This window comes from Lathamus discolor, chromosome Z (genome assembly GCF_037157495.1).
Source record: "Lathamus discolor isolate bLatDis1 chromosome Z, bLatDis1.hap1, whole genome shotgun sequence".
Classification (NCBI taxonomy): Eukaryota; Metazoa; Chordata; class Aves; order Psittaciformes; family Psittacidae; genus Lathamus; species Lathamus discolor.
This window is the reverse complement of record NC_088909.1, coordinates 83,067,127-83,138,491: the sequence shown is the minus strand read 5'-3', so window position 1 is coordinate 83,138,491 and position 71,365 is coordinate 83,067,127. Positions and strand designations below refer to the sequence as shown.

The 71,365-nt window shown below is 44.3% G+C and overlaps 1 protein-coding gene across 4 annotated transcripts; it reads left to right on the top strand.

Moving 5' to 3' along the window:
• Positions 1-34,750: 34,750 nt before the first annotated feature.
• Positions 34,751-68,158, top strand: KANK1 (KN motif and ankyrin repeat domains 1). 4 transcript variants are annotated; one of them, XM_065661735.1, is made up of 11 exons: positions 34,751-34,827; positions 37,150-39,804; positions 52,670-52,888; positions 53,663-53,771; positions 54,672-54,881; positions 57,169-57,256; positions 60,478-60,697; positions 63,196-63,338; positions 63,891-64,091; positions 66,422-66,520; positions 67,161-68,158. In XM_065661735.1, exons 2-11 carry the CDS (start codon positions 37,581-37,583, stop codon positions 67,221-67,223), a joined length of 3,576 nt encoding a protein of 1,191 aa, XP_065517807.1. In that variant the 5' UTR covers positions 34,751-34,827; positions 37,150-37,580; the 3' UTR covers positions 67,224-68,158. The 4 variants fall into 4 exon arrangements, with proteins under 4 accessions (XP_065517807.1, XP_065517806.1, XP_065517805.1 ...); XM_065661734.1 differs by lacking the exon at positions 34,751-34,827 and adding an exon at positions 35,912-36,044; XM_065661733.1 differs by lacking the exon at positions 34,751-34,827 and adding an exon at positions 35,912-36,059.
• The last annotated feature ends 3,207 nt before the right edge of the window (positions 68,159-71,365 follow it).

The window sequence follows — 71,365 nt, the reverse complement described above, 5'->3', positions numbered from 1 at the left end:
GACAGAGTCCCTGAGCATTAGGAACAGGTTGTTTTAATGTTGGTTTGACTAGCCAGCAGAGAGGAACACCCCCTGTATGGGACAAGTGCTTTGCCCTGACTTGTGGTCCCCTCCTTTGGGTGGGTGAGTTCCCTGCAGGTGGCCACATGCAGCAAGATGTTTTTGCTTGCACATAAGGCAGAAGCAGTATGACACTTGCAGAAAGCTGACAAGTCTTTCTCCATGAGCTGTTGAGCAGGAAGAGTTTGAGGACACCCAGCAAGCCTGGCTCCACCGTGCTCCACTGCAGGCGCTGCTAGACAGTCTCCAGTTGTTTCATGCCAGTTCCAGGTCCAAATGTTTGTTGGGTTTGGTGACTCTGCATGCAGTTTTGCATGTGGTGGGGTGACTAGTGGGTTCTTGCTGCCATGAAATCCCGCAACCCTGCCATGACAGTGTGCAGGCTTGCAGTCCGCAGGCTGTGGTTTGGAGACAGTGGCTTTGAAGGAGGGAGCAGAGAAACCTGCTCACCTCTGGAATGAAAGGAAAAAAGGCTCAGAGAGATGGTCTGTGGTCAGGGGAGGAGGTGAGAAAAATCATGCACACATGCTGGCTGTTCCTGGGGGACCCTTGTGATGAAATAGGAGGGGAAAGCAGCCTGGAGGATGTTTTGAGTGTGGTCACTGGCCAAGATGAAGCTCTTCATTTGTGGTCTCAGTACAATGGAAAAGTTGCAGAGGATGAGGTCCCATTTCTGAAGGGCCTCCAGCAGTTGAGAGAAATGGGCCCATGTGAATATTAAGGCTGTAGATCCATTCTGGCACTTAGTAGCTACGGATATTGGCAGTGTGGGCTGTAGAGTCACATGGAAAGTAGGACTTCACAATCCTCTGTTGTAAGTTTGTGATAGAGGAAAAGTCTGATGTTGACCCTTGCAATATTGTCTTCTTGCCCCTATAGTTTTCCATTTGCACTGTGGAAAACCCCTATAATTTCTGTGTTTTTGTGTGGGAAGGACTGGTTGATACTGGAGTTCACAGTACCCATATTAGTAGTTAAAAAAGGAAAAGAGCTACCAGGATTTGGGTATTGATTTGGGGCAGGACGCAGCTTTTAGGGCTAGATGGGGACAAAGCTGATCTATTGCTGGAGCTGTCTCTTGTAAAAATATTCCTTTGGCTGGTGTATTCCACCACCATGGAATAGCTACATGAGTAAATGCTGCTAGACAAGTCTTTGAACTTCCCAACTGTCCCACAGCATCACAGCTGCAATGTATGCTGCCCTTTTGTTATAACAGATTTATAGTTCCTCTGACTATGTATAGTACCTCAGACCTAAAATCAGAAGACAAGACAGACTGAGATTTGGCTGTCTACCTCTAAATATGTTTTGTGCCATCCATAACTAAATACTTGGGTGCTTTGTAAAAGAGTTAGATTTCTCTATTTACCAAAGTTTGTGCCTTAAATTCCTTACAACTTTTTTTAGACACAAAGTTAAATGATATCATAGTGCATTTCATAAGCTGTTTTATAAAATTCCTTGATTGGTTTATTCATCTCAACCTTCAAGTTTATCTACCTTTAAATTCACTTTAAATAAGTGAATTAATTTTAAAGTACTGGGAACTGCAGATGTGTTTCCACAACTGTTATTCAACTTTTAATGTTTAAAAGAGAGTGAAAAGGATTCTGTGTTTCATCCTGTCCCAGTGGGTGAACAGACATGATGGATAGTTTAGGCATACACTGTAGAGGAGAAAGTGGAACTGCTGCTTGTGCCAGGCACAGCAGTTTCGGGGTTGTTAGCACTGGGAGACCACAGGTACACTGCAGCTGGCATGTGTGCATCCCCAATAAGCATTCAGTCCTCTCCTAAATTGACAACTGTTTTGAAAACCTCTCCATTTGTTATTGGTGCTGAAGTTGGGTCTTTGTCATGGCAGGTGAAAATGCTGCTCAGCACGCATGTTGTTTCATTTCCCTCTTGGGGAACGATCAGACTGAACTCCTTCAAGCCAAGGAAGTCTCAGCCCTCCTGCTTCTCCACAACAAAAATGTGGATAGCCCAGTTGCATCCTTTGGGCTCCCTGTCACAGCAAGCATTACAACACGTAGCAATATCATACTGGCCTGAGTTCATGTACTTTCATGTGACTCATTTATTCACTGGCACAAACCAAAGGGAGTGTCTTCTACATCACCCATTAGGAATTTTGGGTATATAAAAAAAGGTTTTTTCTACCCTTGTGTTTCTTTTCTAATTGATGTTTTTTCTCTCATATAAACAGAAATTAGTTTCTGAGTTACAACACTATGCAGACTCCTGACATTGCTGGGGTTATGTTTTGTATATTTTTTTTTTCTTCTGTAATGTAATGTGATGACAGTGATGTTGTCAGGAATGATTTGCAGAAGAGATGGGTGGTCTGACAATGTTTGCAGGGTGTGGGGGGCCTTGCAGCACTGTGTGATGGGTGTCATCTGAACATACCTGTCTGTGTTCAGGCACACAGCATATGAGCAAAGATCATACCTCTGGCACATTAGACAGGCCACCAGCCAACACACTGGACAAAGAGAGATTTCAGCCCAGTTCTACATAGATGGGGTGTCCTCTTTTTTGGGAGTGTCAGGCATGCCACCTATGATGTGCAGAATCCATACAAAGACTTCCTTTTACCAGTGAACGCTGATCCTGATAGTGAGAAAATAAGCAAGAGCTGCCACTCCTGGCTGACAGTGAGTCTGCTGGATCTCAGAGAACAGGTCAAGTTCACCTCAAGTGAAGTCAAAACACCTCAAGTCCATTAGGCTGACCTGATGTGCATTTGGATGCTTGAGAATGCTGTGTCCAGCCTCTGGGCTATAATAGGGAAACCTGTGTGTGCTGCATGTAAGTTCTGTTCTGTTCTAATTCTTCACTTGCTTGACAAAAATTACCAAAACTGAGGGTTTCCTTCCCATGTATTAGCTGGTGGTTAGAGACAAGCTCAGTTACATTAAGAAAAGTGTTGAATTTACTTTACCATTTTGTAAGATTGTTCTTGCAGACATTTCTTTAGTAAGATGCTGTTCATGGCAATGGTCTTCTGCATGGTCAGGCTCACAGCACATGAAAGGATACAAATAGGGCAAGAAAAATGATCTGGGGATGGAATTGCTGAAGAGCTGGGAAAGAAGATTGAGTTCTATCAATCATGAGGCATATGGCTAAGCTGAATCTGCACTGATGTTCACCAAGCCCTGCAATGCAAGAATTTAGTTGCACTTAGTAAAATTTGTAGTACTTCAGTTTAAAACCAGAAAAAAAAGTATGCAGTGGGTATTGATAGCCCTGGACTTCCTATCCCAAAAGGCAGCAGAGGCAGACAGCATCAGCAGGGTCAGAAAGGGGCCAGTCAAATTCACAGGGGACCCACGTGGATATTAAAATGACACAGTAAGCATCATAGAATCAGAGCAATTAGGGTTGGAAAGGACCTTCAGATCATCTAGTTCCAACCTCCCTGCCATGGGCAGGGACACCTCACACTAAACCATGTCACCCAAGGCTCTGTCCATCCTGGACTTGAACACCGCCAAGGATGGTGCATTCACAACCTCCTTGGGCATCCTATTCCAGTGCCTCACCACACTAACAGGAAAGAATTTCTTCCTTATATCCAATTTAAACTTCCCCTGTTTAACCCATTACCCCTTGTCCTACCGCTACAGTCCCTGACGAAGAGTCCCTCCCCAGCATCCCTATAGGCCCCCTTCAGGTACTGGAAGGCTGCTATGAGGTCTCCACGCAGCCTTCTCTTCTCCAGGCTGAACAGCCCCACCTTCCTCAGCCTGTCTTCATATGGGAGGTGCTCCAGTCCCCTGATCATCCTCGTGGCCCTCCTCTGGACTTGTTCCAGCAGTTCCATGTCCTTTTTGTGTTGAGGACACCAGAACTGCACACAATAATACAGGAGAGGTCTCACAAGAGCAGAGTAGAGGGGCAGGATCACCTCCTTTGCCCTGCTGGTCATGCTCCTTTTGATGCAGCCCAGGATACGGTTGGCTTTCTGGGCTGCAAGTGCACGCTGCAGCCAGCTCATGCTAAGTTTCTCATTAACCAGCACCCCCAAGTCCTTCTCCGTAGGGCTGCTCTGAATCTCTTCTCTGCCCAACCTGTAGCTGTGCCTGGGATTGCTCCGACCCAGGTGTAGGACCTTGCACTTGGCATGGTTATATACCATATACCTTAAGGATATACCTTAAGATATTTCCAATCCAATTATTGTTGGTGCTGTAAGCACGTGGAAGCATCGACTCATCATCAGGCACGTGTACTATCCTTAAACAGTATCTCTTGTTGCCACTATTGAAAACAAGGTAGCGTAGATCGACAACTTACCTGGCTCCACTGGATGGTGGTTTGTATCTGCTGGGTAGTATTTTGAACTCCTTCCCCTGTTGCTTGGTTCCAGCAACTCAATGCATGGGTTGTGTAGAACAGCTGATTTCTTTTCTGGATCCTCCAGACCCCCTTGGGATAACTCCGAATGAAGGGAAAGGGAAACTAAACCAAACAGCTGATGGTAGATCTTTGCCGTCATCAGTAACAAACTGCACCAAGCACTAATGGGGGAAATCCAGAAAATTGCTGGGTTATTTAGGGTAGCTAGAAGGATTCAATGCCTTTGAAAGATTTTCATGTATGTTCATTTCCTGAGACATAATCTGTACCAAAAGCTGCCCAGTAAACCCCAGCAGTAGATAGGTGGCTTGGGAGAGGGAAGTAGAAGCTTTTGTATAAGCTTAGCTCAAGAGATAAGGAGACCATTTTCAAGTATGTAGAAGAAAAGCCCTCAGACTCTTATGTTTTTGAAGATTGTACATTTATTCTCTGCTTGCAGAAATATCAAGGCAGGCAGACAGCTAATGCAAGTCTGTTTAAGATGGGGGGCAAGACAGCTAAGGACATCCCCACAAAAGTGAGTGGTGGTTAACTCCAACAGAACTTGAGAATTAGAGCCTGGCATTGCAGTAGTGGGGAGTTTGTGGTTCAAAAGCAACAAAGCTCAGTTGGATCTGATTGTCTTTGGGTTTGTGGCAGAAGCGAAGCATGAGCCCTGGCTGAGAGCACTCTGATTTTTCTTTCTTCAGCTTGCTGACTCAGGTCCCAGAATTTCTGAGCCATCACTCTCTTAACAGAGCTTAGCTCAGCGTTTGCCTGGAGCTCTGCTGTAAAGAGAGACTTCTTAAAGGCCAATGCTGTAAGTGGAGAGAGCGAGGAAGGCAGGCACATAAAATCATGCTGACCACAGCCATATCTTGTTAATTAACTTGCCTGTTGAAAGGATTTACAAGGCTTCTTTTGCTCCCATCATACTGCAGATCCTGCAGAAAAGAACATACCACAGTAAGAGGTGGCTTTTCTTGGTTGCCTGCTTGTATTCCAAAACAAATTGCCTGTCATATTGCATACAGTGAGAATAGCCTCTGGATCATCTCTGTTGATGGTAGAGGCTGAATCACAACAGGCTGCTGCCTGAGAGTGGCTGCTGGAAACACTGATCCCAGGGAGTTTTTACTTTTGCGCTTGAGGGTGGCCTAGGCAAACAGCCTGTGCTAGTGACTGATCTTGTTCTGTTACTGAGACTTAAGCAGCAACTGAACTTGTGTATTTCTGCTTGTGATGTGGATGCAACATTGAAAAGATATTCACTCTAGAGAGTATGTAAATGGGTGAATTGTTACATGGTTAAATAATTAAGTGAAATTTAAAATTGTTCACGGTTTACCCTTACACCAAAGTTCACTGCTCTGTGTCTGACCTGGAAAAAAATACCCTTATATGCTATCATTCTTACTTGGGTCTTAGCTTTAATTATTAAAATAAAAATAAAAATCCATTTTACCAACTTTGCCTCTCAGTTTATTGGCCACCTGTTTTGATAAACATACGGATAAGAAGAACACAGCCACAGGAGGGGATGAGATTGGAAAGCAAGTATCAGTGAGATACACAGACATTCTCCCAGGGTAGATACCAACCACAGAGCAACTCCCCACATACTTTCTCTTATACTGTTGCTGGCTTCAGCCCTTGCTTCATTTAAATTGCACCTGGCATATTTGGTTGAGGGTACAAATTATGTTGTAGACATTCCTGTTTCCTGTAGAGCTGCACAAGTCTGGAAAGTGCTTGCCCCTCTGGCTGAGCAGGAGGAGGGATTTCCAGTGCCAGTTTTTTCTTGCAGCTAGAGAAATTACCATCCGTGTGTTTAGATGGGCTTTGCATGTATCTTGGCTCTTGTGTGCAAATGTTATCGGTATCTTGCAGAATGAAACTGAGCGAGTTCTACCCACATGTGAGAGGGAAGTGTCAGGCAGAAGTCTTGTTGCACTGATGTCTAACAGGAATGGAGCAGTACCAGTTCTTCCTCGAGTTCTTCATCTTGTGGGTCAACTTGCTCTGTCAAATCACTCTACCCCAGGTCTACTTAATCACTGCTTTGCGCATGTTGGACAGAATTGCAGGGCTGGTTTTCCTTCTGGGACCATCCTTCGACTGCATCTATCTGAACAGTGGGGAGCTACTGTCTTTGAATCCTGCACATCCCTGCCCACGATGCTCCCACTTTTAGTCCAGAACTTAAGCAACAGCATTTTAGTGTCTCAGACATGTGGGTCAAGGTATCTGCAGATCTGCAGCTTGTGTTGAATGGTTGACGTGACCATTTACTCCTAACAGTCTGCTTGCCGTGAGAAAAAAAGAAAGTGATATGCATACCTACTTAGCCTAAAGCCCTGTTGCCTGGGAAGCCAAGGCCTGTCTTCTTGACTCCCACAGACAAGTGTGTATGCATCACCGTTTCCCATATGTGACAGTGGTCCTTGGACAAGAGGACTTTGCTTTTCTGGGTTAAGAGCTAAGTTATCTTCCTCTTCTAATTACTGTGTTGCCAACATGCCATTCCACAACCGCTCTTAGATTAAACCTCAACTGTTTACTGCCTTAAGTCTTTCTTGCAAACATCAGACTAAAATGGGAGCCTGGGTTCTCAGCAAGGTCTGTGCCTCTTGAGTCTGCAGCTCTGCTGTGTGGATGCCAGAACTGATCTATATGTATTCAGATATTTCTGGTGCAGAAACAGTAGCATAGGTGTAGGTGACTCGACAAGATATGGCACAAAGGAGAAGCAAGGTTCTTGTCCCTTGTGATTGGGACAGGGTTAGGACATATGCTTTATGTTCTGCTTAAAGAATCACCATTCTGGAAAAACTTGTAAAAGCTGCAATGTCGTGATAGTTTATAGAAACTGCAGATCATGTGTGTTTAAGGTTTCTGCTATTGAACCTTAGGGCAGAAGAGAGTTTGAATATCTGATTCAAAACACTTTAAACAACTGCTTCATTGAGCAATAACACTTCATATAGCTAGTCCCTGCTTGTTTTGCATTTGCCCTAGGGCCTGTAAATCACAGTATTCGCAGGCAGGCATGGCGTGAGCATGTAAAAACACATGGGCAGAAAGTTGAAGAGTTGGGAATGGAATATATAATCTCCTCTGGTGATTTTCTTTTGTGAGATGTCTGTGCTGGAGAACATCCTTTGCTGTAAAACTGGCTAAGTTTTCCTCCTGTGTATTCCAGCTGGCCTTCAGTGCTGTCCTGCGCCTGGCCCACACAAGACACTTCTGTCAAAGTGCAGCTACTGGGGATGTGTGTGGCTGGGGAATCACATGCACTGCCTTTCTAAAAATGGTCCATGTACATGTGGGTGCAGCTTCAGAAATTCAGTTCCCAACATACTGGGGCTCAAAGCAGTAAGAACTCCGTTCCTCCATGAGTCTGCTGAACTAGATCAGATTTTTTGCATACTTTAACAGCTGTTTAATTGGTATGTTGTCAGCTGCAGTTACATTTCATCCAAAAAATCCCAACCCCTCAAAAAAACCAATTCTTCCATGTATTTTCGCTATAAAATTATTAGACCCTATGGTTTTACCTTTTCTTTATGTATAGAACTGAATTTGCTTCCTGAAATATTTTATTAATTTAAGCTCAGAGGCATTACTGTTTTAACTAAAGTTGAGTTCGTTTCTTAATGGAGGTGCTTAAGCCTGCACAGCTTTGAAACCAACAGAAGTGTACCCAGAAGGGAGTTTGTAGCAGGCCAACTGCATCTCTTTAAGGCACAACAAAGTGTAGACCTGAGGCCCTGTCTTGGCTTTCAGCAGTGTCTTTATTAATTTTATGTCAATTCTTACCTCAACTGCATTTGCTTCTTGTTATTGGGAAGCTCTCCTTATGTGTGCCCACGATGGTGACTGTTGCTTTTGAAACTGATACGATGAATCTTAACAGGTATTAAATCCATTATGAGTTTTCAGGCATGCCAGAGCATGTTAAGTTGGGGTTCACTGGCTGACCCATTCTCGTTTGGGACTGCATTGCACCTAAAAGAGGTATGTGCCCCAAAGTGCCCCCTCCCACCTGTCTGCCTGTACCCATCCCTTGGTGCACGTTCTCACATTTCCCTTTGTACAGGCACTAGCTGCAGTGCAGCTGGTGGTACGAGCAGAGCAAGCTCAGGCAGCAGGCTGACATCCAGCCCCCCAGAAGCACAAAGGCAAGACCCTGAAGGACTTGGGCCTTCAGTGTGGATGCGAGTCTTGTGTCAGATTTCCTAAGCAGCCTGCCCTGGGCTTGCTTTGCTTCTAGTGGGATAGGAAGCTACAGATGGGCAGAACATGAGTAGTCTGATAAAGCAAGGCTGCGGTAAGACAGTGTGCTCGCTGGTTAGGTTTACTGTGGTGTAAGGCTTAATGCTGCAGCAGAGTAAAAGAAATGTATATAGTGAAAGCAGTACAGCACACCTGTTGCAGGACTAGTGAGAAGCAAAGAGCAGTACTGAACTGATTAGAAGCAGGTGAATTAATTCATCCCTGCTTACCCTGTGGGACACTGCTGGTAGAGCCTGACATCCAGCTAAGTGCAGCCCGCCTTGAGACAGTGGCTGTCCTGAGAAACTTAACAAGGAGACACATAATTTTTCAGAAAGCATTTGCTGTGACTCAGTAGAAATTGCCTTTCTTGAAGCATAACTTTATACATCCTGATAGCAATGGCAGAGATGGGAGTGATGCTTTAAAATTTCTCTCTTTGAAACAAAGTGGTTAATACTTTACTAAAAGCTCACAGATCTCAGACTTTGGTCCTGACTGCAAACTCAGCCAGCAACATGCTCTTCTATTTTGTGTTTTGCCAAGCTTCATTGTTTCAGAAATCTGGTAATTATTGTTATGCCTGGAATGTTGTGATGGGCCTCCCTCCATCATGGTCTGTGTTGGATGGCTGCTTTATTTTGTTGTTGGTAGCCTTCTGTGCTTGTACGTCTTTATGACAGCTTCATGTCCTACCCACCATTCAACAAGAGATCATAAATTTAAGGATGCAACTCCTCCTCCCCAGGCTCTGCAGTGGAGGCCTTTTTGCATTCTTGGAAAATTGATGTCAGTATTGTACTAAAAATGAAGCAATTTGTGTGTATGTTCATTGAAGGGGAAATCAAAGACTGTGTGATGTAGCTCTGTCAGTTTTAAGAGACAGCCAGCTTCTCTGTCAGTTGGTATACCTTTGACTCAGATTCACATGGTGCTTACACCAGTTCATTTCTGGATTTTCTTTTTCTTTGCTAATCTGCTTAGCTTTTAAATACCTCCACGCACGTACTGTCAGAGCCAAATCAAATATAATTGGAAAAATGTGACTGCTTTGTTGAGGAGCTGTCAGCCCGAGTCGACGGGGGTCAGTGCAGCAGGGTGTTCTTCACGCACCTAAGCTCCACCTATTTGAGTCAACAAAATGAAATGCTGTTTGGATTGTAGAAAACTTGAAGCAGAGCCAAGAGGAGGCACCTCTGCAGCCCCAGATGAGTCAAATCTGTTGTTCTGAGGATGAGGGTTGCAATCAGGTTGCCCCCATAGTTGGCAGAAGAGGAGCCCGGTTGCAGGGCAGCAAGGCTGGCTTTGCAGAGCTAAGCAGCAGCCAACTAGCCACAAAACTGCTGCTGGTTTCACTTCTGCCTCTCACTCGGCTTCTGCTGGGCAGCCACCCGCCCAGGGTAACAGCACCCTTTTTATGTACCTGCAGCCTGAGCTTCAGGCAAGCGCTGCTTCTCCATTGAGTCTCCCACATGTGGGTTGAAAGAAAACCTTACACCCTGAAAGCCTGTTGCTGCAGGGACCTGCAGGGGACAGGTCTTCCGGACAGTGGGGATGCACATGCTTGTTTTGGCTGCGTCTGCGGTGGGGTCCTTCTGCCCTCACCTTCTCAGGGGACATCTGAGCTTGGAAATTGCAACACATCCCTTGCTCACTGGTACAGCTCTTCTACAGGTGTTCTTCACCTAAAATCCTCTAGTCCTACCTGTGCAAACTGTTGGGTAGTCTAAAATTTTACATATGTGCCAGCAAATGTGAGGAAGCTGCCGTGGTGCAAGGGAGGCTGGGGAGAAACTGCAGAAAAGCTGCAGACAGGCCAAAAAAAAAAACCAACCCCAAGGCCAATTGCATATTCGTCTGGCTACATCCTCACTGAGGACAGATCTGGAGCAACAGTCCTCCGTGGAGTTTGTCAGAGAGCCACAATTCACCTTCAGACACCAGGACAGCCTTGGGGTTTGTGACAGCTGCAGCGCTGATTCAGAAGAATATAAGTTACTGCTATGGTGAGGCTTGCACTGAATATGAGACTTGAAACACTCAGAAATGCCTACTGCTTAATGTACCTAACTTCTTAAAACTAAATGGTTTTAACTGACTTTTTCTTGTCTGTTCCAGGTTGCATGTCAGGTTGGACTTGATGCATGGCATTTGCATGATACCTAACAGCCTAAGCTCTGGAAGTGTCACTGAGCAAACATGGCCTACCCAGCAAATACTAATGGCAGCGCTACAGGTAACTGATCGGGAGCACTTTTCCCACTTTTGGCTTATACATTTTTTTAAAAAGCTTTGTTCTTAAACTGTGAAAGCAGCAGCAAATGAAAGTAGCACCAGTGAAGACTGAATACTGAAAACTGATTTCCTGGTAGAGCAGAGCCTGTCTGCTCCCCCTTCCCCACCCCTGATAATCTTTTAAATACTTAAAGTGTGGAAAGTTGTTTGCAAAGATGTAAGGGTCGGCACTCAGTTGTTCAGCATGAGCATGAACTTAGTTGTTCAAGGACCTATGCTGCCTTACACCAGTCTCTGAGAGGCCTAGGGGTTTGCTGCAGAAGTCATGTGGTTGTTATCCTGTGTTTGTAATTAACTGGTGAAATTAACCAGCTCTTGCACATCGAATCTGCAGTCCCTCTTGGCCACGGTTACTGGCCAGGCTGATGTTGGTCTTTAACAAAACGTGGAAGCATTTCTCAAGAAACATCAAGAGGAGGTGTTCAGTTCACTTAGTGTTACCATTTTTTTAACAAGCTCCGGATGAGATGTCTATTTTGTTCGGGTGATACTCTCTGAAATAGATTGCTAGGCATGTTCAAAGGTTGCTGAATAGGGCTGATGGGTCAGGAGGGGGCAGAGATTGCAGAATGATTGATAACAGCACAGCAGCAGCGCTCCTCCTTTGGTTGTGTCAATATTTTCCTGTTCTCATCACTGCACAAACATAACTTTAGCCCACTAAAGCTGAGGCTGCTACAATGGGATTATAGGGAAAACTTCAAGTGTGCGGCAGGAGCTTGTGGGTGTTGAGATGTCCTAATGTAGGTATGATGGGAAATGGATTTATCAGTTAAGGCTGGGGTGGCTGGGAACACTTTGAATATCCTGGGAGGCAATGTTAAATATCTTTGTTTGTTGCCTATGTAAACAGAAATTTCAGCTCTGTGCAGCGTGTCGTGTCCACCCCCCTCCCCCCCCCCCGCAATGTTCATACACTCATGTTCAAATGCTGCTTGCTATATCATGACATGTATATACTGAGAGTAGGCTTGTCTGGTGGATTTTAGCACCAACCTTCTTTGCAAGTATATTCTAGTATGGAAACAAATCCTTAATTATTCACTGTGCTCACTGTAGAATTGTTCCAATTAGTGCAAAGCATTTTGTGTACTGGGAATTAGAAATATGGAGTGTCATTATCTGCCATTTATGCAAAACAGTAAGTCTTTTCTAAAGGCTAGTGGAAGTTACATGAAGACATTGGAGTTACTAATATGTGTTGATGATTTAAATTTTCCAATGCTGTTAAATCCTGAGACCTCTGAAAAAGGATGTTTTCTCTTCTTCCTCCTCCACCCGTTTTTATACAATTAGAAATGCATTCTCTAAGAAAGAAACCATACCGTTTTGTAACCTTTTGTAATTCTTTTGGGAAGGCAGACTTCAGAACCTCTGCTGTGTGACTTAACTGTAGCTGTTTATTGCCTAACATACACACACCCCCCCCCCCATGTAACTTGACTTTTTTTAGTAATATGCTTTTAACTTAAGTCATGCAGAGCAATTCCCTCTGCTTACAAGGAAAGAAAAAATATGTGTGGGTTGTTACTGATTGGTTTACTAATTTCTCTTCCCTCCCTCCCTCTCCCAGTAGGATTGTCTATTGAAAAAGTTGGTAGGCTGATGTGCAAGTCGAAAAGAAGCTAAATGCTTGTACTGGGGCTGTGTTAATGCAAGATGCAGTTTTAGCTTCAGGATTGTTATGCGAACAAGGCTTCTTGCAGGGTAGGAGCTGTTTGTTACCTTATTCGTAGAAAGACTAATGAATTGCAGGTATTTAATTCAGAACTAAATTGGACAACATTTTGCAGAGACTGTCAGGACTTGTTGGCTTTGCAAATCCTTGAGGCTGGCGTTCTAACATGCAGCTATGTATGCCCGTGTCTCCAAATCCTCAGCAGTTCATAATGGACTGAGTATTGGGCTGCAGAGATCTGCGATTTTTTTATCCTGTGCTTGGATGAGCAGGAGCTGATTTGGGCGTTGGTGGAATTGAAGCAAGTTTCTTAATTGCATGGAGCTCTAAGAGTGGAAAGACAAACTTCAGGGGTGGTGTTTTCTGCACCCTCTGAATCAATCAGCAACAGGAAAAAGAACTAGAAAGACTTGTTACGGACTACTAAGCTGCATTTATGTTACTTGAATATTTTGGCAAGATTGACCACATCAGCTGCACTCAAGTATGAGGTGACTAAGGAGCAGTGGTTTGCTTTGGTTAACTCAAGAATGTAAGTACTTGCACTATTAAATGATTATGCCTATGTGCCATTTCGGTAATTTTTCTCAGTATACAAGCCTATATAGACTACTGCTGCTGAGATAAAATCTGCAAAGGAATGCTTGAATTCAGAACTTGTTTCCAGGACAGGATCAAGTGCTTTCGCATTTTTATAGAGGTTTTTTTTAGAAGTACATTTGCTGTAAGTATTTTCAGTGAGTGCGTATGCAAGATAATCTACAAAGCAAGTGATGACTTTATCATGAAGGTACCAATCATAAATTTCTGTGCTCTTGCATTATCTTATTAAAGTCATGAACTTCACATGTGGTGAATAAATAGCAAATACTGTGATTTAGACTTCAGTACTGTTTGTCAATAGTTTCATTTGTTATTGACTTAAGGTTTTATCACTCTGTTCCCAGTTTCATTGCACAGAGGTCTGTGAGCTGCAAGCTTATTTGTTCAGTTTTAGACATTTTGGAAATTGGTTTAGAGACTTGGTACTGATTTTGGACTGGGCTCAGAAAGTAGCTGAAGTCTCTCTAATGCTCGTGATAGACTAATTGGTCTCGCAGAAAAATTTGCTTTATTTTATCAGTTGGGTAGTGAATAGTCAGAACTGCTTACTGTGGCATGTGAGCTTACTGCTCAGTCTGGTAAACTCAGCAGGGTTAAGGAGTCCAGTGGAAGTGCAGAGCATGTGGAGCGCTTGGCCAAGAAGCTGCAGCAGGAGTTGGTAAATGCCCTTTGTCTGTGGGGAACAATTAGGAGACTGGAGTTGGTTTGGTGCATGATACAAATTAATTTCTCTTTGCGTAGTACAATTAAAAAAAGAGAGATGACTGTTTCTTGAAATAGTATTAGCATTTCCATTAACTGCTGGGTGAAACTTCCAGTAATTGTTAGTTTCTATGCTTGCTAGGACTGATGCATAAATAACATATTTAATGAGGCTCTGCAAACATTGCTGTAGTGGTATCTGCAGAAATGTTCTCTCAACTACGAAAAGCACAGTGCACACCAGCCTACAAACTTACCAAGCAGTTCGGAAATGCTTCTGGCTGGATTTTCATTCCTTTCACTAACACCTGATCTGCTGAAACTTTCTTTTCAAAACACATGTTCTGAAAAGGCACTGAATGGTGTGAAATTCCAGTACAGTTTATTCTGATGTAGTAAACAAGGAAGCAGCAAAACAAACATAGGAGTCTGATTAAAAAAGATAAAGGGTTAAAACCTGTGTTTGTTTCTAACCATAATGAAAACATCTGTTTTATTTGACTTTCCTACACACCTCATGCTCTGTATCCAGAGACCGCAGTTGTCAGTCATCTCTTTTAACAGGGACATAAAGTGTTTTAACAGAAGTTAAGCTTTTCCAGTTTGCCTGAGTAAGATGGGCTGCAGGGGTCAGTATAGCAAGGCTGTTGCACGATTCTTTCCTTACTTTGCTGTAACACAAATGCAGTTTTCTCTACATGGTGTTTGAGATTTGCCTGATCCTTTCTGTTTTCTTCCTTATGATTGTTGCTGTTTTCTTCCTTCTGTCTGCGCCTTCCCCCTCACTCTTGTTTAAAGAATTGTGTTTTCACGCCTTCCCGTTTCACTTCTAACATGCTTCTACTTACAGGAGCACTACATCTTATATACATTCATTTGGACTATTTCCCTGAGTGTTTAACTCTGCTATATGCTTTACCTCCTTCAGAGTTCTACATGTTTCTTAAAGCAGTGGCATCCTAGGAAGTCACTATTGTTTTTACTGTTGGCATCTTCGCACCCTTAAAGCAAGGCACTGCTGACTGCTGTAATAGCCAGCGTGCCCGCATCAAAGGTTGTTGCTTGTAGTTTGCTCCTTTCACTTTCAGCCTCCCAGAACGGGGAGATGTCACCACCAGCAGACCTGAGCATCTGCCTCTGCTCTCTAGAGTGTGCCAGGGCTGTGGGACAGTGGGGTGCTTGATGGCAGATACAAATAGTGTTGGAGCACTCAGTCCTCTGTAGCAGCTTGGTGTCCCTCTGGTTATTCTATGTATGCGCAGTTACTCTGCAGTACCACATGGGCCTCTCCTTAGATTTTCTTTGTATCTGAGCAGTTTTCTTGACTCCTAAGTAAAGTTACAACTATGCAACAAAAGTTAGAGAATGAGGCCATTACAAGAGGCTGTAGCCTGGATTAATGTTGTCTGAGATACTAACGTCAGCATGATTTAAAGACCAAATGTTAAATAAATGTGTTTTCCATCTGCTGGTATGTAAATGCTTAAGCAACTGTTGTAAAGTATTATGAAAACCCCTACTGACTTATTAACCCTTTTTATTGAAGCCAATAAAATAGAACACACGTTTACTTAGAGCAAATGTTTTTATCATACATGTCTTCTGCACTGATTTGTAACAACCATTTGTAGACATGCTTTGCTTTCTGTTACCGGATTATCTGAGCTAGACTCTCTCCTATGATTTCATTTTCCTGATGTGTACAGTCGTAAGCAATATTCCTGGAGTTTTGCATGATTTCCAGCCTAATGATCTGAAGTGTAGCCTAAAGAAGAAAGTGCTGATCTCCAGAATATTACCACCATTGTTATTTTAGGAAAATATCACTACAGACCCTTAGTCAGTAGAGGGAAATTCACAGACATGAAGAAGTCAGCAATTGGAAGTGTTTGATTGCTAGGTAGTAGTCAGTCCAATAGAGCCTTTACTCCTGAGTATTGCAAGTGCCTCCCACAAGAGCCCAACTAACATCTCTCTGCTGTTGTCCTGCAGGGTAGGTGCCACTGAGGTACCACTGTGGTGCTACTGACACCCCGAGCTCTGAGCTTAGCAGCTTTAAATGCACTGAGTTTGCTTAGCTTCGCAGATGCAAATGACCAGGGCTCAGGTGAGCTTGTGTTTTTATTGAATCAGCCATGCAAGCAAGGGTAATTTGGTTGAGTCAGGGCTGTGTGATGAGAGGCTATTTAAGCCTGGGCTTGCTTCCTTATGGTGCTCCCTGCTCCAAGCCTCCATCTGATAACCATCAGAGTTGATGGGGACGGGTGTATGCCAAAGGTGTGCTCTGGCAGGTGGTGGGGAGACTCTTGCCATTGGGAGAGCTTGCTGAATTGCCACATAGTCCTGTGCTTTCTGGATGGGCAGATGGCATTCAGGGCTGTCACTGAGATCTTGCTCCTGCCTCACCCATAAGTGATCTAGTGAGTCATGCTGGTGGTGCCCAGTATATGAAAACAAGCTAGGGTGGGACCCTGAAATCTGCAGGGAGAAGGGTGAGCGAGCTTCCAGTGATTTCACATCAGCTCTATCACAAGGCGTATCCGTATTTCCATCAGTATGCTGTAGTACACTCAGTGATGCCAGATCTGCCTTAAGGACAGATGGCTGGGGATGGAGGATCTCACAGACAATGCCAGCTTTCTACTAGAACTAATACTTGTTTCTGCTGCAGTTGTTTGTTGATACCTGTAGTCCAAGGGTGCATTTGCCACTGCAGCAGAAAGCCTGAAAACACACTGATTTGCATTTGCCCAAGTGAGAGGCCTTTATCAGAACAAAGAGGATCACAGGGGTCATTCACCTTCTTTTACACAGGGATCATACATCTTCTTTTACACATTTACACACTTGTTGCCTGAAGAATGCCCTTCAGGCCTGATTTTGGAATCTGCTGGAAATTGAAGGGGCAGGAAGAAGTTAGAAAGGATACAGTAAATACAGTGTCATCAGTAGTTGAGGATATAGCAGTAGAGGCCCAGATGGCCCAGTCCTTAAAATGGAAATTTAATGCAGTGGGAAGCAGATGGCCCAAGACACAAAGCCATGTAAGATGCAGTTGCTCTGCAGAAGGGCAAAGTGCCCTGAGATATGGAACAGATTTAATTGGTCTGTCTTTTGTTCAGAGATTACTGCAGTTGTGTCTTGTTCTGGATTATCTTCTGCAGCTGCCCAGGAGATTCTTACTTCTCACCTAGACAAGAGGACTGCGTTCATTCCTCTGGGGCACAGGCTTGCTCATGGAGTAATTCATGCTTTCCTTGTCTGAGGTGTTGAGATGCACTTCCGTGCACAGCATCTGTACGTTCTCAGGTAGCCTGCTGCTGCTCCCTCTATGCCCTCAGAGGCAGCTGAGGAGGCTGGTCTTTCGTGGCTAAACAGGCATGCCTTGATGCTTATGGTACCCTGCAACCTCACTGCACTGGTGGCGATTAACTGTGATTAAATCCCTAAGGTCTTGTGATGGAAGACCTTAAACCCCTAAGACTTTGTTATGGAACTCAGTGCTTTGCACTGATTTGGTGGCAGTCTGGTGAGAGGTGCCTGTATGGAGGAGCAACCTGTGGAGCTGGTGAGGGGCAAGGATCTGCAGCAGGGCCGGCATGTGCCACTGGAAAAATACTGAGAGTAAACATTATTCAGACTTGAAAAATTATACCTTCTGCACCTTTTTCCTTGCCCCAACTCTCAGATACACAACTCCGCAAAATCTTCTGTGGCTATTTAATTCAAATAGTTTATTTTTCCCAAAAAACTATTCTACAGTGCTCCTGAGTCCCTTCCCAGATTCTTCTGCAGAAAACCGTTTAGGAATAATGTGAATGAATCTCCTCCTTGTGGGAAGGGATGGTATTTTGTTGCCTTTAAGAAGATACAGTCCACCAGGGAAATGGCTTGGATGGAAATAGCCTGGTTGCAGCTCCTTGTCTTCTGTTTGTGAACACTGAGTGCCTGCATTTAGACATGTTCCTTGCAGAAGGGTTGCTCCTGGAGCAGAAGTCCTTGGGAAGCTTCTTGTAATGGCTACCTCTGCCCTTCCCCCTTCCATGCCATTTGTAAGGCTTTGGATTAGAGGTGACAGAAGGGCAGCCCTTCCCGTATCATGTTTTCACAGCAGGTTTAGGGGCTGAGGGAGCTCTTGGGCTGCCTACACTGGCATTGCTGCTCTGTCTCCGTTTCCTTCCTCTGGAAACACGACTCCCTTTGGTGACAGATTCTGGCCAGGGTGTCCCCATGTGACCAGCTCTGAGCGCCAAGACAGAAGTGTGCTTATGTCCATCCTCCACTTTCTTTCTCCCATTCCCTCCTCTGATTTCATCCGGAAATCACAATTACAATATTGGATGAAAGCAGTGGTTAACCTCCGCTGTGGAATGCACACTGCAGCGTGCAGTGTGGAGGGGGAGCACATCAAGCAGCTCCAAATAGGGCTTCCCCCCACCCCGTCTCTAACTCTTTAAAACTCTTTGTAGCATATACTTGGCCTGCTTAAAGTACAGTATCCTGAGATTTTTCTTCACCTATTCTTCACACAGACTTTGACAAAACTTAAGTGCTCAGACGATCAGAGAGGTAGGTGAGTGTGAGATCCCATCATATTCTTCCATGCTTTTGGTCAGTCCTTCCCCACTTGTAAAGCCGCCTTCCCTGTAGAAGTAAGTAGTGTGACCCTTACCCCGTCTCACAGCCCATCCCTTTTTCTTGCTCTTCTCCTCCCTAGTGACCTCATACTGCAATATGTGTTTTATGTAATTGTCTTATCTTTTTATTAATGTATTCATGTATATTTTTTTCTTCATAACAATATGTTACTTTCCTTCAACATACAGGACCCATCTGTGATGAAGCTGTTTTTAATAGCTGGGTTTGAAGGTTTGGTCAGGTTAGGGTGAGGATCAAATTAACTGATAATTGGGAACAGATTGTTTTCCTATCTAAACCAGACATCACTGGTCTGGAGTACTCTCTTACTGCTGAGGGGCATGTTTGTTAATGTACTCCCAGCCCCTTTCCTACCCTCTCTTCACATAACCAACTTCTGCCTGGAGCACTGTCATATGGGTTGCAGAAGATCAAATAATAAAAAGAAAACACTTGTGCAACTTAGCTGCTGTTTCTGGAATTCCAGATCTAATCCTAGCAAATAGGTCAAGTTTTAACACTTTATGTACACTGCCTGGTAAATCTAAAGCATGTGGCTCTAAAAAGGAAGTATAGTGCAAGAAAATACAGTAAAACACATTGTTGGGTTTGTAAAAACAGACTGACATTTGCATATGATAGAAGCATAACGACAAGATCAGAGTATTTATGTTTTATGGGATTGCAAGGTTCAGCTGTGTTTTTTCCCTTCAAGAAGTCCATGGCTAAGCCTTTCCCCCTCTCTTCCCTCCCTCCAGCAGAAATTGTGATTCTTAAATTTTAGGCATATTTTTTATACCTTATGTTAAAGGATTAAAGAAAAAAAAAATGTATTTTAGAATCATTTTATTCTGCTCCTGTCCTCTGTTTTTCTATGTGGAGACAGACAGCTTAAGCTTGCCAGTACTCAAATGTGCTCCCAAGGCTGTGCATCCACTGCATCATCCTTTAGACATTCTCCCTTGCTATCATTAGTTACAGTCCTGTTCCTGTTCTCCATTCTCAGACAGTCTGTCATCCAGGGTGCTCGTCCTTTCCTTTCGGTTCCCTGCTATTCCTCTTGGCCCCCTTCTCCAGTGCTTGGTCTCACCCCAGCTCTCCCTGAGGACCCGCAGAGACTTCTCCCAGGGTGCAGTCCCTGGGGAGCACAGCCTGTGCCTCGCCTGCTGTCCAGCCCTCCTCCACCCCCTGTTCTGCTTTTGACACTCAGAGGCTTCTTCGCAACTCATCTTCAGTGCTATGGAAAATGCACTGTTGACATTCTGGGAAAATTACTTCCCTCTCCCTTTGCAGAGAACAGTTGTAAAACTGCGACTCTAGAGGCACACGTATGGCTCAGCCAGGCCATCTGAGCCCATATCCCTGTAGGACAAGACACTGGGTACAGCCAGGACCCCAGCAGTGGGAGAGACATCTCTGAGCAAAACTGAGTGTATCATCTCCAGCCCTGCTCCAGCTTTACCATCTTTCTCCAATCCTGCTGCTGTGTGATGTACTGCACACACTGTTTATCAGTTACATGGCACATTAAAAATGGACATGTAGTCTTGACCTTGGGTTCCTTTAGTTATGCATGGCACTTGGGTTTTTTAATCCAGTTTGTGTAGCACTTCTCCTTGCCTCAGCCTTTTGCATAGTCATTACGTTATTGTGGGTAGAACTGCAGTATCTCTGGATTAGTAATTATTACTAGAAATCCATGGTGTTTGATTGCAGAATCTTGATCCAAGGAGGAAAGAGATGCCTAAATCTGTAGCCCGTATACTCTCCTTGGAAAGCTGCAAGTTCCTTCCTGCATCCCCTGCCTCTGCCTAGCTGGGGTGATGACTGAAGGACATGGGATGCCTTCCAGGCTGGCAGGATCTGCCACCTGACCCCAGATGATTCAGTCAGGTTTTTTCAAATGCACCAGAAGACAGTCACTAGGCTGACACTTCCACTTGAGCTCCCAACAAGCATTCTTGTCTGTGGCATACATGTATTTCCAGCTTTGAGAATACGTATCTTTCTTTTACGGCCATGGATTTTTCCTTACTCTTGTGTTCAGAGTCGCTTTTCATCTCTGCAAAACAGGACAGAGAAGCTGACCCATAAAATCCTGCTGTGAGCCAGCTTATTCAGTTCTAACACCTGGACAGAAACAAGCAAGTATGCCTGGCCATCTGTATAAGGAAAATAAGAGCCGCTCTTACGCCAGTAGCGGACAGCAGCAGCGAGCACACCTGAGGGAGGTGCGCCCAGGTAGAGGAGCTCCTCCATGTACTGACAGAGCTCTGGGGACTGGTGAATAGGTTTAGGAGTATCAGGGAGTGAAAGAGAGAGATAGACTACTGCAATTGCACCCTACCTTCCCTGAGACAGATCCAACAAGCAGACAGGATGCATGACATGGAGAATTCCTTATCCTCTCTCCACCTCGCTGAACACAGTGACTTACAGGATAGGGATCAGTGGCAACAACGTCCTGCCCAGTGCAGTGGGCATGTCTCCTCTGTGACTACCTCACTTGCCCAGGTGCCCTTGCACAACAGGTACAAGGCTCTGCAAGTGGAACTGAACAATAATTAGGTTGATGGTTCATCTCTGAAGTTAAGTCAGCCTACGCCCTGCATCAAAAATGCTTCCATAAAGAAAAAAAGATAGGTCATTGCCGTAGGAGACTCCCTTGCAAAAGGAACAGAAGGCCCAATACGCAGACTTGACCCACTTCAGCAGCAATGGTCCCTTCCAGCCCAAACCATTCTGTGATTCTGTGTTTCATAGACCACGCAACCAGGATGGAGAGGCAGACAGAATATTCTGTAAGTAGCTGGGGGAATTCTCACGGTCACCAGCCCTTGTTCTCGTGAGTGACTTCAACTTACCAGACGTCTGCTGGAAATGCAACTCAGCAGACAGGAAACAGTCTGGGATGTTCCTGGAGTGTGGGGAAGACAAATTCCTGACCCAGCTGGCGAGGGAGCTGCCTAGAGAAGGTGCCCCACAGGACCTGTTGTTTGTGGACAGAGAAGGACTTGTGGGCGATGTGATGGTTGGAGGCTGGTTTGGGCATAGTGATCACTAAATGGTAGAGTTTTAATTCTTCAGGAGGTAAGGAGGGGGATCAGCAGAACTGCCTTCTTGGACTTGTGGAGGGCAGGCTTTGGCATTTTTAAGAGACTGGTTGACAGAGTCCCCTGGGAGGCAGTACTGAAGGGCAAAGGGGCTCAGGAAGGCTGGACATTTGTCAAGAGGAAATCCTACAGGCACAGGAGCAGGCCATCCCCATGTGCTAGAAGGTGAGCTGGAGGCTAAGAAGAACAGCCCAGATGAACAGAGAGCCCTGGCTGGAACTCAGGGGAAAAAAAAGAGTTTATTACCTTTTGATGAAGGGACAGGCAGCTCAGGAGGACTAGAAGGATGTCATGAGGTTATACAGGAAGAAAATTAGAATGGCCAAAGCCCAACCAGAACTTAATATGGCTACTGCCCTAAAAGACAATAAAAAATGTTCCTATAAATACATTAGCACAAAAGGAGGGCTAAGGTGAAACTAGATCCTTTCTTGGATGCAGGGAAAAACACCAGGGACAAAGGATTCAGAAAAGGCTGAGGTACTTAATGCCTTTGCCTCAGTCATTAACAGTAAGTTCTCCAGGTACCCAGCCCCCTGCACTGGAAGACAGGGAGCAAAAAAAATACCTCATAATCCAAGGAGAAATGGACAGCAACCTGCTACACCACTAACACACATGCAAGTCTATGGGGCTGGATAGGTACTGAGGGAGCTGGCAGATGTTCTCACCAAGCCACTTTCCACCATTTATCAGCAGTCGTGGCTAACCGGGGAGGCCCCAGTTGACTGGAGATGGAAATGTGACCCCCAGCTATACGAAAGGCTGGAAGGAGAACCTGGGAAACTACAGGCCTGTCAGTTTGACTTCGGTGCCAGGGAAGGTAATGGAGCAGATCACCCTGAGTGCCATCAGTGACACGTACAGGACAACCTGGTGATCAGTCCCTGTCAGCATGGGATTGATCCCATGAAAGTCAGGTCCTGCTTGACCAACCTGATCTCCTTCTGTGACAAAGTGACCTGGGTAGTGGATGATGGAAAGGCTGTGGATGTCGTCTTTCTAGACTTTAGTACAGACTTTGACATCATTTCTCACAGCATTCTGCAGAAACTGGATGCTCATGGCTTGGATGGGTGTACTCTTCATTGGGTATAAAACTGGCTGGATGGCAGGGCACAAAGAGTGGTGCTGAATGGCGTAAATCTGGTTGGCAGCTGGTTACTAGGGGTGTACCCTAGGGCTCAGTACTGAGGCCAGTTCTGTTTAATATCTTTATTAGTGATAGGGATGAGGGGATTGAATGCATCCCCAGTAAATTTGGAGACAACACCAAATTTGGTGGGAGTGCTGATCTGCTGGAGGGTATGAAGGCTCTGTAGAGGGATGTGGACAGGCTGGATTGATGGGCTGTGGCCAATGGCATGAGGATCAACAGGGCAAAGTGCTGAGTCCTGCACCTGGGCCACAACAACCCCATGTAATGTTCCAGGTTTGGGGAAGAGTGGCTGGAAAGCTGCTTGGTGGAAAAGCACCTGGGGGTGATGATTGATAGAGCTGAACACGAGCCATCTTGTGCTCAGGCAATCAAGAAGACCAATGGCATCCTGGCCTGTATCAGAAATAGTGTGGCCAGCAGGGCCAGGGCAGTGATCATCCGCCTGTACTGGACAGTGGTGAGGTTGCACCTCAAATCCTGTGTTCAGTTCTGGGCCCCTCACTGGAAGAGAGACACCGAGGTGCTGGCAGGGGGCCAGAGAAGGGCAGCAAAGCTGGTGAAGGGTCTAGAACATAAATCTTGTGAGGAAAAGCTGAGAGAACTGGGGCTGTTTAGTCTGGAAGAAGGAAGCTCTGGGGGGACCTTATAACTTCCTACAACTACCTGATAGGAGGATGGAGCGAGGTGGCTGGTTTCTTCTCCCAGGTAACAAGTGATAGGACAAGAGCAAATGGCCTCAAGTTGTGCCAAGGGATGTTAAGATCTTAGGAAAAATGTCTTCACCAAAAGGGCTGTAAAGCATTGGAACAGGCTGCCTGGGGAAGTGGTTGAGTCACCATCCCGGGAGGTATTTAAAAGATGTGTAGATGTGGCACTTAGGGACATGGTTCAGTGGTGGACTTGGCAGTGAGTCTAACTGTTGAGTTCAGCGGTTGAACTAAGTTATCTTAAAGGTCTTTTCCACCCTAAATGATTCTCCAATTCCAAGAAAAAAAAATAAAAATCACCAAATGTGAAGGCTTGAATGGCCTACTCACTCTCACAGCAAGACTTCTAACATTAAGCTTTTACAAGCAGTTATGCCCCATCCCTGGAAGTGTTCAAGGCCAGGTTGGATGGGGCTTTGAGCAACCTGGTCTAGTGGAAGGTGTCCCTGCCCCATGGCAAGGGGTTGGAACTGGATGAGCTTTAAGGTCCCTTCCAACCCGAACACTAGAGATCATGACATGCCTCATGATACACAAAATACCAAGCAGTTGAAGTTCATTCTATGTGAAGCTAAACTAGTTGGACAAGTATGAGGTACATTTTTCAGCTGCATCCGTTCTCCATGTAGATGTTAACTAATGGGGGACCTAACTGTAACATGCAAAAATCTCTCATCCGGGGTTTTGAGTGTTAGTAGTCACTGGTCAGATTAATCACCTGTAAGTGTATCTACAGGCATTTGACCAGAAGATCTCCTTACAATACTATCATATCAGCTGCAGTCTCACACTTTGAATGCAGTTATTGAATACATCCCCACTACCCTGAAAATATACATTTGACACTGTGATTTAAAACCCACCCTGGACCACCCCTGGATCAGGAAGTCTCTGAGTTGCAGGTTTCTGGGAGCTAAGAGGAGAAATGTTGCTGTATGTTTCCTTTCTTCTGCCTTTCCAGAGGCATCTGGAAAGGAGGAGAAGGTGGGTAGGCCAGATCAGTCTCAGGTTTGACCTGAATGGCCGGATTTTGATAGTGTTTTAAATGGGTTTTACATCATTCTGTGGAAAGAAACTGGCTGCCAAATTCTGAAAGACATTAAAGAAAGCAAAACAAAACAAGCCCATAGCCATGTAACCCATCTCTCCCAAAATAAACCCCACAAAAATAAACCCAAGAAGAACACTATATCCAGCCTTCACCAAAATGCAGGAGCTGTGTGTTTGGGGGTAGGAACATAAACCTGACAGTGGTAGGTCAGGCCAAGCTCTGTGCTTCCCTGGACCAGACTGCTGTAGTTGGGCAGTTTATTTCATTCTTTCCGAGAAGAGCCACTCCAATGCTGAGGACATGGTCTGTTGAAGGCATGTGTTTTAAAGAGCTGTTTCATCCATCACCCTTCACAGATCCATTGTGCCCTCTCTGCCTTTTGTTTTCAAAAGGGGTGTGAAATAACCTCCTTTTTAGATAAGAATTTATCTGCTGGATGGCTGCCCATGCACCAAATCTTACATTTGCTCTGCTTTGGACCAAGTCAGGTTTTTTGGTCTCTGTGGAGCTGTGCTCTGACCACAGTTTTGTTTCTACTGTAAACAGTAGCTGAATAAGTTTATTTGGCACCATAATGGTTTCAAAGGCCAAGAGAACAAATATGCATGTGCTCTTTGCCTTTTGGTTTTACTGGTGCCAACCCAGACGTGTGCCTCCATATTTGCTTTGCTGGGCAAGGGACAAAGTACTGGTACATGTTATGGGTTATTGCTTACACTCGTGGCAGGTCTTTTTCAGCCTGCTGAGCTGACCAAGCTTTGAGTCCGCCAAAGGTGCGTGACTTGATTCGGGGCTCATTCAGATGTCAAGTGCTTGAAACCTTAGAGTAATGATAAACAGATGGAGCATGTGGAGACAGCTGCTAAAACTTGTTCTCTAAACAGGATATCATGCTGTCTTTTTAAGAAAACTGGTTATCTTACAGTGTTCTAAGTTTTTTTCTTTCTCTCTGAGCAGAATCCTAACTCTTGAGAAGGATATTTTGGCCATACTTTCTATTCTCATACTTCATCCCAGATGTCACAGTCGTTTTCACAGCAGAAAACTAGATGGGTATTTTCATGTTCTCCCCTGCCTGGTGTGAAGAATCTACTGATGGAGGTAGAGATGCCCATGAGTAGCACCCAGTGCTGCTGTGTACTGCTCGTCCTTCCCTTGCTGGTCACTCACTCTACAGGTTGAAAGATAGGCCTTGAAAGGCAGCAAATGCAGAGCAGCGGCTTCAGGCTCCATGGACCTATTCAAGGGCTGAATTTTTGCTTTTCTTTCCCTGAAAAGAAAGCATGGGTTGGGTTTCAGTTGCCCTAGAGTTTTTCCATCTTGTAGGAGAAACTTCAAAATATGGTTAGAAGCTGTTCCCAAAGTGTTTTTAATGGAGGGCCACTTTATTTTACGGACGAGGCAATTAGAGCAGAGATCAAAACAAACTAAGTTCGCTTAAAATTCTATACCTTCATGGTCCATAGATGCAATGAGTTGGCTACATCTAGAAACCTTTTTAGGGTTTTTTTGTGAGCTCATGTTTTATAGTGTTACGCATCAATGACTTGTAATTCAAGGAAATAAATGTAAAATTACCTAGAGGGCAGGACATAGTTTATAGTCCAAGAGCTGATGCCTGTAAGTATGAAATATTATTTTGCATTATATTATACCACTGAAGCCACTAGACACATTCAGGAAACAGTTATTGCAAGTCTGTGCCATTTTAGCTGAAGGCGCTGTGGAGGACTTGGAGCTCTCTCCTGTCATTCCAGTACAAGATCCCCTTCTGTTTGAAGCACAACTCTTCCAGTCTGCAATGACCTTGGAAATTATTTTAACAATTCATGTATCTTTTTTTCTATCCTTTTAGCTGTTCTTCGGAATTTGGGTGGAAGTCATGGTAATAAAACTCTTTTCCTTCAATCCTGCAAAGTCTAATGACCACTGTCTTTCTTGACTTAGCCTGTTCCCTTGCCCATTTTCTTTTTTGGGGTCCTTGTTTGGCTGTACTGCAGCAACAGTTACTGTAAGCAGAGGTGAAGGGAGATGGAGCTCAGGCTTTTGAGGGTCTCTTTATGATGCTTAGAAATGACCATTTTTGTATCTGGAATCCCAATTATCTTTACATAAGTAAAGACTTGATGTTATGTGGAAACCAGAAAGTTGATTATGGAAAAGTCAAGTATGTTTGTGCATCATTCTGAAAGTGCTTGTAATAGCATGAAGGATATCTTGTGCATTTTGGCTGTGTTTCAGAAAGAAAGAAAACTTTGTGTCTGTAACTTTATACTAAAAGCTTTTATTTTTATCCTTCAAATTATAAGGTGCATTTGAGAAGCGTAAACAAAACAAGATTGAATGTAACAGAGGCAGAATTGCAAGTGGTGGTGGTTACAACAGAGGTAATTGTTCTGCTCCAATTATATCAATGAACCTTTCTTTACTCTCAGTCCACACGTGGGAGTGAGAAATGAGAGAGGCTGGGGAGGAAGGGAGAGCAGGCGGAAGAGAAGTGACCTGAACTTTTAATTCCCTTTTGGGAATTAAATCGGTCTTCATCAGAGAAAAAAAACCAACCAAAACCAAAAACCTTCTTAGTGTGTCATTTGGTACAGTTCCTTTTGTCCTGCTGCCCATTTAATGCATATTAACCCTTGGGGAGCTAGAGGTGTTGGGCAGCATGCAAAGTGCTGTGAAAGAAACCACTGGCACTGTGCTGGGCTGGCCTGTCTCAGGAAATTCCGAATGAGTATAAATAAATGCTCTGTAGCAACCTCTGGGCTCTCTGCCTGCTGATGTGTCAGGCATACGCACTCCCTTTAAGGCAAAGGAAAGTGTGCTTCAGACTTAATTTCCTGAAAAACTAAATGCAGCGACGTCTGAGGGTTTGCTCCTGGGTGGATTGGTGAGTGAGACCCTTGAACAGGCTTATGGGGAGAGGTGAGATGCGAATGACTGGCTCTGCTAGCACTTCAGGCCAGTCAAGAAAAGGGGTGGGGGCACGCCGGGGTACTAGAGCTGAAACCAGCCCTCGATGTTCTTACAGGGTATTAAGCTGGAATTTTTTTAATGTTTTAGTTATTTTTTTTAGCAGTGCCTGGTTAGCTGGGCTGCCTCGCAAGTGCTGCTGCCTCGCAAGTGCTGCTCTCTGATGGGAGTTTGCACTTGCAACTTCACGCACCTCTGGCAGCCTCTTTGGTTTTGTTGTTACACACAGAGTAGTTTCCTTCCTTCAACAAAAGCAGGTATTCTAGTGGGAGATAGGCATTGTGAACACTCAAGTAAAGGGAGCGCTGCACCTATTTATTTTAAGGCATTGTTTCAACAGCAGAAAGGTAGCTGTTAAAGTTGCTGATTTTGAATATTTTTCATACACTTCCAATTATAAACAACTGGTTTTAGCTATTTAGAATGTGCATATAGAAGTAATTCTAATAATGACCTTTTCCATATTTTCTCTTAATGATAGCTTTTTTAACTTTCTGAAGGAAAACAGTTCAGCAGTCTGAACTCTTACGTGCTGAGAAAAAGCTTTCAGTGTTTTTGGGTAATGCAAATTGCTTATGCTTTTGAAGTTTGGAAGCAACAAACGTCTTACCTCACAGAAGGAATCAGTACTAGATTAATATAAAAAAGGGTAGGAGGCAACAATTCCTGGTATTTGAAATATTATACTGATTATGCAGCATAAGCCATATTCCTCATGGAGTGTGACAAAATAATGTCCTTACAGAATTCATAAATACAAATATTTGTAGACCCATTTTTCGGAAGACAATTCTTCCATTTTTTCCACCCTGTGCACAGCTGTAAGAGTGAAGTGTAAATCAGTTTTAATATTCCATGGCAGGTTTATATCCCAGGAGTCCAGGTTCTTTCCTGATGGTTACCTCTGTTACAATAGCCCTATGTATCTGTTCTCCAGTTCTAACCTCTTCAGAGATTTATAGGCACAGAAGGGTAATGACATAATAAATCTAAATATTTGGGGTTTGTGATTCAGTTGTTCTTGGCTAGAAAGCAAACATATCCCTCTTTGCTTGGGCTTCAGCAAGTAACACTGGTGCACACTTGTGTTAAAAGACATTTTCAGGCAAACACCAGGTTTGCGTCCATGACTCCTTTGGCCCACATGGGAAGTAGGGAGATGATCTGAATGAGTGAGGAGAAAAGATAAGTATTTGGGGATTTACTCCTCTTCTGCTTTGCTAGCTCTCTGTTTAGATGTTGTGAAGCCCATCTTAATTATGTAGATGCAAGCCTTGGTATTTGTATTTATTTTCTTCGTAATTTTTCTTGGGACAATGCAGTGGTGTAAAGTAACAGGGAGTGATGTATTGTTGGAAGAGTGGGGCAGGTATGCCACATTTTCAAAGGTTAAGGGAGGTAGGGGAGCTTCAGGGTTTCTCCTACACAGCAGAGGTTAGCAAGGTGCCTTACCCACACTGGAGCTCAACCTCATGTTCATCAACATTGTGAGCGCAGATCTATTGGGCTATATACAGCGCTTCGAAACTGAGCTGCTCTACAATAGTGTTGAGTAAATGGCATCACATGGCTTTCTCCTCAGCTGCAAGGAGATTGTGATTGGTATCTACTGTTTGCCATTACTTACTTTGCCAGGCCTCAAGTTAGTCTGATTTGAAAAGTATCTTTAAATTGAAGGCTCTTAATTTATCACAAAAGTGCCCTGAGCCAGGAAGTGTGCACACAGTAGAAAGTGAATGAAATGCATGTTTCAGGGAATGATGAAGGGCAGTTCCCAAGTAGACAGATATTGTAAGATGAAAAAAATGCACTTGGAGTCAGGTGCTTGGAAAGAATAAATTCATTCTGATTTGGATTTGCCTTGTTGGCATCTGGTTTTCAAACTTAAGTGAACAGGGCTGAGCTGCCCCCCATTTCAAGTCCAGAAGTCAAGGACACCTTGTCACTCTCCTGGTGATACCTGAGAGAGCAGGAGACCAACTTTACCATCAGTAAATGAGCATCTTTCAGCAGAGAGAATTTTCTGTGGCTGAGCCAGCTAAGCCCCCATCACTATTTCAGTAGTTTTCTTTTAATGCAAGGCAAGCTTGCTCTTTCTCAGTTACGTTTCTTGATGTGGCACATTGGTTAAAGTGGCATTGGATGTTTGGGAAATGCATCAGTGCAATGCAACCAGTGCTGCCACTTGCTTCTGACTTGCTTGATGGTGGACCTTCTGGTCACACTTAGAGCCACAGTACTTGCAGGTTGACTTGTGACAACAGTCTGCCCAAGGGGCCACTGTTTTTGGAGTAGTTTCTGCCCAGAGGTGGCAGAGCTGTTGACAACAGCAGCAGCCCCCACTATTGTTTCTGCTCTGCTCTTCCTTACTGTTGGTGAGGCAGTTGGCAGAATAAGGTAATGACCTTATCCTTTCCCACCCATGCCCTGCTTCCTGCCAGCTGTAGTTTGATTTCCCCTGGGACCTGTGAGTCAGAAACTGGGATCGAGGCAAAACAGACTAGCCTCTTAGTTTTGAGTTTCCGTGGTTAGTGGCCTTGGGGTGGTGCACGTACAAGATGCTCCACCACGGAACTGCCACATCTAGAGCTATTCCCAGAAAATGAGAGCAGTTTAAAATGAGCTTTATTGTTGGCCTCAAATAAGGGAGGTGTGAAGAATATAAAGCAGATTTTGTGCATTTTGATAAGGGGGCATATTGCAATCACTCTCAGGACAGCTGGTTGTGCTTTTTCATTTTTCTCCAGGAATATATTTCTCATAAACAAGATTAATCCTTTATTCAGGTCTAATTAATTTGCATGACTTGCTTATAGTCTGTATTTTATCTTTTAAATTAACTTCTGTTTGAGCTGCAAGTTTTCCACTCAAAGATTCTAGAAGTGAAAGTTTTAGGTACTAAAAAGACTGCAGAGGGTTAGGAGGTGTGGTTTCTGAAATGTGGTTTTCACTTTCAGCTCACAGAAATAATTTTTAGGTGTGGTTATATGAAGTTCAGATTAATTCTGGAGGTAACTTTTTTACCATATGAAAGAAGACCTTTAATGGTGTAAAAAAAGATAAAGTGACCTCAAAAAACCCTCTCCCACATAACAAAAAGGCTGTTTACTATATATATGCCTTTGGGTACAGGCTGGGAAGCATTCTGAGTATTTTCTGTGTGATACCAAAATGCTCTGGTTTTTGTAGCTATGAACAGTAGTCAGTATGTAGTTAGTAAATATGCAGCAAACAGAAAAGAATAAGAAAAGCCAGAGTCTTGTCTATAAGGTTAAGAAATGGCTCTGTGGTTTATGAATTGACCCTTGAGGAGGAGGTGAGAGTGGGACATGCAGACTACTGCATGCATCTGATCACCAGCACCAAGGCGAAAGCTGGTTCATTGGTTTTACTATAATGGTAAACAATTAAAATTTTTATTATGGTTTTTATTATAATGATAATTCTCACATGGTGCAAAGCAACTAGGATTATTCAGGTTCAAAGGAACATAATTGTTTGAGAGACAGTTTTCACTGTGGCTTGATCAAGTCAATTGAAGGCTTTTGATGCTTTTAATGGCAACTTCATTGTGGTTGTGATTGTTTTGAGGTTTTCTTCTATTGCTGTAATGGTCCTACTTCTTCTAGAAAGAGCATGGAACTAAGATTGCAGATCCACTCTTTAAATGCCTACTTTTACCAATGTTGTCTGGTAAATGTGGTGTTGTAGTCTAGTGCCCTAGCGTTTGTGCTCAAGTGCAACAAAAACACAGCAGCCGTCTGAACCATCTTTCTTCAACATTGCTGCTGCTTATGTTCATTGGCTTAAGGTGGTGTCCTTAATTCACTTCTGTGAGGTTTACCACTACAGATATCTGAGCGGGAGCTTCTACATCTTGAAATAAAACCTATTTATTATACAGTGTTGTAGCTTCAGCCTTTCTCTGTTACTAATATCAGGGAAGTTGCCATCCTCCATTTCTTTTGTACAACCCCTATCCCAAAGCACTGAGTATTTAGATGTCAGATTTAAAAGTGAGCTCCCCAGATGCGGTATTGACATATTGAATGTTAAAAAGAATCTATAAACCATATACAGATATTCAACCATTCTTCTGCTGCTCATTTTTCTTTGAGATTAAATTTGCAGCAAACATTTTAAACTGGAAATTTATTTAAAGTGCAGCCAATGGAATTCCTCTTTAAGAGGAGAATGCTCCACACCTGTAACTGTAGAGTTTATAGCAGGGTCTGTCTCTCTGGCCTAGGGCATTTTTGTTTAGACTGTAGTACTCCATACCCAACAGCCTCAGCTGCATCAAGACTTAAATCCTGTTCAGCTGCAGGCATAGCTGTAGCTGAGTAATAGCAAAAGAGATGGCCTTTCTTAGAAGGCAGTATTTAGTGGTTGTTTTTCCATACCAGAGAAAGAGAGGAAGGGGTTATCAGCTGTGTCTACACTATAGTGTGTGCTGGGCAGTTGTGCCATTACTTGTACAAAAACAAAACACTCTATGCTCTTGCTGGGTCTGGCAAAGTACAGAAACAACTTTCTGTAAGTTTCCCCCTCTCAGTTCTTGGAGAAAAATAAAATAAAAATCTAGTAGGTTGATTGATTGTATTTTGGACTTCCCCCACCTGTGAAAATAGTGGCGAGCCAGGCTGAACTGTTGGGGAGCTAGTAATTTCATGTCACTTTCTGTATATTGCTAGCTGAAAGAAGGCTGATCAAATGAGTGTGCTGCAAGTGTAATGTCTGTTTTCTAAATGGTTTTGTTGTTGTTGTTTGTTTTTTTTTTTAAATTTACATCCAACTCCCAACACCTGAAAAGGGGAATGGAAGAAAAACTGTTAATTATTTCATTCTGCTTTTTCTTTTCAAATGAGTGCTCAGCCTCATGTACTTTGGTTGTGATTCTCATATGTTCTGAAGAACAGAAAGAGGAAAGAACAAAAGTAGTATTGGAGTGGAAGGAGAGGGGGAAAAGCATGAATTTCTTCTGTTGTAGTAGAATATCAAAACCCAGAACTCCTTTTTGGTTGGTTTGGTGAGGTTTTATTGTTGGTTTTTGTTTTTTTTAATCCCCTCTTTCCCTGCCCCAGAAACCTTTCAAACTGCAGTTGAGCATATAAGAATACTGGTTTGACACCATTTATGCCAGCAATTGCCTCTGTGTTTTTCCTCTACAGCATTGTTTATGAATTGTCTTGTGCCATAACTCTGGAAGGAGACTGTTATTCATACCATTGTTTCAGTGGAAAAGACTTCTTTAATAGCAGCCAGATCCAACATAAAAATGCTTTTGAGCAGATATCATAACCAGATGGGGAGATAAGGCTTTAGATGTGATGTCTGTATTTTTCAAGGCACCTTAGACATCTAGCTTTAGAAATACATCTTCACTTTTTTCTCTCTGTGCTTCCTGAACTCTCCAAAGCAGCTTTACAATACAGTTTTCCTAGCTTGCAGCACCAGAACTCTGTGTCTGCCCACATTTCCACTGCTTTTCACTCACTCAGAAGTCTTGAAGCACATAAACTAAATGTCCTATTTTTTCCAGTTCTCCTGGTTTGGGAGCAGACATGGTTAGTGTGGACCCAGTTAGGGCTGACTCAAAATGTTAATATGCTGATGTTCTTGTGTAGTGCATTGGGTAGGATATAATTTAGTAGAAGTTGGCAAGACTGGAATGTTTGGACAGAGCCAGTCCTCCAGTGCAGGAGGCGAGAACTGAAGAGTGCATCTTTTAAATGCTGCTTGTGTCCTGTCCATGGTGATCCTGCAGCAGGGAGGGGGAAATTAAGTATTTGTATACTTCTGGAGAAATCCATTAATAGTGACAGTACCACAACGAGGCCTCTGCACTTCACAGAGTGTTTTATTTCACACGTACTGGCCTAAAAGCGTGATGTGTTTGTGTCTCATTGCATTTAAAGAAAACTGGAGTGTCTGCAGCATTTTCACAGGCAAAAGTGTATGTGTTTGTGCATCTGCATATACTGGTTCGGTGCAACACAGTGCCATGATTAGTATCTGCCTGAGCTACAGCAGAGACCGGGGAATAATAATTCTTCTAGTTTTAGCAGTGCCCACGATCAGCTGGCCAAGGATGAGACAAGAAGCCCAATAGGAGTGTTTGTACTGCTCAGGATTTGCTGCAGTACTTCTGTGTGTGCTGGGGTGAATGGAGTAGGAATATTTGGTGCACTTGAGGTCTCTGGAGATGAAGGCTTGACTTTCTGGCTGACATGCAAACTGATACAGCTTCCTCTAAGGTTAATCTGAGGTACCTGCTTGTGTAGCACTTCGTACTCACTCACCAGTGCTAGGGAGTAAGGCATCCATGGTTCATCCAGGACCTAAGGCTTGAAAAGAAGAAAGGTCGCACTCTTATCAGGGGTTTATTAATTTCCTTTTTATGATATATATTTATTTTTTTCCTTTTGGAACCACTAAAACCATTTTTATTGCTTGAAAACAGCGATCCATTTTGCTTTGCTCCATGCTTACCAGGCACACCCATTTTGGCCCTTTCTCTGAGACAGCAAAATGCACAAAGGCTTGGCGCAGCTCCTGCACACTGCATCGGTGGTGTGTGGTTGTTGGTAGATTGCACGCCTGACCCTCGTTTGTCTTAACGTATCAAGAAACGTCTCCAGAGATCAACTCATAATGCTGGGATTGTGTTGGTCTAGGGGAAGTTTCAGGCAGCCAGCTCCACACACAGTCTCATGCTTGTGGAGAGGCAGATAGGAACTGTGTTGTGGTAGTGCTGCCAGCTTCAGCCGAGGAGCAAAGGGATTTCATTGTGAAGACACTGAGCTGCCTGCAGGTGTTTGTGGAGGGGTTTAGTGAGGGATTCACTGCCAGTGTGATTATTTTATTACCATTATTTATTTTTTATGGGTTTGTGTTGAGCAATCTTAATACTCCCCCATGAAAAACAAGTAAAATATGCCTGAGCTTCCAGTTTGGCTCTCATGACTTAACATGAGATTTGCATGTCTTTTTAGAGGTTTTATGAATATTTTTCCAATGATGCATTAATTCCTAAGTCCTGGGGCTTCCAAACAGTCTGTTCCTCCCTCCCCCATCCAACTTTTGTGCATTGTGCCCAAGGACAGCTTAGAGAAGCTGCCTGACTTCACTGGTCTAGTGATGGGAGAATCAGAGATGTTGCTGGGTAGAAGAGAAGGACCAAGAGAAGCAGAGGAAAGGAACTGGGAAAAAGAGGAGAACAGGTAAAACTGATGGACCTTAAATTTACAAGGTGAAGTGACCAAAAGCAAGCCCGGGATGAAGGGCAAGAGTATAACCAGATTTTGGGTTAGAATCGGTGGAGCAAGCAGATGGATTTAAGTACAGAAAATGGGTGAGAAATCCAAAGTGTGGGAAGAAGGCCAAGAGAGACTAGGAGACTACAGTGAAAGAGGGCCAGTGTGAGAGTGGGGACAAACCTAGGGTGCAGGCAGGAAAGTGACCAAGCTAGGGAAAAGAGCTGTGGGGTGTGGGAGGGAGTTCTCTGTCTGCAGGGAAAGGAGCCAGGATGAGAATCTGGGAACAGAGTACTCAATTTGGGAAGGAAGAGAAGTAATTCAGACAGCATGCTCTGTCTCATTCTCTCCCTGTCAGTGGGAGTCCTGGAGGTTTTCTCTGTCTGACATTGAGGCAGTCCTGCTGGAAGGAGCTGTGTGCTTATGTGCTTAAATATGTGTGTATGCATGTATTTTTGCTTCCACAGTGGTATTTATATGGCTATTTTGGGTACATCTATAAGTAAATACTGCAGCATACTGAGACTCTGGTCTTTCAACAGAAGCATGTGGTCGGGGAGGGGTGTGTGTGAGGTTATGTTTGTGTCTGCCCCACAGACTGTCCGTGCTGCAGAACCAAAATATCAATGTGCCTAGGTCGGTCCCACTTTTGTGGTTCTCACATTCCTCTGCCTGTGTCTGTGTCTCCATCCTATTCCTTTACCGTGCTGGGGAAGGTGGGTTTTCACTCGGCAGCATCCTCCTTCTACCTACTGCTCCGGGTGTCCTGTGGTAGCCAAAAGCATAAAGGATCACCATGAAAGCAGGTATACTGTCTGCAGACAAAGCTTTTCTTAAGCATGCCAAGGAAACTGGAAAAACAGGAGCTTTTTTTCCCCCCTTCTCCTGAAACTTTTCAGAACAACATTAAGTCACTTCCTGTAGTTGCCGTAAATCGAGAGTTTCTCTTCTTTCCCCCCCCCTCTTCGCTCCCCCCCTTCCCTGGCTCTCCCGAGGCTTGTATTTCTTTAAGAGGAGCGGGTTCCAGACTCGCCTTTGAAAAACGAAACGGAGAGCTAAGTTCACTTCCAGCCACGGCAGCAAGCAGCAGCGCCCGGCTGGCAGGGCCGGCCCCGCACCCGGCACGGTCGGTGGGCTCTGCCGGGCCGGGGGAAGCGGGCGGACTGACGGCGGTCGGTCGGTCGGTCAGTGTGTCGGAGGTGCGCGGCCGGCCGGGGCTGCGCGGGTGCGGGCAGCTCTTATGGGGTGAAGAAGGAGAAAGCCGGGCGGGAGGCAGGGCTTCGGCGTGTGACACATGAAGCTGGGGCAGCCATACGTGGCTGGAAAATTTGCAGTGTGGGGGCAGAGGCATGTGGCTAATTCAGGTAACCGGAAAGCTGGCTTTTATTGTTCTTCCAGCTCATAACTCGCAACAGTTGGGTTCCTTTTCCTTCCTTTATATGTGGGACGGTAGGAGCAGGTTGTATAGCAGCGCTGTGTATAAATACTCAGCCCAAGGGATTGCGGTGGATCCGGTGGAGTTTTGTTCGGATTGCTGTGCGGAGAGGCGAGTGCCGCGTCTGGAGGGCAGGCGGGTGTTCCTCAGATGTGGGGTGCCAGTCTCCTTCCTCAGGGGAGGATTTGGGACCCCACTGGAAGGGGATCCCGCTGCCTGTCTTGGGGCTGGGGGTTCCTGCAGTTCAAAATGACAAGGGCAAAGGCACTGGTGGAAGTAACGTGAGCTCGGGTGAGAGCGAATCGGCATCGCTGCTCCTGCAGCAGCAGCAGTTCCCTGCGCCATAAACCAGCTGCGGAGCTGTATATACTCTAAGGGCATTGGTTGCATAAGGAACAGGGTAGGATTTCCCCTCGGCTGCTCCAGTGCAGCCTTTGGAGAACTTGGTCTCTGGATGATTCGTGTGGTTCGCTGTAATCCTGTGGTCATCATGTGCCAGCATAGTTTGTATGAAAGCTTCGTGTGACACTAAAGAGTGGAAATACTCAGGGAAGGACAGCTTTGAGCTACTAGCTGTGCCACTTATGTGCCCCTTTGCTAACAGGTCTCTGTATATTCTTGTGGACACATTTATGTGTGTATGCGCTTCTCAGCATTTGAAAACCTACTGATTAACTTTTTAAGTTGATCGGGATTTAGTGTCAGCAGAAAGTTGGTCTGCTTGCTGAGCTGCAGCAGCAGTTTCTGCCTCCAGCTGGCTGTGAGCACCCATCTTTCTGTGCTTGTGTTTCAGCATGCAGTTTACTGATACATAGTTTCTTTCCCAATGCTGATTTTTATTTCTTCTTTTCCAGAAAAAGAGGAAGTTGTTATAAATGGAGAAGATGAAAAAGAACGGAAGGACCCCTATTTTGTGGAAACACCTTACGGTTACCAGCTAGACTTGGATTTTCTGAAGTATGTGGATGATATACAAAAGGGGAATACCATTAAGAAACTAAACGTCCGGAAGAAGAGGAAAGCCATACCAGCCTTGGCAGGTACCAAGAACTCTGGTAGCCAGTGCAGTGGCTGGACCTCCACGGAGTCTCTTTCTTCATCAAATAGTGATGAGAATAAGCAGTCTTGTTTGACAACAAAGCGTCAGGTGACCTTGTCTGTCTCTGCAAGACCCTCGGTTTCCTTTGAAGCATCTCCTTCCTACTTAACTGTTCCCGACATTAAGCAGCTTCCTCCTCCCTCCCCCCAGCCTCCTCGGCATAACCTCCTTGTAACAAAAACGCTCATGGAAACACGGAGGAGACTTGAACAGGAGAGGATGATGCAGGTTATACCTGGAGATGTCCGCAGGCCCCGGCTTTCCAGCTTTGGAGGCATGGGCTCCACAAGCTCCCTCCCCTCTTTTGTGGGATCCAGCGGGTACGGTCACATGTCTCAGCAGTTACAGAATGGGTATCAGGGGAACGGTGACTACGGTGCCTGCTTCAGCTCCTCCTTGGGCAGTTCCATTCGTCACAGCCCCATGAGCTCAGGAATATCCACGCCGGTCACCAACGTGAGTCCAGTGCATCTGCAGCACATCAGGGAGCAAATGGCAGTTGCCCTCAAGCGTCTCAAGGAGCTTGAGGAGCAAGTCAAGACCATTCCTGTGCTGCAGGTCAAAATTTCAGTGTTACAGGAAGAGAAGAGGCACATGATGGCTGAACTCAAAAACCACAGGAAGGCCACTCAGAATGACACGTATGGTTTCAGAAAGCGATCCTACAGTGCAGGAAATGCAGAGCAGTGGGAACACATGTCTCAGGTGAGAAGAGGTGGAGAACTGTATATTGATTGTGAGGAAGAGATGGAGAGTGTGGAGCAGAGCTCTCAAAGGATAGAGGAGTTCAGACAGCTGACTGCTGAGATGCAAGCTCTGGAGAAAAAAATACAGGATAGCAACTATGAAAGTCCAGCAACCTTTCAGGTTAACAGAGAAAGCCTGACAAAAGAAGCCCGATCTGTTGCTGTAGGTGCTGATGAGAACATGAATGATGTGGTTATATACAGCAGATCTGCAAGGCAACACAAAGAAGTAGCTGTGGGGACAGAGAAAGAAACGAGAGAGTGTGCAGTTGGGGTGACGGAGGCTATGCTTGGCTTGTCTACGGAGGTTGAGAAGGAGATAGAGCTTCAGCAGCAGACCATCGAAGCCCTTAAGGAGAAGATATACAGGCTAGAGGTTCAGTTAAAGGAAACAACCCATGACAGAGAAATGACCAAATTGAAACAGGAGCTGCAGGCAGCCGGGTCTAGGAAAAAAGTGGATAAAGCCGTGATGGCTCAGCCCCATGTCATCAGCAGGATGGTGGAGGCCATTGTACAGACAAGAGACCAAATGGTGGGAGACCACATGGACTTTGCCGATTCATCAGTGGGAAACCACCTTCAGATGAGCAGCGTTGGCACCTCCTGCAGACCTGCCATGCAGAGCGTGGCTGTGGGCCCCGAGCTCCTGATGAGCCGGTGGCTGGTGAGGGAGAGGGCAGAGGTGAGAGACCAGGGCACAGGAAACTCTGTTGAGCTGTGCCATAAGGCAGTGGGTATAGAGACAAGTGTCTGTGAGGCTGGCATCAACACAGAGGAGCCGGCAGGCATGCCGGGTCCCCGCTGGGTGGCACAGGCAGCTGCAGCGGTGATGTCTGTGGGCTGTGGGGATTGCTCAGTGGACGTGGTGGTTTGCACCCCCAAGGAGCACGTGTCCCGCGAAACGGCCACAGAGGCTGTGCTCAGCATGGAGGCAACAGTGATGGCCGTGCCTTCTATGGCTAGCCAAGAAACCAGCACTGCTTTGGAGATGGTGAGCCAGTGTACCAGCACGGAGGTAGCCTCCCTGGCAGACTGTGGGACAAACACTGCTCTGAGCAGCTGCGATAAACAGACGAACACAGAGAGCATGGAGACAAGGAGCGTGGCAGTAGGAGATGGCCGGGTGAAAGACATAAACGCATCTGCCAAAACGCGTTCGGTTGGAGTGGGCACCTTGCTCTCTAGTCACCCTGGCTCTGAAAAGCCCTGTGCAGTAAAAACCAAAGACTGTGGCATTGGGCAGATAAACATTCATGAGAACTACCTGGTTGGTCTTAAAATGAGGAGCATTGCCTGCGGACCTCCTCCATTGCCAGTTGTGCCATCTGGCACCAGGAGCATCGGAGTTGGTGGGGAGTCTGTATGTGATCCGGTGAGTGGTCTGTTGGAAAGCCCTCTGCCTCCACCTGAGCTGAGGACAGGCTTGGATCACTACATCGAACGTGTGCAGAAGCTGCTGCAGGAACAGCAGATGCTGCTTGCTGAAAATTACAGTGAATTGGCAGAAGCCTTTGGTGAGCCCCACTCCCAGATCGGATCTCTCAATTCGCAGCTCATTAGCACCCTCAGCTCTATCAACTCTGTCATGAAATATGCCAGCACAGAGGAGCTGCGGAGCCTGGACCTTCAGAAGCAGTGCATGGAGAGAAGCACCACGTCAGGTAAGCTCAGCGTCTGGGCAGGCGTTTGGTCAGCTCCTTGCCAGAGCTACAGGTCAGTCACCTCCTCGGCTCTCGCTTAGACTAAAAGCAGGTGTGATCATCCCTGGTGAAATGCAGAACGTAATGTCATTGCGGGATGTGTGTGTTTGGGTATTGTGTCCAGCCCACCACTGGTAACTGAGGAAAACACAAGTGATTTAATCTCTCCCAGTCCAGCAGACTCTGAGGGACCTAGTGATGATGGCTCTGACCGTGCAAGAGAGATATCTAAAAGTATGCAGGGTCTGGCCACTGTGCAAGGTGTTGACTTCACTTATAGCTTCAAGAATATTCAAAGTTAATGCCTGTTGGTTTGGAATTTTGTCCTTGCTTTAAACCTGGCATGCAATTTTTAAATCTACAGTGTAAGATTTGACAGAGTTGAAAGTCACATTCAGCACCTTATCAAACTGACTTGTTTCCACAGACATTTCTCTGAGTCTTGTAATGTTTCTTCCACTGCCTTCATTCCTTGTGCCAGAGACCTGTGGAGTGCTTTCCCCATTCCAGCAAGTCTGATTGCTTTATAATTGGTAACTCCAGAGCACTTCACAGAAACCACATCTTGCATCTTCTCTGTTCCAATAACTGTCCTAATGACTAATTACAGCCTCATGATTGAAAGGCATGAGCTGTAATTACTGCTGGAGGTTTTGGTGACACTCAGAAAAGGCAAGAATTGAGATTTAAATACTCCTTGCGTTTATTTATTAACTTTAATATTTTTTATACAATTAATTTGAGGGATTTCTTTATTCCCTGGGGTAAAGTTGCTTACTTTTTTTTTTTAAATTACTATTAATTTTGGGTGTCTGATAGTCTAGTTCAAAACTTAGCAATGTTTTCTAATACCTTACTGGTGAATCCAAGCACATTACTGTTAAATGTAGAAATGTTGGCTTACTGAACACCAATATGTAATGCTCTAGCAGTGACTGTTAGATACTGGCTTCTTGGTCCTGCCATACAGTGGCTGAAACAAGAGATGAAGGAAATGTGAAAAACTTGTGGAAATTCATCTGTGTCATGGGTGCTGAATTGGGAAAAAAATAATCCTGAGTAAATACCATTTAATGTCGTTGCAATATTATTTGCTAATGAACTGCTATATGAAAGCTCTTGCAGATTGTTTACAGTCTTAAATTTTACCTGGTTTTGTTAAAGGCAGCTTGGTAAATCTGATTCTTTTCAATGTTCATACCCTGAATGGAACCATCCATTAAATAAGCTGAAGTAAAAAGTTTAGCTTCCTGTAGTAAAGCAATAAGCAACATTTATGTAGTGGTAAAGAAAACAGATGACATCTTGTCTACATATATGCAATGTGATACTCTGTATGCAATATTATTATCTTTCTGGTATGCACTTTGTATTTTGGGCTTCTTACAAGTAATGATACTATAATAATAAAATCTAACGGACACCATAAATGTCCTTAAAAACAGTCAACCAGATTTTTTACTAGCTGTAAATCCTCAATTCCTTTCCTGCTTTTACTATACAGTATCATAGAATCATAGAATAGTTAGGGTTGGAAAGGACCTCAAGATCATCTAGTTCCAAATGTATAGTCTAGAGATCTTAAAGTATTTAGACACAGGTGGAGCAGCAGATCATATTTTATAAAACCATTCTTACTTGGATTCAGATTTCACATTCTTGATAAAATTATTCTAGAATAATTTTATTTTAACTTGGAATGCCATTCTCTTTAGCTGTGGATGCTGAGTGTAAAATCTCTTTTATTTTTAGGCCCTGGTGAGAACTGCACACCAGGACTGTATGCATAAATCAAGCTCTGGGCTATAACAGTTTAGACCCATAGAGAACTGGAGAGAAGCATGAAATGTTTCTCCTTCTCTTTGTATTAATTTCAAAATTACTGTCTTTACTGCATTTATCTGCTGGTTCTTCTGCTTGTTTGTGTGGTTTTACAGATGATGTGTTACTTTTATTCTGTAGAAAGATGTTTGCTGAATGAAGCACCAACTTAAACAAGTCTGTAAGCACTGGAACTAATAAAGCCTTTTTATTCCATGGATCAGTGCCTCAAGATAGCTCTGGTATGGTTAAAATGAGCAATTGGGTTTAAGTTATTGAAAGAAACACGACCTCACACAGGCGTTGATTTCTTAGAAAAACAGGCTGAAAATAGAGGCAGAAGTGTCTGGTTTCAGATTGGCAGCAGTAATGTTGTCTTTAATATTTTATTCAAAGAGCACCCTTAGGAAGTGCCTCTTGTAGGTCAGGTCCTTTTAGGGCAAAAATACCTGAGTTGGCTTGGAGGCATGTGATTTGGGTACCAGTATGCTTTGTTAAAAGGTTAGTGGTCCATACTGCTTCTGCTACTCGAGGTAACACATCTGTCACATTCTCAGCTTTACAGATTTAAATCCCTGCCTGGGCTGAGGAGATGGAGGCATACTGCAGGGGTGTCTTGCAGCCACAGTGCAGCTTGTGGCAGGCGATGGAGACACAGGCATGAGAGCTGGAGCTTGCCGCACAGGATGCGGACGGACTCTGTCTCTGACATCCCTAAGCGCAAGCCAGGTGGACCTCTGAGATGATCTCTGTGCTGGGTCTATCAGCAATGAGTATATTGCTTGTTGAAAAATAAACACCTTCACTTAAGTAACTAAGCAACTCCTATTTACATAAGCACTGTCCTTTAGAAGCCTTAGTGATGTCAGGGAAATCAACCCTGCTTGTCAGACAGGCCAATTTCCACTCCGCAAAGTCATGTTTGCCAGCACTGGCACCCTGTTTGTGTCCAGCTGGATTGTATGGAAGTGGGCAACAAACCTAGATGCTAACCGATCCTTATTTTTAAACCAGACAGCATATAGGAGGACTAAGAGAGGCAAGTGTATTCAGATTCTCCATTTATCATCACAGAATTTCTGGGAAGTTTCATAAAGTTACAGCTGAGTGCACGTATGATATGTTTTGCAAAGTATGAGACAGAGGCCTAATGTCACTGATAGGGGTTTTACTTAAATGGACTTTTCACAGATCTTGTAGATGGATGCCTTTCATAGGCAAGGAGTTTGCAAGGGTGGTATTTAAAAGCAGCTCCTCTGCTGTTGCCGTGAAAAATTACCTGAGCATGTTTGACCTGAAAACGCATGGATATTTGGCCTCAGGGATCTTTGGAGTACCAGTTTTACAGTCACTTTTGGAGCAATCCTGACTGAGCACCCCAGTGGAAGCATTACACTAATCATCATAAGGAAGGAGGCAACTTCTTGAATTAAGACTTGAGGGAGTGAAAGGAAGTGGGAAGCAAGTGGTGTAGGAAAGTCTCGTGGGTTAGGAAAACATGATGTGCTATGTGATGGAAAGATCTTTCAAGGTTTTCAGTTTTCCATCTGGGATGTCAGGCTGAGGGACAATGGACTGACTGAAGGAATCATGGTCATCCCAGGAGCCCCTGGTTGTCCAGTGTTGGTGTGTGGGACTAATGAGACACTGTGGCCATGGTTGTCTCTCTATGTGTTGTCACTCATAATGCAAAACTAGCAGGGAATTGGAGAAAGCTCTTTTTTTCTTCAGAGCTCTTCTATTTTATGAAGTTTGTAGATTCTTCTCTCAAAGACTGTTTGCTTGGTGGGTTGGCAGCCCATCACCTGGCAACATGGACGATGTTAGTGCCTCTTCAGAGTTGAGGCTTGCCTGATGCTCAGTGCCAGTGCTGTTTGAGGTGGTGGATCCTGCAGAGCTCTGGGCTGCTAGAAATCACACTGGTTGTCTACATCCAGGCACGTGAATGAAGCCCTCAGCTTCAGCTCTGCCCCAGATGCATGCTTTAATCACCAGGTTAAGTTTCTGTACAGATGTGCTTGTTTGTGTAACAAACAGGATCTGTTAGTGACTGGCGTATGTGAAGCATTTTTCATACTTCTGGAAGGTAGTGCCTGATGCAGAATGGTCATGCAGATGGTCCCATCTGTGTGCCAGATTTCTTCATGCGCATGTCTGGCTGGCATCAGAGAATACAGTGCCTCATCTCTGTTTTTCTAATGGCAGGTGGTATTTGTTGACCTGCTATTTGTGACAACTTATAAAGTTCAAATGCCTATGTCATTCAAAAATGGCAGCAACCTCTGTATTAGAAGCTGAGGTGCCTGGGGGAGAAGGGGGTGTTCGATTTTAAATACGCATCCAGTTATATCAAAATCCTCGTCAGTAATTGTTCTATAAAGACATTATTGAAGTGAAACTCCATAAACCTATTCAAAAAGGTTTGACATACCTTCCATGTGTTAACACAAGCTTATTACTATTATCAATATTATCATTACACTATTTGCTGCTTTCATTTTGTGGCAGCACTATATGGAGTGACACCTATCTCCTCACTTCTGCTTTGGTTAATAAAGAGCATCGTTTGCCACAGTTTAAATCATTTTTTCTTTCAAATCTATTGGTGCTTAGAGTGGTGAGCTGCAGCCTGCTAGCCTCTCTGGTAGAGTGGCTTTGGTAAAACCTCAGTTCTTTCCCAGTGCTATGGCACAGAGGCATGACGTTCAGGCACTGAGCTTTGTTCAGAGTTCAACTCCCATGGTAACAGGCACATCTATGAATATTTAATGCAGAAGATTCCCATTTTTCAATGGAAATGTTGTATTGCAGCAACAACGGAGCATCAGTTGAGATCAACTCCTCGTAAATGAGAAAGAAAGAAAAGCTCTGAGATGACCTTCCTGCTCTGCCCAGCACCATGAGTTGCTTTGATCCACCACTCGTCAGGGAAATTAAGGATGGCTTTCACTGAGCTTCACACGCAGTTGTCTTGGAAAGGAGAGCACTTCATAAATAAGATGATTAAGTGCTTCACAGAAGTGGAATTTTTTTTTTATTCAGTCTTGTTCAATTAGAGGAATTAGTTTTGACTTTCAGTTTCAATAAAATGGCTTCACAAGCTAGTTTGGGGATGGAAAGCAGCTTCTCAACACAAAGAAATTGGTTAAAGAAAGAGCGAAAATAAAATTGAGATTATTCTTGCAATCCGATTAAAGGAGCCGTCCTGCTAGAAGGAGCATTTTCCCTGGAGCCAAATGGTTGTTGAAACATTTATGTACGTCTGGGCCGCAAGTGAGTCTGGCTCCTATCAGCTTATCATATAATGGGTTTTTGTGTGGCAGGGTTTTTTTTTCTGAAATTTTAAATTCACTGTCTTCTGACCTGGAATTGTTCAAAAGTACGTTTGAAAATGAAACTATGCTTAGTCTTCTGCAGGTGGCACATTTGTCATGCGGATGGGTTAATATCAATTGTTGTAAATGTTTAAACTTAACATGTTTGCTCATCGCTGCCTTTTTATTTACCTTGGTAGAATGTTGTTTTGTATCTTCAATACTTCTGATGTATAGATCAAATGGAAAGTGGATTAAAAATTACTTAGATGAAGAAGATAAGTTTTTAAGGATAAAGCAACTTAGTAAGATTTAAGACCACTGAAGAACAGTTTGTGTTCTTCAATTACAGGAGTTTCTAGGGAGCTTGTTGCTACTATGAAGAAATCATTCAATGTGAAAAAAGTATTTCCTTGCTGTATATGCTCCAGACAACATTGATGCACTGTCTTTAATAAGGAGTGTATAAGCTGTGTCATTTGCTGTTATAAACATATTGTGCAAATAAATGCTTGCATTGATCAAGAGGTTAAAAATAAAATCTTTGTGTAGCTAGCACGTGGGCAGCAATCTTGTGCCCTTTTTTTAGCTAGAAGCCTGTGATGTTCCAGCCAGAGAGCTAGGTTCTCATCCTGATGGTATTTAATTCCTCTGGCATTGTTTGCACTTCTCTGTTTCCAGTGGTTTAGAAGTATTGTCCAGCTAAATCATTTTTACAGTATGCTTAGGTTTGCTTCCATCAGGTTAATGGAATTTTTCAAAAGCAGGTAAAAAAGGCCAGACTTCTGTTATCGCGAGTTCAGCAGAAATTCAAGGGGAGAAAACACTGTTTAAAACTTGCCCAGTGAATTTACATGACTACTCATGCACTCATAAATGCGAGGGAAGGTTTGCGGTTGGGAAGAGTAATAGCATCTTAATAACAATGAATGGATTTAATAGGTGCCACAAATGGCATGGGTAATCTGCTGCTGATGTATACTAGTTTTGCTGTCACCCTGTTTTAAATTGGTGAGATTTTGAAAGAAACACAAGCGATTTAGGAGAGGAGCTTCCTTCTAAAAAATTAAAACCAGATGCTCTCCTTCCCTCAAGCCACTGGGGCTAAGCTGCTGAAGATGCTCCAGTCATTTGTTTCACTCTGAAACTGATGAAAGTAGCTTTCTGCATAAGGATTTATGAACAGTTAAGTCTGTAAGTTTTTTGTTTTGTCTTACCGTACTCCTGCTTCTAAATTGCTAAGGAACTTTTCCAAGATCCCCTACTATATTGCAAAACACATGTAGAAATTCTGCAGCTCCACGTTGTGCTCAACTACACTGTATCAATACTTAGAACTCTGCATTATTTGCCTGCAGCAGTAAACTAACAAAAATCAGCAGGGTGAGTCTACCTGAGTGGCTCTGTTTGGAGGCAGTGGCTGGCTAAGTGCTGAACCTGTTGGCTGATTTACTGTTGGTGTTGTGCCCCATGACCTGGTGTCACTGAGAAGGATCCTGTGCAAGCATACTTGAGATCTGTGTGAGGTGAGATGAAGAGACTATTTTAAGGTCTGTGTAGATTGGCGGTGATCTTCAGCCAGGGTTTCATTTCCACACTTGAGAAGCATGCAGCACCTCAGCCCTGACAGCAGCCCTGCAGCCGTGTTGAAGGATGAGAGGACTTGGCTCCTCCAGCTTTTTGGTTTGGGCAGCAGCTGATGTACCTGTTCAATCACTGAACATAGTGTTGGGTAGCACAGCTGCTTCCTTCATCTAGTTTTCCAAGTGATTTGCAGTAGGTTGCTGCTCCCCAAGCATTTTTATGTTGACTATCTTGTAAAAGGGAATGCCTGAAAACTAATGTTAAATGCTAGTTACAGCTTGTGGCATTAACGCTGTGTTGGGACCAAAGCTGACTTTCGTTGAACCCCAGGTGCTGTGACACAGCAAGTGTGAGTATCTAACAGCTGTACTGGGAGAATGAGTGTACTGGCCAGTTTGTCTAAGGCACAATTGTTTGTTGCGTGCTGGTTCTCAAGCCATGACAAGAGGAATTATCCTCTTCTGTCAGGTTCTGGGGGCTGAGGAGGGCATACCTTTTCTTCTTTGTTTGAAGGCATGGACCACATGCCCCAGACCCTGAACTCAGTGTGTTGGATGGACCAGGAGAGACAACCTATTGAGATCGCATCTTCTCACATTGGTGGCAGGTTTAGCTAGGAGAGAGATGTGAGGCAGGGAAGGAAAGTCTGCTGCTCTTTCCTTTGTCCTACCCTGCAGCTCCCTCCCCAGCTGTGTCCCAGGGCAGAAGGGAGACACCTGAGGAGTTTCAGACTCTGGCTCTGGGGGGCTGAGCATTGCTGAAGGCAGGGGATGATGGGGCTCACCAAGGTACCGTCAGTTCACGTGAGGCAGGACCTCCGCTCTGCCCTGCCACAGCCCTGCCGGCTGCCCACAGTGCTGCCTCACACAATGCCATTCCTGTCCCCAGGGCACACTGTGGTTATTGCAGCTCCTTCAGAGGAGGGCTGTGATGCCTGGCAGAGGACAGACAGACTGTAAACCTGACCATAAACCCAGGCAGCTTCGATGGCTTGGTATGTCTCTGTTCCTCCAGAGCAGGTTTCCTCCGCTCTCTCCCCATGTCCTCAGTGGCAAGGCAGGAATAGAAGGGGTGACCTGGTAAAACCAGCTGAGGCAGCCACCACCAGCTGCAGCTGGAAGCAGTTACTCTGTTTGGTACTCTTTAACTGTAGCTGTCACCACTTCAAGCAAGTGGAGGGAGAGGTGGTTTCCTTGTTTTTCAGCTAAGGGAGTTTAAAAATCATTGTTCTTGGCTCGGCACTCCATCACCTTGGCAGCCCTCTTCTCCTTGGCTGGCGGATGAGGGAGGGCGCTTGCTGTTAGGAAGAGACCCGACTGAAATCGGTCACTGCTGTGAAGCAAGGAGAGATGAGGGAGCGAGTGCAGGACTTATCTCTTGATTTCCATGGGTGCATGTTTCATCCCAGGTTTTCTCTAGAGGGGTTGCTTCTGCTTGGGAGGCACTGGGGTGGCTGCTGCCTTCACCCCCTGCTTCCCAGAGAGGAAGGTTTTGGTTATATGTATAGTGACGTGTCTGTCAGTACCCTGCTGCATGCCTTTCCCAGCAGGCGGCTTTCCCCTGTAGCTTGGAGGAGCTATAAGCAATGGTGGAAGTGAGCAATAGGTCTGTCTCATTGCTGGAGAAGGCAACTTGGAAATGGATGTGGGGTAAGACACAGGTGGAAACTTGGAGACTTGGGTGGGAACGGGAGCAAAGAGGAGGAAGCTGCTGGGAAGTAGCAACATTTGGAAGAATCAGCTTCATGATGTCCTATTACAGGAAAAAAAAAGTACTGAGGTGAAGCAAGAAGGGAGAAAGGCAGTCTAGCAAGAGCAGTAAAGACATCAGCTGTGTTTCTAAAAGTGAATATTTGGAATTTACTTTGCTATGCTGTGTTAGCATCCTGTGCAGTGCCACTCGTCTATTTGAATATGTGTGTCTTAATTCTTGATAAATACAAAGGGAAAAAAAATAAACCTATGGAGGGACAAGCAATTGAAGCAAGCTTTGAAAGAAAGAAGTGGTAGTGTTTATATTTAAACATTATCTTTCCTATCCTTGAAATGCTAGCACTTGAGGAAAAGGTGTGTGTGAAAAAAACCCCACTGTGTTCCACAGACGAAAGTGTTTGTGCAGCTTTGTAGAGCAGTTGTAATAGCACAGCTGGAGGAACTCCAGGGGAATGTGTAAAAGTCTGTGCGTAATTGGCACTGCCTTTTAAACATACAGTGGGAAGAAATGAGTGGACGCCACTAAATGAGAAAAAAAATAACCCAAATATTGGAATTTGATTTAAAAACAACTACTAGCTCAGTACAATCCTGTAAAAAAGGGAAAAAGGAGAAAAGAAAGAAAAAAGAAATGCAGTGGGTGGTAGTTTACTGCAGTCGTCTCAGTAACTGCATAAAGTGTATAATTTTCAGAATTAGTGGAATGCTGGCATAAAGGAAAGTTTCCTGAAAAGTTTCTGCTCTCATGGGAAGAGCAATTTCTTGAAAACAAGTGAGATACAAAGTGCTTGGCAGAAGGAACCTGCGGAGCCCATGAACATGCACTTCAGGCACGTCAGTGAGTCCACAGAGCCAGGGTGGCAGGACCTGGGGTCACTGAACAAACCAAAAGAGAAGGAAAAGGAAAGATCATTCATTTCATCCTTTTTTTAAAGCAAATATCGTTATAGTTTTTCCTTGTATTGTATGTTTTCATGGAAAGAAAAACTCACAGGGTTTTTTTCTTGTTTTCTGAAGGCGATCACACCCTTTTTCTATTGGATCCTGTCCTGGGTTCAGCGGTAGCAGTCATTTTTCTCCTTCTTAGTAGCTAGTGCAGTGCTATGTTTTCATATTTTGGCCTGGAAACAGTGCTGATAATGCTGATGTTTTTAGTTGCTGCTCAAATGTTTGGTCTGGCCGAGGACTTTATGAGCCTCATGCTCTGCCAGGGAGGAGCAGAAGCCGGGAGGAAGCAGAGATAGGACACCCGACCCAAACTAGCCAAAGAGGTATTCCATACCACAGCACGTCATGCCCAGGATGTAACGGGGAGTTACCCGGAAGGGCTGGGGGACTGCGGGGTTGGACAAGGTATCGGTCAGTGCTCGGTTGCGAGGAGTTGGGTGAGTTATCGGTCGGCTGGTGCTGAGGTGTTGTATTCTTTCCCCTTGTTATTTCCTTTATCATTATTATTATTGGTGGTAACAGCAGTGGTTTGTGTTATACCTTAGTTACTGGGCTGTTCTTATCTCAACCCGTGGGAGTTGCATTCTTTTCAATTCTCCTCTCTGTCCCTCCAGGAGCAGGGGGAGGGCAAGAAGGGGGGGAAGTGAGCGAACAAGTTTTGTGGTTGGGTTTAAACCATGACAGTTCTTTTTGGCGCCCAACATGGGGCACGAAGGGTTGAGATAACTACAGAGATGATCAGATTAATAGTCATCACAGTGCTGATTTATTGGCTCTCAAAGTCGTTTCTCTTGATCTCACAGTTTCAGAATGTAGTACATTACTTAGGGCTGGTATTCCCTGTGTTAGTGTTTATCAAGTATGGGGCTTGGGCTAAGGTTCTTGTTTCGCTGTACTTTATGGCAATGACTTGTAATACCGGCGGGATCTGGCAGCAGGGCGGGATGGACGTGGCCGTGGACTTGTACCGGGCCGTCCCGCTGCTCTGCACCGCCCTGGCCCTTGTCCTCGCCTCCGTCTTCGTGAGGCTGCGGGGAGCCGAGGGGGAGCGGCCCCGGGAGCCGGCGGCGGCCGAAGCGGCCCGGGAGAGCGGCCCCGGGGACCAGGCGGCGGCGGGAGCGGGGCCGGAGGCAGGAGGAAGGCGGCTGCTGAGCAGCAGGAGGAGGCGGCGAAGGAGCCGAGCCCCGCGGAGGAGCCGAGCCCCGCGGAGGAACCGAGCCTCGTGGCGGCCGAGAGCGTCCCCCGGCAGCCGCCCGCAGAGCCGCAGGAGGATGCAGGAGCCCAGGCAGCATTTCCCAGCACGGCAGAGGAGGAAGAGCTGCACCCGGGAAAAGAGAAGCTGGTGGTGGGAGAGCCGGCAAGCACGGCAGCTGCACCAGCCCCAGGGACAAGTGGATAGGAGGATGACCATGAGCCAGCAATGTGCTCTTGTGGCCAAGAAGGCAAATGGCATCTTAGGGTGCATTAGAAAGGGAGTGGTTAGTAGGTCAAGAGAGGTTCTCCTCCCCCTCTACTCAGCCTTGGTGAGGCCGCATCTGGAATATTGCGTCCAGTTCTGGGCCCCTCTGTTCAAGAAGGACAGGGAATTGCTTGAAGGAGTCCAGCGCAGAGCCACAAAGATGATTAAGGGAGTGGAACATCTCCCTTATGAGGAGAGGCTGAGGGAGCTGGGTCTCTTTAGTCTGCAAAAGAGGAGACTGAGGGGTGACCTCATCAATGTTTACAAATATGTGAAGGGTAGGTGTCAGGATGATGGAGCTAGGCTTTTTTCAGTGATATCCAGTGATAGGACAAGGGGCAATGGGTGTAAACTGGAACATAGGAAGTTCCACGTTAACATCAGGAAGAACTTCTTTACTGTAAGAGTGACAGAGCACTGGAACAGGTTGCCCAGGGGGGTTGTGGAGTCTCCTACACTGGAGATATTCAAGGCCCGCCTGGACAAGTTCCTGTGTGATGTACTGTAGGTTACCCTGCTCTTGCAGGGGGGTTGGACTAGATGATCTTTTGAGGTCCCTTCCAACCCTTGGGATTCTGTGATTCTGTGATTCTGTGACAAGCACAGCAGCATCATTGGAGAGTTCTGAAGGGTTTGAATGGCCTCTGGGTACCCTTGGGACCTGCCTGCTGGTTGTGATGGGGATCAGCGTGTTGGCACACACACAGAGGGTGTTCTACCCACGGCCATTTTGTCTGATCTCAGAAGTCAAGCAGAGTCGGGTTTGCTTCTTGTCTGGGGTTAGACAACAATATGGGAGGACCAAGAGGTCTTCCCCAAGGCTGGACAGTCATGAGTGGCAGGGTGTGTGGGACAGTATGAGCCAGTATTTAGTCCACTGGGCCCCTCCAGTGCTTTGGAAGCATCGGAGATGGAAGGCAGCTCTGTGGAGTCCCCAGCAATAAGCTGGAGAAACTGCTGAAGGGGAGGGTCAGTTATTTTGAGCCTGGTGGGCCATGACACCTCAGGCCATCCGGGCAGAGATGCAACATAGAGATGGACTCATGTTCGAGGGGTGGACTTAGCAATGGTCACTATTGACCAGGTTATTCACGAGTGTGAACACGGCACATAGCCTCTCCTGCTCTGAGAGACTGTTACAAGGGATGGAGCCTGACATCATGGACCAGATGGACTCAGCAGCTTTATAGCGACTGGTCCATGCACTAAGAGTGCACTGAGATAAGAGTGATGGTATATTGAAAATATGGGATCCGAGCATGACATGAATGGTATGGAATAAGGGGTGGTTAATGTCCTGGGTTCAGCAGTAGCAGTTATTTTTCTCCTTCTTAGTAGCTAGTGCAGTGCGGTGATTTGATTTTTTGGCCTGGAAACAGTGCTGATAATGCTGATGTTTTTAGTTGCTGCTCAAATGTTTGGTCTGGCCGAGGACTTTCTGAGCCTCATGCTCTGCCAGGGAGGAAGCAGAGACAGGACACCCGACCCAAACTAGCCAAAGAGGTATTCCATACCACAGCACGTCATGCCCAGGATGTAACGGGGAGTTTACCCGGAAGGGCTAGTTGACTGCGGGGTTGGAGGAGGTATCGGTCGGTACTTGGCTGGGGGGAGTGGGGCGAGTTATTGGTCGGCTGGTATTGAGGTGTTGTATTCTTTCCCCTTGTTATTTCCTTTATCATTATTATTACTGGTGGTAGCAGCAGTGATTTGTGTTATACCTTAGTTACTGGGCTGTTCTTATCTCAACCCATGGGAGTTGCATTCTTTTTGATTCTCTGTCCCTCCAGGAGCAGGGGGAGGTCAAGAAGGGGGGGAGTGAGCGAACGAGTTTTGTGGTTGGGTTTAAACCATGACAGATCCTCAGAAAAGTGTATTGTGAAGTACAGATGTTACCTTTTTTCTTTCCAGTTTGTTTATTACCCCTGTTATTACAGCATTGACGGATATGTTTTGGTCTGACTCCTCTGTGATGCCTTCTCTGGCAGGTGCTACTTTGGAGTACATCCCTCACGGCCAACTTGCAAACTCCCATTTAACTTCCAGTTTGCGATCACTGAAGTTGGAGCAGGACACTGTGACCGCACAGGAGGAAAGGAAGACTCCCCTGGTGGAGGCTGTTCGTGGGCGGAAGTCCTTTTCTTCTCAGGACAAAACTCTCGCTCCAATTAACCTGACAGATGACCAGCTTGCCTCTGGCCTCTATGGTAATAACTAGCTCGCATTCACCTTTCATCATGCTGAGGGAGTTTGAGTTTGAAATACAGTTAAAAGAGGTTTTCAGGGTTCTCAAAATTGTGAAATCAGGGAAAGATGTGGCTATGGGGAAATTCACAGAGCAAGACCCTGGTTAGTTTTTAAACGGCAGATTGTAGCACATCAGTGAAATGCCGTTTAGTGTCTTCATGAGAAAACTGTACTGAGAGAGAAGGGGTTAATAATTTTTTAAAACTTAAATTCAAATGTTATACATTTCTGATGCTTAAAGATTGGTTTAACAGTTGTTTCAGTGAATACTAAAGCCTAAAAGACCAGCTTTGATTGAATCTTCCCATGCTGTTGAGTAGGTTATTGTTAAATAGACTGTCTGTACTAATGTGTTAGTTCTGACAATGAGCATCTGTCATCTGACACCAAGAATTAAGATTTTAACAGAGCAGAGTAACCCATTTCAGCATTAGAAGTCTTTCACAGAGAAAAAACCGCAAACCCACAAAACAAATAAACATGTGTTTTCTTAGAGTTTTCTAAAGCATAAAGATTAGGAGCGTGTTGGAAGACTAGCTTTCTGTTTCTGGAGTTGGTTTTGGAAGTGTTCTTCTGTATTTCTAATGTGCATCTCACAACATGACTGCATGTATAAAAAGATCGGAAATCCCAGCTTCATAAATTAAACAGAAACCTGTTTGTCTAATGCTGCTGCAGTCAAAGCCAGCTACAGATTTGTACTGATATATGTGCTTTGTCTCCCTTTTCAACAGTATGTACTAATAATGAAAACACACTCAAATCTATCATGAAGAAAAGGGACGGGAAGAAGGATTTGAGCAACACCAAGAAGAACTTGCAGTTCGTCGGCATTAATGGCGGGTAAGAGTCATGCTTCCAGAATATCTGTTACTGTAGCCTTTTCACAGTGGGAAGGATAGGAGGAACCCAGGATCATATGGATAGCTTCTGCCTTTTCTAGATTTCTGCTAGATAAATACAGAAACTTTGCTACACAAATACAGAAAACAGTATGGAAAATTATCTTATTTAAAATATTACTTACCCTTAAAGAATGGTGCACATAACTAAAAAATAGTCTCACCAGATTGTTTTTACGTAGCTTTTCTAGCCCTTTCCTCAGATTATATTGTCTTTAGTACAAATGCATTGTGCAGTATATAGCCTAAATACCGCAATTACTTAATTTCATACATAGTGACTAAAAGTATTATTACTTACAATGGGGGAATGTTATCGCTCATCTAAATCACAGTTGTACATGAGAAGAATAAGCTTAGTTCATTAACTCATCAGCTGCTGAGGTTGGTGATGTAAGACAATTTATTAGAATCAGCATTGTCCAGATCACTTACATTGACGTAAAATACCAACGTGTTTTGGATTGTCACAGGAAAATATGTTAAAATTGTGGCTGTTACCTTTACATAGGTTTGTTAGCTTTCCTCCTTATATCTGCCTAGTAAGGTAAAACAAATTACTCTGAACAAAGTAATATTATTTTGGAGCTAAGGCAAGGTCGGACAGAGTGTTAGAGTTCTGTTTAAAAAAGGTTGTTCTCCCACTACACACTGTGCACATAAAAATCAGTGTTAGCTGGCACTGACACTGAGTTCAGTAAGTAGAAAAGGTCTCTTGAGTAGAAAACAGCAGGACTAAGCCTTGGCAAGATGTTTTTCAACTTGCACCAGCGCAAGTGGGTACCAACCACTGCTGAACACCACTGAGCAAACACCCTGCCCCTACCCAATCTCTCCCCAGGTACGAGACGACATCCAGCGATGATTCCAGCTCTGAGGAGAGCTCCTCCTCAGATTCAGAGGAGGAGTGTGAGGGCCACGAGTATCCACACAGCCGGCACACAGAGGAGGGGCAACCAGCGCCCCGTGCTCCCGAAGTTTGCACCATGGGGCCAGAGAAGGAGAGCACCTCCCAAGAGTGTGAGGCCGAAGAGGTGGAAATCAGGGAGAGGTAGGCTGCTAACCCTCTCCCAAGTGCCTCTGAGGCTGTTGCACTGCCTCGTTGCTTGGGGTAGACCATGGGCTATGCCAGTACTGGTTGAGAAAGCACCAGCCCCATCACTGCTTGCCTGCTGCCCACTTCCCTCCTCCTTAAGCAGGTAACCAGATGTGGGTTTGTGCTAAAACAACCATGTGTGAGCAGGGAGGTGTCAGAGGGTGTCCTTTCCAGTGGCTGGCCCCAGCAGCTTTAAATGGCCCAGTTATAGGAAGATACAGATGGCTCTCTCCAGGCAGAGGCTGTCACAGATCAGAAACAGCACTCATCTGGGAGCAGGCAATGCCTGATCTGTAAAACAGTAAGTAAGCAAATGGGCCTTGAACCGTGCACACCAGGTCAGCAGCCTGCTGGAAGTGCATCTTGCATTTGCACCTTCCGTATCATCTCAGCCATGGCTGGTGCTGCTCAATAAGACAGTGGGGTACCAGTAGCAAGGAGCTCATCCAGCTCTGAGGTCATATACTTCATACGAGGTCATATACTTCATACGAGATCATATACTATGAAGGGGGCCTATAGGGATTCTGGGGAGGGACTCTTCATTAGGGACTGTAGTGACAGGACAAGGGGTAACGGGTTAAAACTTAAACAGGGGAAGTTTAGATTGGATATAAGGAAGAAATTCTTTACTGTAAGGGTGGTGAGGCACTGGAATCGGTTGCCCAGGGAGGTTGTGAGTGCTCCATCTCTGGCAGTGTTCAAGTCCAGGCTGGATGAAGCCTTGAGTGAGATGGTTTAGTGTGAGGTGTCCCTGCCATGGCAGGGGGTTTGGAACTAGATGATCTTAAGGTCCTTTCCAACCCTAACTGTTGTATGATACACTTTAGGGCTGCTGTCATACCACTGGTTCAACATTTCATGTCTAAGTTATTTTTCACATTGATGGTAATGATCTGTGTGGGGTAGCATATGACAGGCAAGGCATTTTTCTTTTGTGCATGGAAAGCAGTAGTGTGGTGAGTTTTTACTGATTCTTGATAAGTGAACGGACTAATGAAAATATGAACAAAGGTAATGAAGGGATATTATACTGGGTTTGCTAAATGTTTACAAGTGTGTTAGCTTAGAAAATTATGCAAGTGGAATTATAGCAGTAAAACAGCTAGGACAAACTTAATATGTCATGTGTCACTGGACATAAACTTATCAAACTTACCTGTAATTATCAATTGCTAAATAAAAGAGATGCAGAAATTAATAATTAAGAGCTATTCATAGGCCTTGGAGCTGTGAGTTTTGAAGTGCCCTGAGCCTTATTTATACAGTACTGTAGGATGGCCTGTTATTTTACAGGTGGCATAAAAAGATGGTTAATTTCTCAAAGGAGCTATCTGTATTTACCTTAGCAAGAGGTGAGTGTGAGGAGGAGCAGCAGGACAGTTTAGATAGCCACGTATACCCGAGGAGCATGTTCTTTGCAAGCTGGCTGCCCCGGCAATGTCCTCCAAGGGGAGGAGGCAGGTCACACAGCCATGTGGGACTGAGCGTGGCCATGAAACAGTGGAGCATTTCATTGCTCTGGAAGCAGTATAGCTGGCTTGTAACACTGGAGGGCTAAAATGCCTGCCATCCACACATGAGTATGTTAGCCTCTCTGTTTCTTGGGAGATTTTTCCAGGAAAGTTGCCATTATTTATGGCAGATTGTAGGCAGAGATGGTTGGCCGCAGCCTGGTGTTGGCATGGGCATGGGCCTTCTCATTTTCAGCTTTTCCTTGAGTTTTGAAATTTGTGATAGAAAGGGGGCAGAAGTGAAAACATGAAGGAGGACTGAGGAAAGAGATTGAATTTCCAGAGTGGAAGGGATGAAAAAGGCTGGTTCCAGTGAGCAGGAGCTGGCAGGAGGCACTGACTGTGCCCTTTCCCACTAGTTAATTTCCATCAGAACTATCATTATTTCTTCAAGTTAATCAGGTAATCAAAGCACTGGGTATGTAATACATGCTCTGCAGTCATACAGCAGTAGGTGAGAATTTCCACTAGAAGCGTTGCCAAGTCTAAAGCATAGAAGTGATGTGTCGCCTTCTCTCTGTTCCCACTGCACCTCCTTGGTACATCTCCGCTCGCTGTGGAGTTAGTCCCTGTGGAGAAGAGCTGCCAGAGCAGCTTCTGCATTGCAGCAGCTGATGGCTTGCCTGGAAACATTCACTCCCACACATCTTTCAGAAGCGTGAACGCTTCTATGCTGAAACATAAAGAGAAAAATTGAAACATGCCATGTATTTTGCTGTCTTCCTCAGATACGAACTAAGTGAAAAGATGCTTTCTGCCTGTCACCTGCTGAGAAACAACATTGACGACCCCAAGGCATTGACCAACAAAGATGTGGTAAGCAGTGCAAGGCAAAATTCTCTCTGAGCTGTAACAGGAAAACTTCAAGGAGCTTAACTTGTGGTTTTGCAGGACCAGCACTGCAGCGTCTAGACAGAAGAGCATTTCATCTTTCCTGGAAAAGTCACAAAGTGCTTTTTCTATCAGGAGACTTCTTTCGCAAAAGCGTACTTGTGCTTTGTGTGCTGGGGTGTTGTCATCCCAAGGCACACACGTAAAAATAATAACATAGAAGTCCAGTCTCTGCATTCCTGTGTTATTTTTGTAAGTGCTGCTTTAGCATGGGTTGGGCAGCTCTCATTAAGAGACTGTACAGGGGTGAGGAGCCTGCTTATTCCTATGACAAAAGCTCAAGAGTCTGTTCTTAAACTGAAAGTGCTCTGTCTCCTGAGCACAGGAATACTGTTTCTGACTCAATACACTGGCAGCTTTTATCAGTGCAGCAGGGAGTAAGGCGGATTAGGTGTTATATTCAGTCTCAAGAAATAAGGTTGGGTTTGCTTCATGTAGGAATTGCCTATATGGCTCATATAGGACTTACCTGTGCTACATTGTGAAGGCAATCTGAAATCAAAGGAGCACTGCCTATTGGTATGAAACTGAATTCTGTATTTGTTACAGTTGTGTGGTGATGTAAAGGCAACAATCCAGTGCCAGTCTCCTCTACCATGGAGCATCTGCAGCTTCTTAAAGACAATAATATTGTCTGTAATACACAGACAGTAATATTGTCTGTGTCCAGTTCTGACATTTGTGGTCCAGGAATGTTTTGAAAGTTTTTCTAATACGGTTGTGAAAGGTAGTTTTTAATCCTGTTTCAGCCCTTCGGGAGTGTAGTTTAGGCATTTAAACAACTAACTCTTCAGGTCCAGTTGGAGTTGATAGTGTCAAAAATGGCATAACCATCTGATAATATCTCCCTTGGAAGTGAAATTTGAATGTACATTTTTCTTTCTTGTGCTTAAAATGTTTGCTAGTGCAAGCTTTGCTTTGTAACTGGAAACTGCAGACTAATCATCTCTTGTTTTCTGTCTGTGATAAAGAAGTCTCATCCAAAAAAGCCAGGGATCTGTATAAATTGTCCCAACTTCTTCCAACATACTCAGCTCTTGTAGCTGCTGTTTACATCAGAAAGGGCTGCAGACTGCTTCTTTTGGGATGCAATGGATTTCTTGAATTAAAAAAGTGTACCGGTTACTTAATAATAATGCATGTGATGCTGTGACTAAAAATAATTTCATAGTAAATAATTTCTTAGGCACTTAGTAGTGCCTAAAATAAAAAACTATATCTATACTGTGCCATTTTATGACCACTTTCATGTTTCAGCTCTTTGTGATTGCAAGACACATGGTCTCAACTCAAATGGTTGGACCTTGTGAGTTTTTATTGAAGTAGTAGTGATGTAGAATATTCTGTGTATATATGTATGTAGTACAGCTATATATGTAGTATCAATGTATGTAGTATATACTTCTTTTACCAGACATGGGCCCCCTCTAGAGCTACTGGTACAGGTCCTCTATGCTTTCCCCAAAGGCTAGAGAAATGTGCTGTCTTCTCTGCAAATTGTCCTTGAACTTACACCCCACTTTGCAGGAAGGGGTTTATGAGAAGAGAAGGCAGACGTGGTAATTCCAGGTTAGAGAAATTGTCTCAGGTCAGAACTAAACAGTGACTGCAGGAGCTTCCTTGGCTCACAGCTAAATCCACTCCCAACAGGCAGTTACCTGGCCAAAGAGGCTCTTACCCCTCCACACTCAGTGATGGAATCGCAGAATCACAGAATACTTAAGTTTGGAAAGGATCTTAAGATCATCAGCTTCCAACCCCCTTGCCATTGGCAGGGATGCCTCACACTAGACCATGTTACCCAAGGCTTTGTCCAACCTGCCAGGGGTAGAGCATTTACCACTTCTATTTGCAACCCATTCCAGTGCCTCACCACCCTCACAGTAAATAACTTCTTCCTTATATCTAATCTAAACTTCCCCTATCTAAGTTTAAACCCATTATCTCTTGTCCTATCACTACAGTCCCTACTGAAGTAGTCCCATTCTGATACCCTTGTAGGCCCCCTTCAGATACTGGAAGGCTGCTATGAGGTCTCCATGCAGCCTTTTCTTCTCCAGGCTGAACAGCCCCAACTTGCTCAGCCTGACTTCATATGGGAGATGCTCCAATCCCCTGATCATCCTCGTGGCCCTTCTCTGGACTTGTTCCAACAGTTCCATGTCCTTTTTATGTTGAGGACACCAGAACTGCACACAATACTGCAGGTGAGGTCTCATGAAAGCAGAGTAGAGGGGCAGGATCACCTCCTTTGACCAACTGGTCACGCAGCCCAGGATACAGTTGGCTTTCTGGGCTGTGAGCACACACTGCAGCCGGCTCATGTTCATTTTCCCATTGACCAACACCCCAAGTCCTTCTCCGCAGGGCTGCTCTGAATCTCTTCTGCCCAACCTGTACCTTCCTGTATGTCCCATAGGTCAGATTTCCTTGACTTGTAATTGTTCTCACTGCTCATGTTTGAAACAATTTCAGCCCAATCTTTCATGTCATTCAGTATTAGGCCAGACAACGTAATCCAGCTGTTGCCTTCATGGTGCTAGGCAGTGAGAAGGGACTGCATCACATGCAATGGAACTTACAAATCTGTTTATTCAGCCCAAAACAGTATTTGCCTTTTTCATTACAATGTGATGTTGGCTCAGCTTCAGCTTGTGATCTTCTGTACTGCCCAGCTGTTCTTCAGAACTGCAGTCCAGATAGTTCTTCATGCATTTGATAACTCATGCTTTGGAATTGGTCCTAATTGACTTAGCATGCTGCTGGTTTAAGCCCCCAAGAAACATGCATTCCCACTGCTATTAGTCTTGGTTTATCAGTGATTTATAAACTTAGCCAAGTACTTCATGGAGATAGTTCACCAGTATTTGGTGCCCTTGGAGTAATCTCATCCTAAAGTACTGCATCCTCAGAGGTGAACCATTCTTGAAAATGAGATTAAATGAGAGGAGGTAAACAACTAGTGTTTTAAAGAGGGGTTTAGTCAGAGGGTTTAGCTTCAATCTGTACAACTTGTTTGTGAGCTAAATGCTTTCTTCCCACATTTGACTAAAAAAGGCTTGACCTCCTGCATGGATGACTTGTGGAATGGAAAATCCTTTAAATAGATTGCCCATATGTAAATTTTTCTGTCTTGGTTTTGGCAGAGGTTTTGTTTAAATACTATCCAGCATGAGTGGTTTCGTGTCTCAAGTCAGAAGTCAGCTGTCCCTGAAATGGTTGGAGACTACATAACTGCTTTTGAAGAGATTTCTCCTGCTGTCCTCAGACATATCATCAATATGGCAGATGGAAATGGAAACACAGCTCTGCATTACAGCGTCTCACATTCTAACTTTGAAATTGTAAAGTTGCTTCTGGATGCAAGTAGGTTGACTTGTTTGCATCGTTTTTTTATTATTTTTGTGTTTTTCAGTCCTCGTGGGTGAAATTCGTGATAAGCAAAAAGTCAAGTTTGGGCTTCCTCCAGCAGCTGTTCTGTTAATGGTTACATGGTGTCTCACTTGTGTACTCTAGAATCCTTGTTTTAGTGCTAGCTTTGGAGGTGGTGGTGGTGATGGCTCTTGAAGAACTTCCAAAAACACTCAAGTAAATTATATACAGAGTTGACCAGTGCTTGGGACAGATGGGTGGATCCTGACTCTTGCACTGTAGTCCAAATTCAGCAGCACCAGTGTCCAGCAGTTTTCACTGGAGGCAGCAGAGCTGCTGCAGAGCCAAAGGTGGGAGGATACTGGTGGAGGAAGACTGAGGTATAGACATCCATGTTAAACACTCAAACTAGACTAGCTTTATCTTACTAAAGCAATACAGAAGCTTTTTCTAGCCACAATCTTGACATGTCTCTGCTGCTTTCCTGAAACTGGAGCAATATGGCATTCTGGCACATAGGAGCATTTTCCTGATCCATGAGCAATGTGGTGATGTTTCATGTGGTTGCTTTTGTTGTTGATCTTTCTCTCAATCACCTTGTCATGCAGGTGCAGAGAGGGTAGTGGCAGAGGGGAGACTACAGACTCTCTGCTCTTTTCCACATGCACTAAGACAGAAGGTGTCACATTTTGGAGCTGGTCCCAGGCAGGATGTGCTATGTGTGGGCCTTGTTTTGCTCACTAACTGAAGTTTCTTTCTCTAATCTAGTTGGTCATGAAGCTTTAATTAGTCAACGGACATGGCTGGGGTGGTAAGCCTAGCAATATTTATAAATCCAGAAGGGGAGCATCAGGTAAACAAGGATATTTATTATACAAATCTCAAGTTTCATAACACAGCACATCTGTCACACATGCCGAGACTTCTGTGCAGGAAAGCAAGCACTTTGAAATCTCTGATCCTGTTTGAAGGCAGCCAGTTGGGAAGAGTGAGTCATGGCAGGGGAATGCAGGGAATGTCAGGAACAGAGTGAAATGCAGCAGGCTGGCTCTTCGGCACAGTGGTGGGAAGGCTTCCCTGGCCGTCTCAGGGTAGCATGAGTATGCTCATTTGTTGCTTCAAATCAGGACTCCTGTAGCTTACAGCAGCTGGTATATTCCTATGTACACAGAGGGTTTTGACTGTAAAATCCAGAACCATGACTAGTGCCAGGTATGCAGGAGCACATTGCACATGACAGCACTTAGGAAATATTTATGAACAGGCAAATTCCCTCAGGTTTTAACAGTCCTCCTCTGGATCATGTCTAAGTGGTCAGTCACTGTTTGCAATGTGTTTATATCACAGGCAGATTTTTGGTCCAAGATCTCTGTGTCTGTGCATCCACTGGGAAGAACAAAATGCTCCTCTGTATCACCATGCAGTGTTACCAAGAGGACATATAGAAAAACAGCTTCGCTCATTAGCCATACAGAAAAAGAGTCAAAATGTGACCTCAGAAAACACAGCTCTGCTGAAGTAGTCTAGTCAGGGGAGGAGAGCATCACTTCAAATAAATGCTCATTAATCATGAAGTAATGCATGTGGCAGTGTCATGTTTGGTGGCTTCAATGGCTTCACAGTAGTAACTTCCGAAAGCAGAGTTGGTCTAGTGGTTGGCAATAAATTTAAAGAGTTTCCTGAAACATTTTTGCTTGTTAAGGTATCTCTGGTGCAGTTTAACTCCCAAGTCTAGAGGTAATGTTGAGTCTTTGCTTTCAAATACGATGAGCACATGCTGCCTCGTGAACTGATAAGCCCTGCTGGATTTCTGCAGAATATTAGGAACAGAGACATACTGGGAGTTAGACTTGAACGAAAAGGAGAACTCTTGTCAGTTGCTTGCACTAGTCAGAGGACTTCACTGTAGTTGTTCCCGGAGTCCTTTTGTTCACAGATACTCTGTAGAGCTGAAAACAATCTTTAATTGAAAGGGTTTTTTCTGCAGCCCCAAAACGTGTTGAAGTACATTTGCAGATCTTTAAAACAACACCAATGACAGGAAAATGTTTGTGCTGAGGAGAAACAGCTTTTTCCACTGACCATGTTGCTGGGCCTTTTTTGTTTTGCAGCGTGGATCCCGTCAGGAGAGGAGCTTAAGACTCTCCTGATGGTATTCGTGGGACCCCGGGACCCCATTGCTCATGTCAAATTTCAGACCACTTTCTCATACAAAAGAAAAAAAATGCACAAAGAAAGCCCTAAATGATGATGTATAAGATGGCTATGTGCTCTTCTTTGTGTTGCATGCATAGAAGAGAACCCTTTTCTTTCTCAGGCTCAAGAGCATCGCTGTTTATTTTTTCTCTTCCCCACTTTCCCTTGAATTGCTTCCATTATGACAGCAATTGCTCCTTTTTATAGGCTGTCTACTAACAGTTTATTCAGTTCATTAGCACAATCACTGCTTTTCAGGTTTCTGCTTTCCAAAAAATTATCTCATCCCTCTGCAGATGTCTGTAATGTAAATCATCAGAACAAGGCTGGCTATACCCCCATCATGCTTGCTGCGCTTGCAGCTGTGGAAGCAGAGAAGGACATGAGGATAGTGGAGGAACTGTTCAGCTGCGGAGACGTGAATGCTAAAGCCAGCCAGGTCAGTCAAACGGTTCACAAGACACCATTTGCACTCCGGTGTCTTTTTGTCTTTGTTTCCGTGCTCTCATCCCTGCTCCATTGGTTCAGCTTTTGTACTTGTCTACTTTCACCCTCTGCAGTCTTTGATGTTTATGTGGTTTTGATGTATGTGGTTTTGATTCATGTAAAAAATGGAGCTTTGGAAAAACAGTTGAGCTTCGGGTCTGGATCTCTTCTAAAAATGAGGATTGAATATTATGTGAAAGAACCATTATTGAGTTTTGGGATGCATTTACAAATTCTGCACCATTTAGCTTCTTCAGGGGAACTCCAGATGTTTGGAAATGGATACGCTATCTTCCACTAATTTAATAAATAGCTGTGTGAATATGGGATAGATTGTGTGTAAAAGATATTTAAATAATAGCAAGCAGGGCCTTGACTGTGCTATATAAAATAACAATTTTATTATTTTTTTTCCCCAGAAGAAGCACTGCCAAAAAAATAAGTATGCATGCTTTGCCACTGATTATCTGTGTAGTTATTTCATTCTCCTCTTCCTTCCACGCAGGCTGGTCAGACTGCACTGATGCTAGCTGTAAGTCATGGGCGGATAGACATGGTTAGAGCTTTACTGGCCTGTGGTGCAGATGTCAATATCCAGGACGACGAGGGCTCGACAGCTCTGATGTGTGCTAGTGAACACGGACACGTAGAGATTGTCAAACTTCTGCTGGCTCAGCCTGGGTGTAATGGCACTCTGGAGGACAATGTGAGTCACCTTTCCAAATGGTGCTTCATCAGACAGCTTCTCCACTCCAGAATGTGTTTCTAATTCAGGTTTTCTTTATTCAGTGGAGAATTGCTGAAATCTTGTTACATGAATCTCTGACTCACAGTGCCAAAGTACCAAGTGCATGCTGCTCTGCTTAGTGGTAGCAAAAGGTGTGATTATTTGGCTAGTATCTTTGCTTTGTTAACAGACTTACCCAGTAGCAATTTCTATGGTTAGCTGTAGGTGTGCAGGAACTGGAACAGAAAATAACATTTTCTAGCTCATGGTGAAACATCTTTTCTTCTCATATTCCTTCCCTTGTTCTCAGAAGTCTTCCAGTTTTCAGTTAGAACCTTATCTGGTGACTTCACAACCTTGCTGTGTTGCTTTTCGTTGGCCATGGCAAACATCAACTCTACAGTTCTCTTCATAGGATGTTCACACAGTGTCTTCATCATGACTTATTTAGAGTACTGGTTTGGTCTCAGTCATGAAGCCACTTGTCCTGACAGTAAACAGATACAGGTTGTAACTTCAGTGGCACGTGAGACACTCACATTTCTTGTTTACAGGCACTGCCAGCAGACAATTTGATCTGTAGACTTCTTAAGCTGCAAAATACTGACTTAGCCGATTTCTTACCAGTAGTATGTTCTCATTAACAACATGACTTCTTGGGTGCATCTTCCTACTGCTTTACTCACTGAGCACTGAAATGGAGTCTGTGTTTGGGATTTGGGAGAGCAGAGGGTGGCTGTTTGTTGAAGCTGTTGCAGAGGGGCACAGACATCATTTCTGTTCATTCACTCATCTGCTGCAGGAGGAGGCTCAGTTGCCTGGTGGTTCTACCAATGTGTAACTGCTAGCTTGAATGTAAGGAGGCCTCAGTATAACAAATACTTTTAGGGGCATTCTAGGTTACTGCAGCCTGGATGCTGTTAGCACTGTTATTCAACAAGTCAATAATTAAAGTCTTTATGGAAAATGACAATTATTCCTACAGGCAGTTTGATACTGTTTCCAAGCACAGCTTGTCTGCTGCTTATTTATTTTATAATGGGTTTGTCTGTGCTGTGAGATTAAGAGATTTTTAGCATTCCTCTAGCTATTCTGAATGTGACAGTGATGCTTTTGCAGTCAGCATGATCAGTAGTAAGCTCAGCTAAATTCTACTGATGTATGCCACTCTGACAGTGATTCAGCCACCTGTCTTTAAGAAGTTGCCTTTTCCTGTTGTTGACTGTGGAGCATTTGTTGTTTGTGCATTATATTGCACTGGACTGAACAACTCTTTTAGATCCCTGTCTGCTCAGGATGATTAGTACAGACTATGTACAATTGTGCCTGTAGTCTCATAAGAAGATTTTCCACTTCAATGCTGTCCATTGTGTCCCACACTGGAAAAAGGATTTTCAGTTTCCTTAAACTGGTGCTGCCTTCTCCAGTACCAGTGCTACAGCAGTGCAAGAAAATGTGTTCCATTCAGACAGCCAATGTAAGAGGTGATCCCTATGAAAGGGCATTTCAAATACTGGCATTATTGTGGAAACTTCGTGCAGAAGAGGCAAAAGTCAGGCTGTGGAGCAGCAAGCCAGAGATTCACATCACAGGTTATCGTATTACAGGTTATCAAATCTACGTCCTTCTGGACCAAACACGAGATAATGGGAAAACAACAGGTCAATAAATTAACCTTTCAGCAAAAGCACTCTTTATTTCTAGCAGCCTCAACAACTATGGTTTCTAAAAGCAATAATATCTTTTGAGAAACAAAAGTGTCAGTACTTGATCAGGAATGTTCATTTGTTTGTAGTTAGACTTCCATCAAGGAGCATTTGGAACTATGAATGCAACTGTTCTTAGTGTTAACAGGAGCTATAACACAACAATTATCATTGTAAAACAGCAATTATAATGATATTTGATTAGTATTTGTCCCTCCTTTATCTTCTCTTCCACTCGTTACTGACATTGCAGTTTCTTTCAGACAGCCCAGTCTTACTGAAATCACTGGTCTTACACAGCTCTGCATGTATCGGTGTTGTCATAATGGCATTCTCATTCTTTCTCAACAATGACCAAGAGATCATTTCTCTCACTGAGAGAAATTGAGGCCTCTGACACTTGGACTGCCTCATAAAACAGCAGTGCAAGGCTTACTGTCACTTAATTTTAATAAAGGAAATTAATCAAGACTCTGAACTAACCCAACTCTGTTGGAGTAGTAGGGTCTCCATAACTTCCCTTCTCTGTGGGCTGATGGGGCTTTTAAGGTCTGTTAATGCACACATGCACTAATTCTCTTACTTCTTCCTTTCTTCTCTCAGGATGGCAGCACAGCACTTTCAATAGCCCTGGAAGCTGGACATAAAGACATAGCTGTTCTCCTTTATGCCCATGTCAACTTCTCCAAAACCCAGTCACCGGTTAGTACACAGCCTCCTACAGTTTATGTATTAACTTGCTACTCCTGAACATAATAGTAAAATATAAACAAAAAATTAACCCTCCAGCAGCTGTACAGCAGAACAGCATGTGACATTTCAAGTCTATTCACAGGATTATTTTTATGCTGGTAAGTGAAAATGTGTATTTTTAAATACGGGTCACTGCAGAAGGCTGAACCCTGGCTGAAGGATACCTCCTCCTCCCCTTTATCCAGGGGTATATATAGCTCACGAGCACGGTTCACTGACTCTGGCTGTTATGCAGAGCTGCTGTTGCATCTCTGTAAGGCTAATGATTGACCTGGTCACCAAAATACAGCTGTTTCTGGAGGTAATAGGTATTCTGGCAACTCTCTACCTGCTCTCCGAGCGCTGAATCACTGTCCTGTAAACTGCTGCTGTCACTGTCTAAACAACATGCAGTCTCAGTTAGACTGTATGATAGCTGGTACTGTTTGTCCTAAAATGAAAAAAAGAAAAAAAAGGGAAAAAAAAAGAAAGAAAAAAAGCTTAATCTGTGCAATTAAAGGCAAGGGACTGAACAGAGTTCTTGCAAGTGTACTTATTTGGCTGGCTGAAATAATTTCCCTTTGATTAATTGTTCGTTCCTCTTTTCTAGGGCACTCCTAGGCTTAGCAGAAGGACATCTCCTGGTCCCACCCACAGAGCCACGTTTGAGTAGTAGTGCATGAATATCTGTAAAAATCTCTATGCCATCTTTAAGCTGCTAAATGTTACTGTTTTACTGAGACAGATACTGAATGTAATTGTCTTGTGCCTGAACTCACCAGCAAAGTGAAAGCAGAGATCTAGTGCTAAAAGTAGAACACTGTAAACTTGAAGCAAGCATATAAGTTAAGTAGTGCTCAGCTGAGAACCCTAGCCAGAACTGTTGTTTTGTTCACCTACTTGTCTTTCTATACACTGGCATAAATCCTGGTTTTCTTTGCTATAGATTATCCTTTCCTGTGTTATGTGCAACTATGACTTGTAAAGCTATCCATGCAGGGGTGTCCCGGTGGCTTATTTTTAATCATTCTAAAATGTATTTACTGTGCCTAGATTTTATTACAGTACCCTGTTCATAAATTTCATTCCAACACGATTTTGATGTTTTCAGTTACTCTGAAATTCAGAAGTTGCATTTGCTTATATAGTCAGCTCCGTGGATCTTGAGCTGGTGGGTGAGTGGGTAGGTGTTGGGGATAGCGCCCTTCATCAGGTCTGAAGTTCACTAAATGAGTTGTTTTCTAATTGGGGATAATGTATAACTTTTTGTATGAAAGATACTAGTATCTATAAAATTAACTCGCACAGTATTTTCAACATTTTATATTCCTTAATAATTAAAAACTACATGAAGAATTACATGTCCTGTTACCATATTTTTATTAACTGTGTCAGTCTATAATCTCCATACATGTTTATTGGAGAGTAAAATTAGAGGTACCAGCTGTATATTCCCCTTGAGTGGAACTGAGTGTAGCTCTTGGTGCGTATTTATGGAATGCTATTACCTTGTCACATTCACTTTAGTCATGTGTATTGAAATGTTTGAAGTGCCTTAGACTCTTGCCATATTTTCAGAATAAAATTTCATTATGCTGTTTTACTCCTCTCCTGTTTTACATGTGATTTGTCATCATCCAGAAATGCTGCAAATTACAACTGCAGCAGCAAAGTGGGTTAGATTGCTAAGTCAGGGAAGGGAGGACCGGATGGTTCAAGCCTTTGGGGCTGCTGATATGAGCAGCATCAGTGCCCAAACTAGCTTTTTCCTGCTGACTGTCAGAGTAAAAAGCTTTGCCCAAGATGATCTGCATTCGCTAGTCTTTCACATGATGCAAAGGTTGGACCCTTGCTGTTTGAGAGAGAAGTGGCTTTTCTCTTGACTGCAAGGATCACGGGAAGGCACTGAAGGATGGTGTTCAGGCAGCTTGCTTGAACTGTAGTAAAAACCATTGAGCTTTATGTTGCAAACCAATCATGGCAGCTTGGTGAAGGGGGTGCTTTTTACATGGCATTAGAGCAAGTCCTAAGCTAGTCTGTATCCTTGTCAGTTCAGACCTACCAGACGAGGCAGAGAAACACATCGCAGTGCCTTCCTTCAAGAGACCAAAACACTTCTGTTCTTTTATGTCCCTTTTCTTTCCCTCCCTATGTCCTTATCAAACAGTTTTTCCTATTTTTGAAATAGGGGGCCACTGAAGCCATCCCCATCCCATTTGACCTACATGGACTTGATGGCTTGTGCGGCATGAAGTTTCCGTGAGCTCTGACAGTGCTGGGGAGTGTCCCAGAGCAAAGGGCAGGTGAAGTCTAACTGCTGGGCGGCACATGTCTTAACGTAGTTGCACACAAGCATTCCTCCACCTTGAGGTCAGAGAGCCGTGACTGGTATTTTTTGGTTGGTACAGGACCCTGTCTCCCGCTCCACAAGTCAATGGGAGCTCTGTGTGTGATGGAAGGCCTGGGCACACAACTATCATAGAAGGGTTTAAAAAGTGGTCCAGTGGTTAAGGTGACTAACAACACAAGAAGAGTCATGTACAAGTGTACATTAATATTCCCCCCCATAGAGAATTGGTATATCAAACACCAACACATAAGGGGTTAAACTTTTCTGTGCGATTGCACTGATTTCTAACAGCCCTGACTGGCAGAATTCTGGGGAGGAATCTGACGTTCCCAACAGCATGCAAGAGTCAGGTTATGCAACTCAAAGTTCTTGGATTTATTTAGGTGCTGCTTTCCTGGTAAGCAAAAGGCTTAGCCCAGAACTCACCTCCTAGAGCTTTACAGAATGTTATACAAAGCTGTAGATTCTGCATTTCTGTGCAAGGTTCAGTTTCTTCCTGAAGGCTCATTGTCTTGTGTTAAAATGCCCAAGCAAAAGTGCACCCAGTTTTAGCTGTATGATAAAGTAAGGCATTTTGGTATGCCAAGTCAGGAAGATTGCCAAAAGCAACCAAATCCCTGGATGTGTTGGTGGATATCGATGAAAAGTACAGAATAATGACTACTTTATTGAAGTCCATCAATGTCATTTCTGGCCTAAAATCTTATTAGAGATTTCATGGATTGAGCTGTTACAGAAAAAAAAACAAACGGAGAAACATAAATTACTCCCCTTGGATGGCCTTCCTGTCTCCAAGAGGCTGACACCTGCAACATTGGAAATCAGGCCCTTCCCTAGGAAATAGTTAAGAGGTTCCCAAAAGCATTTGTATCCACCGATGCCCCCTGCAAGCCAAGTTTAATTCCACCTGCTAATGCTGGATAGGATTTATCACAGGTGCTGGGATTAAGCGGTATACCATGCATGCCAGGTTTGAACTGAGCTTCCCCCTACACACTCCCTGGCATTTGTTTTTCAGTTCAGATCAGATGATGGTTGACTCAGTATGTTCAAGCAGGTGAGTGTTGTCATCACCTTTGAACTCTGGCTGTCAGTGAATATATAAAAGCTCTGGCACCTTTTCAAGACTAAAATACAACACTCTCTTTTTTCAGTTACACTGTCATACACTGAGTGAAGCTGCCACTTAGAATCACCTGAAGAGGTAAAAGGCAAGTGTTACTGGAAACCCTTGTGGCACATTTTAAAATGATGGAAATTAGCCAACACAATATTGATCTAAACAACAATGACTGAAGAAGCCATTTTTGCAAGACGCACTTTCAGAGGTTTCATGTTGATACAGCTGGAAGAACTCAAGTTATGCCAGAAATAGCTTTTATATCTGTTTCTCCTGGTGTCCCATACTTCTGGCTGCAAAGTCTGGCTGCAAAGTCCAGTTCAGCCATGGTGTGTATAATGCAAGCCTTGGCGTCAGTCCCTGACACACAGGACTAGCTTTGTTTGCTGTGATGGAAGCGGCCCAAAGGCTACAGACATTCTCCTGCCTTTGAAAGCAGATCTGGCCAAAACATTGCTCACGCTCTTACTGCAGCTGCAAGCAACACTCTTCAGTGGGCTCTGTGTGCATGCAGGTCTGTAAATTTCATCTCTTCCTGCTTTTGTGCCTGCATCCAGGTACCTCAACTGAAAGCTTGCTTACCACAAGCATCTCCTCACTAAAAAGAGATGCTTTCAGATGTTCAGTTCACATGGGGATGCTTGGGGCTGCTACTGACAGCCTAGTATGGGGCAAGGGACTGAGGCACGAGGTTAAGCAGCGACGCTGGAAGACAAACAAGTTGGATTTGCATTAAACACTCACAGAAATAGTCACCGTGAGATTGGAGGAAAGGGGTACCCATCCTCTGGTTTGTTTCGTATTTCAACTGAGAACTGCAGAAGTATTAGCCTTCACTATTCACAGCCCAATGCAATGTCTAGGGAAGTCAATTAAAAAATTCCTGCCATTTCACTTTGGTTGTTGTGTCTCTGTGAGTGCACACACTGAAGAGAAGTGCCATGCAAACCCAGTACAACAAATCAGTGCTCCGAAACCTCTGATGTAAGTGTTCTGCTTCCTTAATGATACACACTTTAAGTTTTCCTATTGAAAGAAAAAGTTAAGCATGTTTCCATGCACCCACACCATGCACAATCCTTAAAGAGATCTCAGGAATTACACTGTCAGGGAAAATGGGAGCATTCAGGCATCTGGTACCTGCTGTGTGCACTTCAGCTTTAGGAGCCTTAAAGGGAGTGGCGCGGGGCACAGGAGACAAGATTAATGCACATTCTTTTTCCCCTCTACTATTCTACTCACCTGTGCTTGCTTTCTTCCTTCATTCTGTGCCACTGGGTGAATGGTAGTCCTTCCCCTTGGCCAGTTCTCACTGGGAACCATGCCTGTGTATTTTCTGTTTGGT

Bases quoted from the DNA above. Each gene is read 5' to 3' on its own strand.
- KANK1 (XM_065661732.1), top strand. From the start codon at position 36,155: ATGAAGCTGGGGCAGCCATACGTGGCTGGAAAATTTGCAGTGTGGGGG. The intron at 54,882-57,168 runs GTAGGCTGCTAA...TGTCTTCCTCAG, and splicing joins GAGGTGGAAATCAGGGAGAG to ATACGAACTAAGTGAAAAGA. The intron at 57,257-60,477 runs GTAAGCAGTGCA...TGGTTTTGGCAG, and splicing joins CATTGACCAACAAAGATGTG to AGGTTTTGTTTAAATACTAT.